The 72,089-nt window shown below is 37.4% G+C and overlaps 2 pseudogenes; one reads left to right on the top strand and one right to left on the bottom strand.

Moving 5' to 3' along the window:
* Positions 1-20,148: 20,148 nt before the first annotated feature.
* LOC113302609 lies at positions 20,149-28,527 on the top strand (annotated as a pseudogene).
* An 8,218-nt stretch (positions 28,528-36,745) lies between these two features.
* Positions 36,746-44,750, bottom strand: LOC113302608 (annotated as a pseudogene).
* Between the last annotated feature and the right edge of the window lie 27,339 nt (positions 44,751-72,089).

Here is a 72,089-nt window from a genome sequence, read left to right as displayed (position 1 = left end):
AACGAAGATGAAGAAGAGATTATGTTCGTGGAAAATGAAAAGTCCCCGTTCGGTCCAGAACCCGGTTCGGTTCGGTCCGGTCCATCTAGTTCGGTTCGGCCCAGTCCATCTGGTTCGGTTCGGTCCATTCCAATCTTATTCCGATCCGAGGTTGTCCTGTCCTATCCCATTCCGAGGCTGTCTTGTTCGTTTTGTTTGTGTTGGGCTCGGACGTGCATTTTGTCTGTGTTGGGCTCGGGACGTTCATGACAAATTCTGGTTTTGCATATGTACAAGGGGAAGCAAACCAAAGTATATGCACTGTACAGTGACAACTAAATCTCGAGCCGAGGTATGTAACTAATGTTAATTTGCGTTTTAATATAATGTTTGTTGGGCTTATTTATTTATTTTAAGAATATGCATAGTTCTGTTTTTTTTTTCTTAAGATAAGTCCATAGCATATAAACAGTCAATTTAAATTATAATTGTTGATCATGAAGAATTTTGGTATTATTATTATTATTTTGTTCTCTTGAATATGATATTGGCTATAGTTGAATGATGTTTGTTTTTTGTTCAAATGGTTGTACCAACTCAATTCCAATGTATTCATTTGGGACTTAGAAGTACTTGAGCACCATTATTGGATACTTGATATTTTCCCAAAAATTTGAATGTTCCGTGGAATGTATCCACTTGCTCGACTATTAATCTGTCAGTAGTTTTCAAAACATATGTTCAAATAAAATCACATGTATTCCAAAGGAATGCTAAAGGAACTGCAATCCAAAGGTTGTTGATTATCACTGCAAAGACATAAAAAAGGAATGCTAAAGGAACTGCAATCCAAAGGTTGTTGATTATGAAGGAATAATAATATCTTCTCCAATGAAAACAATCAGGGGGAGATATGGTAGACTATTTTCTAAGTCATTACCGATATTCAGTTTCGAAAAGTACATGACTAAAGGAACAGTCTGGAACAACTCTGAAAGTAATCAGGGGGAGATGCCGACATCAGGGGGAGGATCCAAGGATATGATTCGACATAATTTACTTCGAAATTGAAGTTGTGTTGTACTCTTTTTCCCTTCGATCGAGAATAGTTTTTCCCAAAGAGTTTTGTTACTCGACAAGGTTTTTAGCCAGACAATACTAAAAGCATCAAGTATGTTGAACGTTGAAGACATAAAGACCGCGTTGATATTATTGAAAATATATGAATCAAAGAAATGAAACACGATAATACGTTAAGCAACGTAACTTCCAAAATCAATAACATGGTTCTATAAACATCCAAGTCACCAAAGTAAAGTGTGATAAACTCCTTTTGACTGCATTAGACTAATGAAAATTATCTGATATCAGGGGGATCATTAATGGTGTGTTGAACTCTTTTCCTTCACCGAGGTTACTTTTCCCCACAAGGTTTTGTTGCTCGACAAGGTTTTTAATGAGACAACAACAAACACCGGGAAGTAATTTCCCAACTAAGGCCATTGTCTTCCCCACAAGGATTTTCTGCCTTAGGAGTTGTGAAGCAACTAATCAACTTCAACGAAACAAAGTGATCATCCGCAACAGATCACCTTTACTTGCATCTGTCACGTTGTACTCTTTTCCCTTAGTCAAGTTATCCCACTGGGTCTTGTCAAGGTTTTAATGAGGCAACATATTTGAGTCCAACTACATTCTAAGTTTGCTTAATATTGTACTTTTTCTTTAAGTCGGGTTTTGTCCCTCTGGGTTTCCCCGACGAAGTTTTAACGAGGCAATTAACTTAGATCATCGATATTTGAAGATCGTATTGCATGTGATGAACTACATGTAAAGTAAGAGATAACATGTGAAGTACTACATGTGAAGAGTTGTACCAAGGTTTTATCGCACTGGGTTTTTCCTTGTAAAAGTTTAAACGAGGCAATTGATTACGGCCCAGGTCATCAAGAAGAGGACGACATTTGAAGAACTACATTCGAAGCACTATATGTGAAGCAGTGGATATGAAGTTCTATTGGACCGCACAAGGGGGGGTGTTGTAGGGCCTACGACCCATATATGTGCGACCCATCTATATAGTTAGGGTTTACCTTTCCATGTATATAAAGAAAACTATATCTATGTAATAAGGTTTATCACTAATGAATAAAAATCCTTCTCTTCCTTGCCTCTTTACTTTCCTCTACATTTCCACTGCAAAATTTCATTAATTTTTTGTTGTAGGACGGGAATGTAATGAGGCCTCGAATCAATGCAGACTTTATGGAAATTGAGGAAACTACCCAGGGTGGGGAATCGAGAAACAAAGTTTATAGGATGTTACCAAATGCTTTGAATTCCGTCTGCTTCTTTGGTTAGCCATTGACGCTCCTTCCTCTGTGACATTTTCTTATCCGTATAATTAGGATCGTAAAACAAATATTTGTTACCTTGTTTCAGGATTTTGCTCCATAAAGTATTGACGGTCTTTGATTCACTCCTGCTGGACAAGAGTGATTCTCATTCGTGTTCGGAAGATGGTGAGGAACAGAATTCTCAAGACTCGGAGTCGAATGAAGGTAATAATGTTCTTAATGGTAACACAAGCAATACTGACCCCTCGAATGGTTCAGAGACCACTCAAGCAAGTATATATCTTGCATTGTTTTCATAGAAATATAAAATTGCTGATTTGATGGATGAATGAATGATAATCCATATGAATGAATGAAATTTTTTGCCGAAATACGTCACCAGAAAATTCAGAATTCAGTCTTTTAGAAAAAACGATGTAGAATCTTCATTCGGCATCGGATTTTTGCGATATACCCCAGTTTTCTTATGCCCGGAAATTTCCTATCTTTATGTAAGAAGCCTTTTGGATTTTGATCACATTTAGGGGTCGAAATCGATGAAACAGTAAACTTCCAAGAAGTCTTCAGAAAATTTTCAGCTGTCCACATCTTTTCTCTGTGAATTTTGGATATGTTGTAGAGGACATCCATAAAAATATAATGACATATGAATTAACATTAGATTCCTTACCAATTGCTCCTAGATCGTCGCTTTATACAGGGCAGTGTAAAATACCTCAGGCGAGCTTGTTGTAAAACGTCTTTTTGCGACTTTTTACTATTTGCTTGTGTCTTGAATGTATAATAAAGAACTTTGATGATGTTAGTTCACTTGAATTCCGAAATTTGTGTTTGCCATTTGAATTCCATGCTTTAAGCACTCTAACTCATATAATTGTCGTATTAGGCGCAAGACAACGGAGTTGAGGATAACAGAGTTAATAATGATGACACGAACAATATTTCAAACCAAAATGGTGACACAACCATATCTGCACTTCAGGGTCATAAGGATGTCGCTGCTGAAGCCGTTAAAGTGACCGAAGCTCAAGTTGTTGTTACTCCAGAGATAGAAGAAAGCGGTCCAATGATTGAGACTCGCATGGTGGTTCACGAATACTCTAATGCAGGGGTCTGATCCTCAATTCAGCGAGCCACTCACGTATCATGAACTAGTTGGTGGATTTAGTGTCTTTACCGGATATGCTAGCTTGTATAAGAAAATATGGAAAAGGTACGGTCACATGGTCATCACCAAAGATCCCGAACGTGTTTACTTCTTGATAATGCAACTAGGAGCTATCTTGCGTGTTATAGATGATATACGAACCAGGGCTAGAAGTATTGTTACCAAAGATGTACTCTTTTATTAGGAGTACAACTTGGATAATTCTGAGGGACTTGGTTTCAACGTGAAATGGCTTCGTCAGAGAATTGATACCATCAAGGAGACATGTAATAAGAATATACCTTTTCCCAGTGATGCTGTGATGGAGAAAGTGGCCAAGATTTCCATATTAACCAAAGAGTTGGAGTTGGAGAAGGAAGATTTGCAAGACTTAAAAATTGAAGAGGGGCAGAAATCTTACTTTGTCGGTTTCCTTTAGTTTCCTTTCTATGATTTCTTGAACTCTGAACTTCTGAGAGACTGGAGGTTTTATTTTGGTTTTGATTTCTGGTTGGTTTTGGATAAGTGAATGACAGTATGGGTTTTATTTGGATTTGATAGAGATTTTATTTAAGTAAATGAACTTTAATAAATTGTTAAATTCAAATACTGAATGCAAGTATTGGATACGTTTTGGAGGAATTGAAAATACAGTTGAAAGAAAATCCTAAATGCAAACTTCGGATGTTTTGGGCATTCGTATCTCGAATGTCTAACACCTCAAACATCGAATGCTTCAGGCGTCAAATGCTCTGAGCCAATTTTCTTGTATCACTGCCACATTTTCCTTTCCATTCATATCGACTAACTTGTATTATCCACCAACAACAGACTTAGCAATCATGAAAGGTCCTTCCCAGTTGAAGTTCCTCGCAGAATGAAGATTACGCTTAGCAATCAGAACTATATCTCCTTCATGAAACTTTTTAGGCTTGATTGTTCTTACCCTGAATATCTTCTGCTGGTTCGGTATTCCTTTTATAGTGTGGTTCCATGCTTGTGCAGTCATCGAAGCTTTCCGATTTTGTGGCGCATGGTGTAAGGTTATGGGAGAATACCCAAGATATTCTTTGTTGTATTTGGACATTATTTCAACAATGATTGTCTCAGTGAGACGCTCAATTCGGGGAGGTTTCATGTTCAACCACTTGGTAAAATATTATTGTGGCGAAGCTACCATTCGTAGCGTCTTGCAACAGTAGAGTTATTAGCAGAATTGAGTCCTCATGCTAGTAGAGAACGTGGGGGAATAAATGACGCATATATAGGTGGAATGAGACTTGCCTGAGTGCGGAACCTCTTGAGGGATTCCAATGAATCTTCTCCAGGTTCTTGATTCAGCTCCATCAAAGTTCGAAATTTCTCCAAGTACTTTGATGATGGAATGTTCACCAAATTTTCTGGATCCGAACTTTCCTCGTCAGAGTGATGTAGAACAAGAAGCTTCCTTTTCGGTATGGATTCACGCTCTTCTTAGGATCATGTTATATCTTTGATCCTCCCTGATTATATAAAACTTTGGCTTCCATCTAGGTTAAGCATATTTTCATATTAAGAGTAATATAGCCATAAGCATCTATGGGGATTACTTCGTGATCCCTGATTGATATTGGGGCATGAGTAGCTTCTTGTCGAGTGATACCATCAGCTCTGAGGGTTTTCAACGGAATGATATTGACAGCAATACCAGAATCAATCAATGCTCGCTTGAATACATTTCCTTTGAGATTTACTGTGGTAAGAAGTCCCTAATCATACATCTCTTCGTCTGCGGCTGAAGGCTCGTAGAGTATTTATGGAATGGACATACGTCTTCCTGACACGATGTGATTCAGTACTGCGAACATGTCTTTACATTGTGCCTTCGACAGATAAAGCAATTCACATATATGTTTGAACTGCTTATTTGACAGGTTGTTCAAAAGCCCTGACTGGGAGAGGATCCCTATGCACCCCTTCAGTTCCCAAGTTAATTTCTCCTGATTCAACCTTTTCCTTTAAGATGCGCTTCAAAACCTTGCAGTCGCTTGTTGGATGGTTGACGAATCTATGAAATCTACAATAATGAGGATTCTCCATTTTTTCTTCAGTTTATGTCCTGATGTATGGCAATTTGATTGCACCATCTTGGATCCAGACCTAGGGGTGTAAATATTACCCGAAAAAACTCAGCCTGCCCGTACCCGCCCAAGCCCGCATGTACCTGAAATTTCCCAAAGCCTGTTATGGCCCGTTGCGGGCTACCCGACCTGGCCTGGATTAATTTGTTGGGCGGTCTCGGGCTTTGCGATTAATTATGATGCCCGGCCTGATACCCGGCCTGAAAGCCTTCTATGTGCCATTAATCATTTAATATCCTCTTAAAAAGACTTAAAAGTTACAGTTTTATAATTGTCAATTTTGTGTCAAGAAAAATAAAATATATAATTGTTTTTACTTATAATTAACCTTTTCAAAACATTAATGGTAATATATTTTCTTATTAGAAAGTTTATTGTACTCTAATTAATTATTTATTATAGGCTAAAATTAAAAATTTGTCAGTGTAATTTAAATATAAAATAATACTATCACTTACGATATGTGATGTTGGAAAGGAAAGGATATTGTATTTAATACCGTTCATTTGAAAATTTAAACTTAAAAAAAAAAATCAAAATAGTGGCCTGTCCGGCCCGATCTGGCCTGCCCGTATAAAAAGCGGGCTTTGGGCGGTCTTTGGGTAGCAAATTATCTACTTGTACCCGGCCTGTCCGGCCTGAATTTGTTTACGGGCTCACAAATATTAAGCCTGGCCTGCCCGGCCTGTCTTAGTTTTTGGGTCGGGCGGCCCGGCCTGCCCGAGTTTACACCCCTATCCAGACCCCTAGCAACTCGATCACTTCTTCAATTGAAATATGGAAGTTTCGGTCTGTCTGATCATTTTGCAGACGCTGGGTCGGCATTTGTGCATTTTAGGTTTGATGATCCTTCCTTTGGGATTTCGGATGATCCTGAGATATTAGAGAAGTGTCCTTGTGTTGTGCTTTGGCTTTACTTTTACTTCCTTCAGCAACAACGTTCTTGGAAGGTTGAAGGTTGTATTGCTTGTTGATCAGGCGTATTTTACCCCGGGTTTCCCGTGGTTCTTCGACTTTTGTAGCCTTTGCTCTTTCCAGTAAAGCTGGTGCGGTAATTGCTGATCGTTTTGTTGCTTCATGAAGTTCTGAGAAAGTCTTGAATCAGAGATTTTCCAGTAAGGCTATGTAGACCGATATCATTCCATTTATGCACAAGTCTACAAGTTGTTGCTTTGTAACATTCAAATCATGACAGTCCAAAGCATGAACTCTAAACCTTTTCACATAATCACTGGGATGTTCGTTGTTCCTTTGAAAATCCTTCCTAGATCAGATATCGATATAGTGTCTTAAACATGTGCTAAACTCTTATTACTTAGTGTTGAAGAATTTTTCTTGATACTCAAGACGAGATCCCGAATCAGAAATATTTTAAATATCTTTTTGATATTCGAAATCATATGCTTTCCATATCTCAGAGGATGTCATATCTCTTCTTACTATACTAGTAAAGTATATGTTGTATGATAGCTATTATTAGTTGTCATCCAAGAGAGATTTCAACATGAAAGTTGGATGAGCATTTGAAATATTATCAAAACCTAAAATATTGTTATTACATATCTTCAGGATTTTCGGATTTGGTAATTATTTGTTGTCCAAACGAAACCTTGGTCTTTACACTGTAAAAATTGTAATACCCGGATATTCAGCAGTGGGTTGGCCGAACGAAATATAAGTAATAGTTTTTCCTTTCCTAACACCAAGGCCTTTTTAGCACAATTGGCTCCAGAGTTGGCAGGAAACTCCGCAGTTAAGCGCGCTTGGACGAGAGTAATCCAAGGATAGGTGAGCTTATGGGAAGCTGCTGCTGGATGACCACGACAATGCCTTTTGAAAACCCCACACTTCCGGATCATCGTAGTAGATATGTAGATACAATATCGGTGGAGGGTCGGGTCATTGCAAAAATAAAGGAACATGTATTCCTACAAACTCATCTCGTGAAACACTGCCTGACCGTTTATGTGGGAAGTCCACTAGTAATATTTTGACATACTCATTGAGAGAAGAGATTATCCTAACTAGGTGAAATATCTTATCTGGCCTTCGTTTAAAGTCTTCTCCGGGATCAAGAAGCTTTAGTAGTGGTGAGAAACTAAATAATATTGTTATTTTAGTTTGAGGGCGGATCCCTTGATAGGGGCTGTTTTGACATGGTTTGACAGCCTCATCATAACCGTCGACTGTGAAAACCTAGATGGTCTAGATCTCTCCATATCAGTATGGTAATCCGGGTTTACCCAACATGACTTCGTACGTTTTAATTTCAATTTTTTGACCTCCAGTCTCGCTCGTTCTTCATATCTATAAGTCGAGGTACAATATAATTAATAATCATCTTTAATTTCAAGTTTTTGATTGGTGTAAAAAATCTCTTAATCTGGTGATATGCATTCATAAAAGAAGAAGTTGAATAAGCAGGACTTTCATGAATGGTTTATCAGTACCAAAACTATTTTAAATTTAATAATTTAAACGTTTGCAAAATCATATTTTCGTATTGATCATAACCTTAATCTATCTACATCAACTTTAGATCCCAAATCATCTGGGTGAAAAGAAAGAATAAAAAAACACTCGTGGGTGAGATAAAAGAGAACGAAAGATAGAGCAACTAATTTAGTTGCGGACAACGGGTAAACCCTGATTACCATATTAATGTGATGGAATCTAGACCATCTATGTTTTCACAGTCGACGGTTATGATGAGGCTGTCAAACCATGTCAAAACAACCCCTATCAAGGGATCCACCCTCTTTTAATTTCAATTATTGATTTGATTGAATAACTGTGAAATTGAACCTTGATAAATTTAATTATTTTTTTTGTCTTTCTCTTATGATATAAGGTCACTCGAACTAGTTCAAGGATCGACAATTTCCGATCTGCTTTATTTATTCAAGATCTGAAGACAATGTTTTGAAACTCGGACCGGATGGCGAACCGCCAAAATTACCTGGATCAGGATCAACTGGTCTAGCCAGCGGTCCAATGGGTCACTTATATCTAGTTTAATATGAAATACCATAAGATAAAGACTATAAGATGACCAATACATTGGGCGTGCAAGAGTAACAAGACTTATTTAGGACAGAGTTTGGTATTTTTCCTTAAGTTTTTACCTTGCTAATTCTGTTCACTGACCCATGTTATTTGAGTTATTACATGACCCGCCACTAGCCCAAATGTTTATAAGATATTAGTCCCGTTTAGGATTGTTTTTTTTCCTACAAAAGCACTTTGTAACCAACTTGTAACAAACTTCTTAGGAAAATAGCGTTTGGTAAAAAAAATTCAAAGCGATTTTCTCCAAAAGCACTTCTGTTTTAGGCCAACTTTTAAAAGCTACCCAGGAGTAGCTTTTAGAAGCAGTAAAAACAGAAGTTGTTGACCCACTTAATTTTAATTAATTAATTCTCTATTTTAACCTTGTTATTATATTAAAAAGACAAAATCTACCCTTAAATATTTATTTATGTACATTTATTTCACTAATCCAATTTTATTAATTTTTGTTATAAAACAATAATTTTATTAATTTTTGTTATATTAGTAAGAACAGGCACCTAGCTGGTCATCCCCGTTTCTTAAAGTTTCATGCGCCCCAGGAGGTCCCAGGTTCGAGCCCTCGATGTCGTAATATTGCAGGAATTAACATGGAAGGTAGAGTTATCTTAGTGACATAATCTCAGCCCCCCATCCGCTTCGGCTCCCTTGGCTAGGTTACCCATGAGGCTCGCTGGTAGGCTAGCATGACAACCCGTTCAATTAATGTAGTAGTACGTTGTTGGAGCTTAGCTTGTTAGGCTTCCAACTATTTAATGTAATACTCTTTATCTAATAATAATAATAATATTATTATTATTAAATTATGATTACAACAACAATAAATAAATAATAATAAGGTGTAGGTTCCTAGCTTATTGTTAGGCTATCTGCTATTGATGTGTAATAGACCTCCCTTATTTGTTTTTGTTAATAAAATGGCTATATCGGCGCTTTTATAAAAAATAAAATAATAATAGTAATAGTATTTACAAACGTTTTTAGTCTCGTAGATAGATCTACAATGATCAAGGAAGTCAGAGCTATGTGCCCAAGCATCTCCAACTGGGTGGAGTTTTGTTACTCCAAACCTACACGGTTATATTATAACGAAACTGTGTTGTTCAACAGGGAGACCCTTTGGGACCACTGTTCTTTGCGTTAATCCTTCACCCTCTTGTGAACAAAATTGCCACAGATTGTACTCTTGACCTCCATGCTTGGTATTTAGACGACGACACTCTTGTAGGTGATACTCTTGAAGTTTCGAAAGCACTTAAGATCATCCAAGATAATGCCTAGTTAGAGGGTTGTACCTGAATATCAACAAGACTGAGATCTATTGGCCTTCTGTTGATCCAAGAAGAGAATGTGTCAGTGTCTTCCCTGCAACTATCAGTAAACCCACACAAGGCGTCAAGATACTAGGTGGTCCCGTTAGCTTAGACCAACAATTCTGCAGCATCATGGTCCTCGGCAGAGTTGTGAAGACAATCCAAATCATGCATAAGATCAGGAAATTACAGGATCCACAGAGCAAGTTGCTTCTACTGCGCAACTCTACAGGGGTATCTAGACTGTACTTCACCATGCGTACGAAAAGCCCCATGGCCTTGCAAGCAGCTACATCGGAATACGACAACCAATTACATCAATATCTGAGGCAGTTGATTGTAGAGGACGGTGCTGGCTATGGTGCAGTTCAACAACGTTTTTCATCTCTGCCTACCAAATACAATGGTATTGGAATATATACAATGGATGATACTTATAAGTACCGTTTCTTAGCATCATGTGCCCGGACACGACATTTATAGGCAATCATTCTTCAAGGTACAACCACCTTTGATTCAGGTCCGAGATACCAACACGCCTTGCAGATATACGTCCAGTCCTGTGGCCTTTCTCCTCTCGGATTCAACATCAATGATGCTGCCCTCCAGTTCATGAAGTCACTAGCAGCAAAATACTTTGATGCAATCAAGAAGGAACTTCCCAACAAGTACTCATTATCTGCTCGTGAAGCTATCCTCTGGCAATGCAATCGAACTGTACACGCATTGGATTTCCTTAAGGCCATCCCTGTATCTGGTCTCAACCAAACAGTCGGGCCTCGTCAAACCGCCTGGGTATACCCCTTTTCGATGAGGATAGCATGTGTTCATGTTGCAGTCGTGCTATGGACATCTACGGAGACCATGCCATTCATTGTGCTAAAGAAGTCGACCTCAAATTCAAACACGACTTTGTGCGATATGTTTTTGCTGATATTTGCTACAAAGCAGGCGCAGCCGCTCGTAAAGAAGTCTCAATGATTTTCTTGTCCGACGCTACCACTTTAAGACCCATAGACATTCTCTTTTATAATTGGATTAACGACCGCGATATTTTTTTTGACTTCACTGGCTTATCCCCATTCACCAATGCTAGAAACTACAATTTTTCTCCAGGGCATGCTATCTCTACTGCTGTTACGCACAAGCGCAATAAGTACTTGGGAAAATGCACAACTCACGGCTATGAGTTTGGAGTTTTGGCTTTTTAAACGTTAGGAGAATTGGGGGAGGAAACATGCATATTTTTAAAAAGGCTAGAGAACTGTCTAGCAAGCCATGCAAACCACAAGGTCGAGGGGTCTCTCTTTCATAGAATAGGCATTGTTATTCAAAAAGCAGTTGGTGCCCAGCTTGTTGCTAGGCTACCAACACCTGTTGTGTAATGTAGTCTGTCACTTGTTTCCTAATAAATGCCTCCAACAGCTCGTTTATAATAGTATTTAAAGGTAAAATTTAAAATTTAAATAAAATATTAAATGATTAAAATATGAATAAGAATTATTATTTATCTTTATTTAAATAACATTCAAAATACAATTTTTTTTTTATTATTAATAGATGTAATTTAAAAATAATTTTTAAACCATGTTTATTTTCGTCATTAGTCACATCATAACCACTCCAACATGATAATTTACCAAACAAAATTTACAGTTTGTTGGTTCCACAACACTTTACATATCATAGTTTACCAAACGTCGGACTACTTTATTTTCAAAGCACAACATAGCAACGCACAACACAACACAACACAACTGAAAAGAAATTTTGTAGAACTCACAGCAATACCAAACTAGGCTATTATATTGTTCCGCTTATCCCATCCAGTCATCCACCACACATTTTTCTCTTTCTCTTTGTTCTTATTCGCTCTTCTCGTAACCTAACTATTTATAAGTTTTAACTTTGTGCCTCTATCAGCTGATACTGACTCTCTCAAGGATAACAATATAGTTGAGATAAATTTAAGATTTATTATCATAAGATTTATTTTAACCAAGAAATGGAAGATTTATCTTAACAAATAATTTTTTTCTTTTGGACTATTAGCTTCTCTCGATCTTTGACTTTAAATGCTTCATTACAGGCTCTGTGTTTTCCCATGTCCATTTCATTTATTTTTCAAAGAAGCAATTTTTTTCATGAACCGTAAGTGATACGTCTTAATTCTTTAATGGAATAAAGAAGAAACTTTAATCAAAAACGCTTCCCTTGGCTTTGAAAATATTCAGAAGAAAATACATCAAAAAATCTTTTTACCAAAATTAATGGTACTGGATCAAAACAGTTATGCCTGTTTGGGTGGTATGGATTAACGAGGTTTCAACTAGCAAATAATATATTCTACTTCTCTTTACACTAGCAAGTAATATAATGATAAGCAGATTCGGTCCCAAGGGAGGTATTAAGAAAAAATTGTTATTGAAATACTCTTAGAAATATTATTTTTTTGGAGAAATTATGAAAATCGTAAAGTTGTATTCAAATATGAGATGAAATTGATTAAGGATTAATTCTCGGCCACATAACATAAACCAAATCGATATATAGCACATTATTCGCATTATCTCGTTACTAACAACCCTAGAATAAACAATTACGTTCAACTATCTCGTTATTATCTCTTAAGTTCACCGAACACGGAAGCACTCGACTACCGGATTCTACTTGTCAAATTACTTACAGGTACGCTTTCTAGGTATGATTTAAACAAGTACTCTAAGTTTTATGAGATAAGGTTTCTCCTAGTGATAAATTCAAAGGCTTAAATTACCTACTAGTGTCAGTTTCTACATACGGGTACTTAACAAAGTCCCATAATCAATATCCATATATTAATACTTGTGTTTGTAGTTTCTAGACAATTACAGGTCGAAGAAATTTCAAACTAGCAATAGGATTAGAACTAGCGATTCATTTTCGAACTTAAACCATTAACAAATAATTCATACATAAGCATTATTAGCATAGTAAAAATTGAACAATAACGAAAATAAATGCAAGAGAACAAGGTATTTCAAAATTAATTGTAGTTTATATTTCAGGCGTTGAAATCAAATAGCTACTCATAATAATAATTGTTCTCAAAAATAAAATATATGGCTTAAAGATGTTTAAAAGAAAGAAAAGTTGAGATTAAACCTAGGCCGCAAACCAGAGTTGCTGATGTACTACTTCTGGAGGCTAGGTATTGTTGGTAGTCAAATAGAACTCCTCTTAGGATTTCAGTCGAACAGCTGCTACGCCAAAATGTTGATATCAAAAGGTCTCATGTTGATGTTTTTAGGTTCTCTTATATATCTCTCTTCAGCTGAAAACTCAAATTGGGTCAGTACCAAGTTTCCTAATTCAATACAAATACCAAATCCCATTCAATATTATCTTTACATTCACAATTAATCAACGACTATGACTCCTCTTATTGTTGACTTATAAGCACAAAAACAAACTAGTAATAGCACTCCTTGTTGGTGTCAAGAACACCGACTAACCTCTGCCAAAACCCTTCTACTCAGTCTCAGGACTCACGGTTACCGGATGTTCAGACCTTGCACCGAATAACCCAATAAGTCACGAAAAATCAGCTTCCACAATCACAATTACCTGGCAACAGTTCTCATCATTCCATGACAGTAGCTTGCCTCCCATCTGATTTTTAGCTCAAATTCTTGGGCCTAACAACAACCCAGAAATACAATCATTTGTACCGCTAGTTCTGCGTTCTATCTTCTACCATTTTTCATAACTCACGAAAAACACCCAGACAAACAGCTGCAACAACACTTTTGTGCACAGGCTGAACCAGCCACAAATGAGGTTGAAGTGATGAAGAAGAGTTCATCCAAGAAATTAATCGAACATGTTGTCTGCACAACCTGGTGGTGGTGTTATCATCCAAGGAAGCATCTTTTATAACTCCATTTCCCTGCAAATTCAAACCCAAAAAAATCTAGGGCCATAAAATTCATCAAACCCTAAAACAATTCAGTTTCTCATCCATTTATTACTCAAATATCAGCAATAACACCCTATTAAAAACCCCGCAACATCCAGCAGCAACAACTTCAGTTTTATTAGGAATATAAGGTCGAGTCAAGTCAAGTCATGTTGACTAAATCTGTCTGAGTCTTATAAATACACTTCACATGTGTCTGTAAGAACTACCTGAAACATATTATTCATTCGGTAATAATAACCATTACATTCAATACTTTCACATGGTATTAATCGGGAAAAAGAACCACCGATTTTATTTATTTTCGATCTTAGATTTTCATCTCCATACTTTTCTTTAATGGATAATCAATATTTAGTTTCCGCTGCATCATCATCTTCGTCATCAAAAAGTTACAAGAAGAAGAAGAAAAAAAAGAAAAAGAAACCAAATTCTGATATTGAAGAAGCTTTTACTTCGATTGCTCTAATGATCAGAAATTTGGTGTGTTTTGGCTACAACGATAATGAATTCTTATCTGATAAAGGTAATTTTTTGATACAATTACAAATATTGTCAGTTCTTGATTTCAAATTATGATTTTTCAACTTAGGGTTCTTAAAATTGTTGGTTAATGATTGTGTTCTTTACAAAGACTCATTCGTCTTTGGAACCCTTATCCTTTTCTGAAGCTGTTTCTTTTCATAACCTAATTTTCTGCTCATTAATTCATTACCATCAACTCATTATTTCTTTTCAAACCCCGAAGATTAAATTTTTATCATCAACAAAATTATTTAACATATTCTCTTAACCAATCTTGTTCTTGAATCAATTTTGGTGTATATTAAATATGTCTTTGCTACCAAGTAGATTTTTCTGGCTGAGTCTTTGATGGTTTGGGAGCAGAAATGGTGAGTAACGAATCAGAACTTAATAATGGTACTACTTGTTTTGAATTCAGTATAAACTTCCGTTTTTTGAAATTATTATATGGTCATTTAATATGTCATCCTAAGGGAGAAAAGAAAGTGATTTTTGATGATCAAAACAAGAATTCTTCATCTATATCTGGGAGATTTTTAAGTTGTGATTGGTTGTGTTCTTTATCAAGATGGGTTATTAATGGAAGGAGAGGTAGAAAAGGTTTGCCATCTGTTGATGAAAGAGAAGCCATAAATAGATTATTAATGCTTGTTAATAGGAATTATTAGACCTTGAGAAAAAGAAAACAAGGAATCAAGCAGTAAACAAAGAAATTTCTCGGAAAAAGCAAAAACTTGACAGTGATAACGGGGGTATTAGAATTAGGTGTGGATCAAAATTAATGAATGTAGAATCTAGAATGGAGAATTTGGATGAGTTTGGAAAAGTTTTTGGGAAATACATACATGTTGTAAAAGTTCATTTAGGTAATCCAACATATGAAGGATGTGTGATTATTACGTATTTGTCTTTAAGTACAGGAAACCTAATGAAGAAGTTTAGTCAATATGGTCTGATGAATTGCAATAACCAGACAACAATGTGTAGTACTAATTCAGGGACTTGACATTGTTATCAAACTTTGAAGTGTTATGAATCAAGTCATATGGGTAAACAACAACAAATTCTTATTAGCAACATCAACTTCTTATGAACATGATCAAATAATCAACAACAACGGTAACAACTTCAACATCAATCCAACAACAGTAACAACTTCCGAGTCGTATCGAATTTATATGTGAAAAGACGAGGGTACCCAAATACACCACAATCTTTTAAAAATGAACCCATAAGTCTAATAACAAGTGTGATCGTCTATGGACAAAGTCAAGACAATACGAAAACTTGATATTCACTAGATAATAGTTACGGTCCGAAACCGATATACTATAGGACCAATATCAAGTGATTAGGATTTAACGCACATGTGTATTTATTTTAATTATAACTTGAACAAATTATAATGCAAAAAGTAAAGTAAAAGCACACAACAAGATTTTGTAACTAAGAAACCGCAAAAGCGGAAAAACCCGGGACCTAGTACAGTTATAAATACCCTCAGAATTAAACCGCTATAAAAAGACACTACCAACTTCATATAGTAGAGACCAAGTAAACTACCCCTACTTACCTAGTTTCTCAGTTTTCTTGCGCCTACAACCAATTTATCCAACACACGTGAATCCTAAGATAAAGTCCATTATCTTAAGTTGCTTCAGTCTATCTGAAGACTTTAAGCACTCAACCCTTTTGGTCGCTTCCAAACAATAAATGACTAATCTGTTTGGTAACCACTCTCATATCTCAGAAAATCAATCAGAGATATGTATGTTGAGTGTGACAAAGGCTTTTCTGTTTAAAATCAATTAAATTCCTTTTTCGGGTTTAGATTTTCGAAGATCTTGATTAAACAAGTTAACCACAGAATGATACCTTGTCGATCTAAATAGTACTAGTCAATAATAAGTCAATCAGAAGATAAACTAAATCTAGTCGGACCCAGCCGATCAAGTTTGTGCACGAATAAAATCACATAGATACAAAACCAATAAGAAAAATCTTTTTGTCTTCAATATTCAATAGTCTTTTGTACCTCCACAAAAACAAACTTGATTCCTGATTTATGATTGATCACGCGTAGAACGGATTATGTTGACAGTGGATGAGCACGAGTCAATGTTAAACTCTTTACCTAGTTTGAGTGACCTTATGTCAGAAAAGAAGGCTCTCAGAAATAATCAAACTAGGTGCAAATCAAGAGCTAAACATCGTTAGTCAATCAAATCAATAATTTAAAACTAAAATAACAATACAATTCTAGTTTCCCGACAACGGTACTAGTAGACGCTTCTTGATCCCAAAGAAGTTTTTATATTAGCGGACATAAGAGATTTCGCCTAATTAGGTTACTGTCATCTCCAAAATAGTATTACGAGAATACTATTAGTCGGCTATACTAGAAACAACAAAGATACAGTTTGCATGGTTCAGGGTAAGTTTGTAAAAAGAACAAACTTCACTATTTGTAGACCAAGGTAGTTTGAACACCAAGGAATTTCCATACCGAAGATATTCTTAAGATATGCAATAAAACACCTAAATTCGCTTTTATGAATTACAACCCATATCCAACTGTATAACCAAAATCTTTATGGACAACTCAATATTAGCTAGCACTTAACTAATATATATTTCCAGAGATATGTTTTGATTGCTGGTAAAACAAAACATATTAATTTCGAAAATCTCAAAAAGATTCTCTATTATTTCGGCAGGTCCAGTCCTGCATTTTTTGTGGCCTAAAGCAATTTTTTTTTGTGGTCTCCTATTAATCAAAATAAACTATACAAAACAAAAATTACATTGTCATTAGTAACTGGCAAAACAAAAACATGAGAATTACATATAAAACATAGTAGCATATATAACATTCCTACAACACACGCATGAATAGGAATGAGCAAACTGACTATACGAGACATCTAAAACCTAAGAACGATTCATCGGTCATGAGACGAACTAGCATTTACCAAAGAAAGAACGATTCATAGGTCATGATACAAACTCAATCTAGACAGAGGTAATATGATGAACAACACAATCAAACTTGTGAGGAAAAGGAAGAACAAACTTAAGACAAATCCATTTACCAAGGAAAATCAGTAGTAATTTTCATTATTTTTCGCCTGCAATCATCATACAAGCATTTCTCTCATAAAGATTTAAGGTTGAAGCACATACCTGTTTTCGCTAATTAATGATCACAATGTTGCTAAGATCAGGATGATTCATCAAAGGGATTGACACTTCCACAAACTCGATCGCTTCGAGGAGCAACTCAATTATACTTGGCCAAAAGTCTTTATTTGTACATTCTTAGTAGCAAACTCATTAGTATTATACGTAAAAATCTAAGTTACCAGGTTCATGATTCCTAGTTAGGACTGGAGGTATAATGTAATTTTTTTCCAGGTCTTAACTAGTTGGCTATAGTAAAAGAAAACCAAATGAGGCTCAAGAATCTCACAAAAACATACATTTTTCAATCCATCATAGTTAACTTGATTCATTTCAATAAATTAAATGGAAAAACAAGTACTCAAAACAGCACCAACATATATTACTTCCATTACAGTTGAAAGCTTAATTTAATGCACACAGTCACATTAGTTGGGTCGGGTCCGAAAGAAAGCCAGAACCTAGTACTTGAATATAAATCCAGAAGATGATAATTCATGAGGAGACTTGCAATCCACAATGTTTCTAGTGGTAATTATGCTTCAGATGAAGATGACTATAAATATGATGATATTTATGAAGATGAATACAAGAAGACTTATGGAGACCCTGATTTGACTCAAATAATTGCTGGTCTTCTTCCCAAGAAGAGGAATTGTAGAGTTGGAAATAAGGGGCAAACGATTTTAATGTTCATAGATTTTCTCTTTATGTTATTAATTTTTTTTTTGTGTTTAGGAGCTTATTTTATGAGCTTTTAGAGTTATTTTGTTGCTATTTTTTTGCCCATTTGGTTTATGGGGGTGGGGAAGCCTCGAGCCTCCCATTTTGTATTTCTTGTAATTACGTTTTTTTGCTTCAATAAACCATTTTGACCTAGCAAAAAAAAAAAAAAAAACTTGTCCACGAGTCATTACCCTGGTATTTACATCACAGATGATATGTTCATCGGAATATTTAAGATGTACCCACACAGGAGGTTTGTGAGTTTCACTTTCAATGTTGTTAGGGATCTCAACAACACTGTCTGTATCATATCTATTATTGGATCACTAGTTGTGGGAACAATAACAAGTTTTTACTTATCTATTGTTTCTTAAGGAGGTATCTCACTAACAACTTGTTTATCTTGTCAAAAATTACTAATATCATCAATAACCACATTGATAGATTCCATTATGACTTTAGTTCGAAGATTGTATACCCTGAAAGCACGACCGTCTGAAGCATACCCAAGAAAGATACCTTCATCACTTTTAAAATCGAACTTTCCTCTATTTCCTCTGTTTTTAAGGATGTAACATTTGCTTCCAAAAACTATTAGATAACCTAGATTTGGTTTTCTTCCACAATTCATAGGGAGTATTTAGTGTTTTTGATCTCAAATATACTTTTTCTATGATCTTCGAAAGTGAGTGATAAGTTTTTGTTGTGAAGCATTACTCAAGCCATTTCCTAAATATTTATATTATTTCTTTCAGCAACACCATTGGCTTGAGGAGTGATAAGAAGAGAAAATGGATGAGATATTCCTAGTTTGTTACAGTTTTCGTAGACTTTCGTATCTTCAAATTCTGTACCACGATCACTTCTTACCTTCTTAAGCTTGCAACCTTGTTCATTTTGGATTCCATCCACAATAATCTTTAACTCTTCAAGAGTATCATTTTGTGTTTTAGAAAAGCAACCCAGGTAAACGGAGTATAATTGTGCATCAGCTTCTGATGGAACCATTCCCTCCTCCGATACGTATATCTTCTCGTGAATATTTCTTTAGGTTCTGGAACTCTAGGTATTTGGCCGGAATGTACGGGCATCCGAGTATCCATTAGTTCTCTAACTTGAGCTTCCTCATCATCAAATTGTTGCAACCCCCTTTGATGCATTTCTTGCTGTGATCTAAAACCTATTGATATGAATATTTATCTCTTCATCAGAACCCGCCATTGGTGATTTGTGAAATTCAAAATTGAGAATACAAATAAGGAAATAGGTAAAACATATGTAGAAATAGTCGTTACAAAATAGGGAGATATAGTCGTTGTTAAACGATATGCTGTCCATTGAACGAAGATGATTACAACACCAACGATAACCAAAATATCACTAGCACTATAAGGAATATTTTTCAATAAAAACACTATCGCTCAGTTGTTTTTATAGTGACGTAACTGATTTTCCATGCCACCTAGTATGACAGATAATATTTTTTTTTTTTGATATGGTGCATAGAAATAAGCATAGGAGCGGCGAAATTCATGGCCGACTCGTAGGTAAATAGAGAGAAACAAGTAACCTCGAAGAGAAGTCGTTTTTTTTCTTTTTTCTGATGAGAAGTGTGCCACGTACGAAAAGTAGAATGACACATGGCAAAACCAAATCCGATTCACACAGGTAATACGTGTTCGTGCTAAACAAGGAAATAAGGGAAGAGGTGTAGTAGTAAATAAGGAGAAGTAGCAGTGTTTAGTTATTTTTCTATTTTCTCCTAAAAAAAAAAACCTAACTTTTTCACAGTCGAGAGTTGTTTTGATACAATTTTTTACGAAACCTTCTCTTCTTCCTTTCTCTTCTCCCTCCCTCCCTCCCTCTTCTTCTTCTCTTTATCTATCTGGTTATGATTCCCGCCTACGTTTGTGGGTGTTGAAAACCAACCCTAATTTATTACACTCTCTATTGTTTTCTGATAACCTACTCACGACCCACTTCCAAGGTAAGAACTCAATCGAAAACGTTTAGTCTTCTTTTTCGTTTGTGTATGAATTAGTCAAACAAAAAGAAGCTGATTTTTAGGGTTTTTAGTATCTGATTTGTGATTCTATCTGTTTCTGATTCAAGAGTTTTTTTTTTTAGGTTATGATTATTGGATCTGTTTTTGTTGATATTGGGTATTGTTTGTTTAAATTACAGAACAAATAAGAATATATGTCCCAAAATCAATCAAGGTTTGATAAGAACGAGTCGCACTATAAAAAACCAGGTCGATCTGGAAGTTCAGCTAATCAAAGGAACTTCTCAGGTGGCGCTGGGAAGGGCGGCGGCGGTTCCGCCCCTCCTCAACCCTCTTCTTCTTCTCTAAATAATTCATCTTCTTCCACAAACAGAAGGTAATATACATACTTCTCTATTTTATTAGTTTTTTTTGTAATGGTTTTAGGGTTTTGTGTGTAATTATATATGGTTTGGCAATACCAGGGTTTGATTTTTTTTTTTGTTACAGCTTCAAAAAGTCTAGTAATGGACAAGGAGGACGACCTAGGACAAATGCTGTAGGTGCAAATTCTGAGCCAAATGTACAACGAGCGCACCCCCAGAATGGCGCTAATGTACAACCAATATTGAATGGTACATGCTTTCGTTTACAAACATTTGGACATAGTTTTATCTAACATGTTTAGTTTAAAATTTTCTTTTTCATGATAATTAATAATTATATTAGTTTTATTGGCAAGTTTTTCTAAAAACTAGAGAACAGTCAGGGGATTACTAAATTTATTTAATATGTTGACCTTTCCATTTTCGTTTGGTGTTTCGTAGGAGCACCTGATGCACCAGTATCAGGCGCTTCAAATAAGCCATCAAATGCACCTGCTCCAAGAAGTAACCGGCCTGCACCAAAGGTTCCATCTTCTCAAATAACTGCTGGAGCTTCAGAATCTACTGCACCTACAACGCCTGCTAAAGGTACAATGCAAGCTCTTTTATATTGTCAGTGAAGAGTCTTTCCTCAAATTTGTTTAAAACACGGCTGTGTAAGGTACCATTTAACTTGTAAAGAGGGTGTGACCTGTGTTCAATGGTGTTATCACGCATCTATAGTTATTCAAAACTCTAATTTGATTTAGTATCTTGATAATTTATATACTGGCACTGGGTAAACACATTTTGGCTTTGACAGAAGTCACTAAGAATAACACAAATTTATTACACTTTTGATTCTCACGGTAGGTGGGTTTCTTGTACAAGATGTTCATAAAAGCCGTATAAGCAGTATATGTATAAGCGTAACAGCATTAAATGGTTACAGTCTTGGTTGCAGTCTGATATGCTTTCTATGTCTGGGTTTATTTTTTGACTAATTAGTACTCTCTTACTTTGGCGTCCTTAGGCGACACGTCTAATGCATTTGCATTTCAATTTGGGAGCATAAGTCCAGGTTTCATCAATGGAATGCAGGTTAACTTTCTCTGCACAGTCTTTGGCTTTCTGCTTCTCTAATTTGCTTAGTGCGGAAGCTTATGTGTCCGTTTTGTGTGTAGATACCTGCTCGTACTAGCTCTGCTCCACCGAATCTGGATGAGCAGAAGCGTGATCAGGTATGTGTTTGATGCATCCGACCTCTTTTAGTCCGTGTTGTTCGCTTCTACTTATTTCTTTATGAAGCTCTCTTTCTGTCTGTGTTCTAATTATTGGCAATGTTGTCTACTCGTCATTTGTATATCTATAAAATATAGAACTGCTCTATATATGTGAATATAGGAACTGCACGGTATGGTGATTGTAAATAGTAATGCAGTATTATCCTAATGTGGGAAGTTTTAGATTTTCTTATCCTAGTTTCGTACTCTGGTTTTGTTACGAGGAGTTTGAGTTCTCTGGTCTGGTTTAATGATATTCGTTTATTCTTCAGGCGCGCCATGATTCTTCTGGAGCTGTTCCCGTGTTACCAATCCCTGCTGCTCCCAAGCAGCAGCAACCTAGGAAGGATTTGGGTAAAGTTAACCAACCTAGTAGTGGAGACTCCCCTGTTCCAAATCAGGCCAAGAGAGATGTGCATTCCCAAGTCCCAGCTGTGCCTGTGGTTTCGACAATTCAAAAGCCGCATGTCCTTCCTGGTACTGGAATGACAATGGCATATCAGCAGCAACAAGTTCCAGTTGTACCGTTCATTGCCCCTAGCCCACAAGTTCAGTCGCAGGGTGTTACGGCGTCTGTGCAAATGCCAATACCTTTACCTTCCAACCAAATGCAGCAGCAGGTGTTTGTTCCGAGCCTGCAGGCTCATCCCCTACAACCACAGGGCATGATACATCAGGGTCCAGGTTTGAGCTTTGCCCCACAAATTGGTCATCAGCTGGCTCCTCAGCTGGGTAACCTTCCGATGGGTATGGCCCCACAGTTTGCACAGCAACAGGGTGGTAAATATGGTGGTACTCGAAAGGCTGTTAAGATAACTCATCCTGACACGCACGAAGAGTTGAGACTTGATAAAAGGACAGATGCATATATGGATGGAGGGTCTTCTGGGACGAAGTCACATTCTAGTGTGACTCCCCAATCTCAACCCATTTCGCCATTTCCGCCTGCCCATCAGATCAACTACTACCCTATGCCATCAGGTACTTACAACCCTAACAATATTTTCTTTCAGTCTCAGTCGTCTGTTCCTTTGAGCACAACTCAAATGACGACAAGCTCTCCAGCACCTAGATATAACTATCCAGGCAGCCAGGGTGGTCCACCAACCGTGTCTTTTAAGAACCCATCTGCTCTTAACCCCTTGCATGTCAATAAGTCTGGAGGTCAGATGCACGTGGAATCATTAAATTCAGGGCAAACTCATGATACTCAAGCATTGTCAGGTCTTGCTCCCGCCGCTGCTGTTGATGTTACAGTGAAGCCAGCTCCTGGGGCTCGTGGGGAAAAGTTTAGCTCTTCGGTTACAATTAGTTCACCTCATGTTAACAAGGGTGAATCAGCAAAATTACTTGGGCCACCTAAAGCAGCTGGCCTGCAATTTCCACATGAAATGACTACAGATTACTCTGTTCAGCAGTCAAAATCTGTGCTTGAACCAGTGAGCTCTGTTTCACCTTCAATCACTATCAAGGATCCGTCTGCAGCATCCGTCTCCGTGTCAGCGCAGAAACTGCCATCCAGTAACTATTCCTCTTCTGTTGTACCTCAGGATGAATCTTCATCTCTTGGAGCCAACGCAGAAGGTAGAAGAAGAGAAAACGTTAGAAGGTCGGACTCTTTCAAGGATCATTTGAAGAAGACAACTAAGAAAGATTTACAGGACTCTCATTCACAACGCCAGGTATCATATGTCATGTGATTTCCTTACAATATTCAGGGCCTACTTTGGCTTTTGCATATCTGTCATCTATTTCTTTTCTTTTTGTTGTTGATCACTGTCTACGTGGAATCGTCGCAGGAAAATGCCTCGGACTCTGTTGGTGCTTCTAAGTCTTTTTCGTCTGTTGTCTCTGGTGAAGTTGCCAAACTCCCTGAGGATCTACCTTCAGAGGTAGTTAAGTCATCAACTAGTGGTTCTGATGCTTCTGAGGAATTAAATGGTGCAACGAATGGTGAGGGGTCACCCAGTGAACCATTCAGCACTTGTGACCTTGGACGTGCAAAAGAAAATGAGCAAATATTGGAAATTCTAGTGAAAGAAAAATCTTCAGCGGAGCCAAAGTCATCTGACATTTCAGAAGACAATGAACATAAAGACGGATCCACAGGGAAAGAAGAAAACACCAGTGGAGATTCTATTTCTGCAGAAGCTGAACAGGTGATGGGAAAAACTGCTGCTTGTAGCTCAGAAGATAAAATGGTGACGGGTGACGATCTTGCACTAGCTTCCAGTGATGCCGTAAATGCTTCTACTTCTGTTTCACTTTCTGTATCTCGAGATATTGCTACTGCAGCTGTGGATTCACATACAGTTATAAATGAAACCACTGGTGGGATAGAAGTATCCATGAATGATTCTGGTTTACCACACCCAGACCCTGCTCCTGTTCTGTCACCAGCTTCATCAGAAGTTAATTCTGAGTTTGAAGTCAAAAACACCGAAAGTTCTGTTTCTGGTCCAATTTCCACTTCAGGGTCTGTTTCTAAGGATAAGCCCGAACTAACTAGGACGAAGAGCAACATCACTGCGAAAGCAAAAAAAAAGAGGAAAGACATTCTCAAGGCTGCGGATGCTGCTGGATCAAGTTCTGATCTTTATAATGCGTACAAGGGTCCAGAGGAAAAGCATGAAGCATCTGAAATTCTGGACAGTTCTCACAATGCTAGTTCAAATCTTGGACCTGGCGAAGAGGCGGAAAGGATGTTACAGCCAGCAAAAAGATGCAGAGAGTAAAGCTGAGCCAGATGATTGGGAAGATGCTGCAGAGATTTCTACTCCAAAATTGAAGATCTCTGATGACGGGAAGCAACTTGATGGAGATGGGAGTGGTGGTACTAGCAAAAAGTATAGCAGAGATTTTCTCCTGACATTTTCAGAGCAATGCAATGTACTTCCCACAAACTTTAATATTGGTCCTGACATAGCAGATCTTTGATGAGTACTCAAGTAGCTGTTTCTCATCATGTTGATCGAGAACCATATCCAAATTCTGGAAGAGTTGGTGATAGACCGAGTGGGGGACCTCGGCCAGATCGACGTGGCGGTGGTACGTTGGATGATTGGAACAACAGGCCCCTGGTCAGTCTGCAGGAAGGGATCCGCGCATGGATCCAATCAGGCACGGAGGAGGTTCTTCCGGAGGTTTTCGGCCTCAAGGAGGAAATCATGGCGTATTAAGGAATCCTCGGGGACATCCACCTGGACACTATACTGGTGGTATTCTTTCTGGGCCAATGCCACATATGGGACAACAGGGTGGGATGCCAAGAAACAACTCCGAGGAAGGTCCGTGGAAACATGCTAGGGGTCTTATTCCTCCTCCTCTAACCCCACTGCAAATAATGCACAAAGCGGAGAGAAAGTATGAAATTGGTAAAGCATCTGACACGGAGGAGGTTAAACAAAGACGGTTAAAGGCTATCCTCAACAAACTAACTCCACAAAATTTCGAGAAGCTTTTTGAGCAAGTGAAAGAGGTTAACATTGATAATGCTGTCACACTTACTGGGGTCATCTCACAGATATTTGATAAAGCTCTTATGGAGCCAACCTTTTGTGAAATGTATGCAAACTTCTGCTTCCATCTTTCCAGTGAGTTGCCGGATTTCAGCGAAAACAATGAAAGAATCACCTTCAAGAGAGTGCTTTTGAACAAATGTCAAGAGGAATTTGAGAGAGGTGAAAGAGAACAGGCGGAGGCTGATAGAGTTGAGGAGGAAGGTGAGGCTAAAATGTCCGCCGAGGAGAGGGAAGAAAAGAGGGTCCAAGCAAGAAGGCGGATGCTGGGTAACATTAGATTGATTGGTGAGTTGTACAAAAAGAGGATGTTGACTGAGAGAATTATGCATGAATGCATCACTAAATTACTAGGTCAGTATCAGAATCCAGATGAGGAAGACATTGAAGCTCTATGCAAACTGATGAGCACAATAGGGGAGATGATAGATCATCCCAAAGCGAAGGACCACATGGATGCATATTTTGATATGATGTTGAAGCTATCTAACAACATGAAGTTATCATCTAGGGTAAGATTCATGTTGAAGGATTCTATTGATTTAAGGAGGAACCATTGGAGGCAAAGAAGAAAAGTTGAAGGGCCGAAAAAGATAGAGGATGTGCACAGAGATGCTGCCCAAGAACGTCAAGCACAGACAAGTAGGCTCGCTCGTGGTCCAAGCATGGGTGGTGGTTCGGCAAGAAGACAACCTATGGATTTTGCTCCTAGATCGAACATGCTATCTTCTCCAAACTCGCAGATGAGTGGTCTCCGTGGTATGCCACCTCAACTTCGTGGATATGGTGGCCAAGATGCCCGCTTCGAGGACAGACATCTTTATGAGAGCAGGCCTTTGTCAGTTCCCTTGTCCCAAAGGCCTATTGACGATGAGTCTATTACACTTGGACCGCAAGGTGGACTTGCTAGGGGAATGTCCAGAGGAGGACAACCAATAATATCAGGTGTTCCTTTAGTTGATGCTTCTCCTGTTCCTGGAGATCCTAGAAGGTTTGGGGCTGGTCCAAATGGCTACAGTTCAATGTCAGAACGATCACCATATGACCTAAAAGAGGATCTTGCACCACGATATATACCAGACAGGTTCACAGGAATACCTGTCTATGACCAATCAAACTCAATGGAGCGTCCTACATTTTTTGGCAACCGGGATCCACGGCAGGTTGACCGCCCTACTGATAGGTTCACACCTCCTTCTGCACGGGGGCAGGGATCTACTACTGCCACACCAGTAGTTGTTCCGGAAAAAGTGTGGCCTGAAGAACGATTGTGTGACATGTCGATGTCTGCAATTAGAGAATTTTATAGGTATCTTTCTCATCGGTACTCTGCATCCTTCTTGTTCTCCATTTGCTGCATATTCTGATATACCTCCTGATTGTTTGGAACTGTTCCCCATTACTACTCTGGATTTATTGATATTCCTTTTTTTTTGTGCTGATGCATGCATGTGTTTGAAAAATTGGATTACAATCGCCTATAAATTCAGTAATGACCCTCACTGACAACATATTTTTCTGTTATTTAAATTTAAGTAGATATCATGTTAGGCTATTTTAGATGTCTGTTCTGCTAACTAGAAATGATTAGTATTTTTTATTGGTAGCACGTCACTTTTGGTTTAAGTTGAACATAATTGGTAGTGTATCAGATAGATGTTGCATACATCTTCATGTGCTCCAATAATGAGTGTTGACCAGATATCTGTATATTTCTTCCGACCAGTATTGACAATATTCTGTTTACCTCTAGCTGCATCATGAAGATTAATGTTTGTGTCTGTTTTTCTTACTCAAGAATACAAATTTGTGTTTTGCCGTTACATACAAATTTGTGTTTTGCCGATATTGCAGTACCCGTAGAAACATTTTCAGGGGCATATCGTTATACCTACTTGTAACCATTGTAACCATTCATGTTGATTACATTACCTAGATAGGGGTTATTTCATTGGCTTGTTGTATCAGCCAGAGTAGGTCACTTGTGCTAAGTTTGCATGATCCTTCCTTTTTTGATATATATATTGAAAGACTTTTGGGTTTGTATTTCAGTGCCAAAGATGAGAGGGAGGTTGCGTTATGTGTCAAGGAATTGAATTCTCCAAGTTTCTACCCATCCATGGTATCCATATGGGTAACAGATTCTTTTGAGAGGAAGGACATGGAGAGGGATCTGTTGGCAAATCTTCTCGTTAGCCTTAATAGATCACATGATAGCTTGCTAACTGAAGGCCAGCTAATAAAAGGGTAAATACAATATCAACTTAAAGATCCATTGCATTTTTAGTCTGGATCACTGTCAATCATATTATATATATAATGATTGCTGAATTCAATGGTGACAGATTTGAGTCTGTTTTCTCGACTCTGGAGGATGCTGTGAGTGATGCTCCCAAAGCGGCCGAGTTCCTTGGTCGTATCCTTGGTAAAGGCATAATGGAAAAGGTAGTTCCTTTGAGAGAAATTGGGCGTCTTATGAAGGAGGGTGGGGAGGAACCAGGACGCCTTCTTGAATTAGGTCTAGCAGCAGAAGTTCTAGGAACCATCCTTGAGATGATAAAGTTACAGAAAGGAGATTCAGTCTTGAATGAAATCCATAAAAGCTCCAATCTAAGGCTGGAGGATTTTCGAGCCCCAGCTCCCTCCAAATCAAGGAAACTAGAAGCATTTATGTAGAGGACAGGATGATGCTAGTTGTTTCTGCTAACGAGAAGAAAGGTAGTTGGGACATTGGCGGGACTTTTTCTATCTAAAAAAGTTATCTTTCTCTTCATCCAGGGCCAACTTTTACATCTTTGCCTTTTTTTTATTATTATAATTTGTTATTATTATTATCTGTCCAAAAACTATTTATAGGTTAAATCAAGCTTCTAGTTTTTCATAGTCGGCATTTTGCTTGCAGAGTGACTTGTTCGAAGTCTTTAGAACTTGCACTTTAACCAACTATTGTCCTTAGAACCTGGTCGCCGAATAATAGGAAGGGAGATGATTGATTACATTGTAGAACTGATAGTCGTTGTCAGACTTTCACCTTGATTTATTGCATCTCCATTTCAGTTCACGGTGAGGATCAAAAAACGATTTGATTATAGAAGTATATGGTCACGGTGAAAATATATTTAGGTATCGTGAAAATCTCTTTGGTATGCGTCGCTAGGAGTTATGGGTTTTAGTGTACACCAAGTCCTAAACCGCAAGTATTTACAAAGGAAAGATAGAAGGAATGAACGACCTAAAAAAAGAAAACATAATAAATGTAACACTGGTGGAGCTTACTCTTACCCTCTCTCCTATTAACATTTTCATTGGCGGTCCTCGTTATTTAGAAAATTGATATATTAATTTCGTGTATTCATTATGAAAATCTAGAAAAAGAAAAGAAAAACTACTATATTAATTTCGGACCTCGTTATTTAGAAAATTGCTATATTAACTTCGTTTATTCATTATGAAAATCTAGAAAATAATAAAAAAAATTACTATATTAATTTCGGACATTTATGATTAAAATAAGAAAAAAGTTAATTTAACATATTTATAGAACCCCCCTTCTAACTATAGCGTTGATGATACTGTCCCCCTTCTATGCACTCCCTGGCAATTATTTATTTTGACGCGGTTAAGAGGCACCCAAGACAGTTTAGAGCTGTAGTTTGTTGCCGCCTTGGTATCCCCTTGTTCGTCGAAGGTGGCTTATGCTCAAGCTGCAACAGACATATGGATATTTTTGGGGACCACGCTCTTCATTGTGCCAAGGATGTTGGGATCAATTTTCGGCATGATCTTGTACGCGACGTTATTGCTGACATATGTTACAAAGTTGGTGTGCCTGCTCGTAAAGAAGTTGCCCTTGGCTTTCTGTCGGATGACAATAAGGATCTGAGCCCTGCAGACATTCTAGTTCATAGTTGGGAGAATGGCCAAGATGTTTGTATGGATGTTGCAGGCGTTTTACCCTTTACAGGTGAAGGTGTTCGTGCTTTTGTTCCGGGCCAGGCTATTGCGAAGGTTGTTTTGCGCAAACGTACCAGATATTTAGATCAATGTGCTTCGCATGGTTATGGGTTGGGTGTTCTAGCATTTTCCATGTTGGGGGAGCTTGGCGATGATACCTTGTGTTTTTTTTAAAAGGTTGAAGAATTGTCTAGTTAGTAATGATGTCAGTAGTGTAGTAGGTAAATTTCTTTTTCATAGACTAGGTGTCGTTATTCAAAAGGGTGTTGACGCCCAACTTGTTTCTAGGCTGCCACCTAAAGTTTTGTACGAGTAACTGGTTGTATTTTTCTCCCTTTTAAATACTAATGTTATTATTTTTGGAAATAATATAAATTAATAAATCAAAATTTCTATATTTTTATAGAATAAAATAATAACATTTATATTTTTCGAATCTTTTATAATTTCATGTATTTATTATAAAAAATCCAGAAAATAAAAACAACTACTTTATTAAGAACGCGCGATTGGGGGATATCAAAACTAATTGGGGGTATAAATAACTTCCCCCAACCAATAGTGTCTGCTAATGAGTGATTTTTGGTTACGAAAATACTAAAATAACCTTTGGTTAATTAAAAAACATTATGAAAAGATTATAATACCCTTTCTCCTAAAACTTAAAATCAAATAACCAAAACATTTATCCCCCATTCTCTCAAATCAGTTCCGGTACTCACTAGGGTTAGGTTTTGAATTTTTTTTTTCTTTCATCTTCTTCTTCATCATCGTTCTTCATCTCGTCGATTCTAAAATTTCTTCGTCGATTACCTTCAATCTATCTATAATCATGTCTCCACGAAAGAAACCCTCGCAATCAAAATCAAAATTGGTTGCTCAACAAAAACAAGAAGAAAGAATCAATCGGATTTCCAAAGAAGAAGAAGAGAACTCGAACAATCAAACTCTCGAATAAGAAATGACATCTATGAGAAGGTAAGTGATTCTGAACTATTGTATGAGTATTTAAATCAATTTAAGGCATTGGGTATATGTTAGAATCGCGAACCCTAACTCAAACAGTTGAGTTTCAGTGAGTACCGATATTGAAATTTGTATGAATACAATGCCGGTACTTAGTTACGACATTCAAGTTAGCATGAAGGCAATGCCAGTATATTGTTACGGCTTTGATTTTGGTATGAATACAATGCCGTCAACAAAGCTAAAATTACCTGAAAGTGAATGTTTTATACCGGCATTGAAATTAGGTTGAATACTACGCCGGTAGTATGTTACGGAAGTGGTTTACATTTATTCGAGAATGCCAGTAGTGATCTTTTAGTACCCAGGAGAACCCTAGAAATTGTTATCAGTACCGGCACTGTCGATAGTTATTTTTCACTGTCGATACTTGGTAACGGCATGGATTTGAATTCTACGTTTGTGCCGACAGTGCTCTTTTGGTATCCAAGAACTTCTTAGGAATCACCTAAGAATATCGGCATTGTCGATAGTTATTTTTCGCTGCCGGAACAATGTACCAGCATAACTTATTTTCTTAGTTACTATGCCGTTTATGGTAACAGAATGGTTGATATTTCGTTAATCAATGCCGGTACTGATGATTTTATGTCGTTATTTAGTGAATCAATGCCAGTACTGATGATTCATTACATGTGTCTTTTGACATAGGGCTAGAGCCAAGGAAGCTAACAAAGGAAAAACTAAAGATGCTGGCATTAAGAAAAGAAATAAGGACGGTCTTGGTACTCCTCAGTCTCTGCCATCTCGAGGGAAAGAACAATATCACAACAAGCGTTTGGGGGGGGGGGGAATACAAGAGGTGAAATTTGGGATAGTGGTCGTGACCGTAGTCGACTCGTAATCCATGATCCTACCAGAACAACTGAGCACGATTAGCAAGATGAAGAGGAAAGTGAGGAGGAAGATAATGAGGTTGATCCAAGTCGATTAGCAACCCAAAGCCAGGTTTTAGAGGAAGATGATGGGCCAAGTAAACAACCAACCAACACAAGGCAAGGGCAAAGGCAAAGTAAAAGTTAAAGGTTTGCACCTTCCTCATCCTGATGACATGATACCTGACCTTGATCGTGGTAGAATTTGGGGTGAAGCTGACGATCCGAGAATACTATTTGGCTATAAGGACACGTGTGATCGTATTATCTATCAAACCTATGTAAGAATTTATTATCTTGTGCATATTTATTATTGTGTATTTATGTAAAAGATCTTAATTGTGTTGTCTCCTAATTGTAGGATCATAAGAAGGTTGTGCGTGTTTGCCGAAACCAAGCCGCGTCTAATTGGGATTTGTATAAGGAATGTAAAGAGGTCCAAACATTAGTAAGGGATTCTGGTCTATATTGTTTGGTTGAAAATTATGTGAAGTGTGATTCTGTGACAGTCAATTGCTTCGTCGTAAGGTATCATGGTGAAATTGATACCATGCACTTCCCGTTTGGGGGGATGACCTTGATCCCTGATGATTCCCAGAACATTCTAGGCTTGAGTGTTACCCGCAAATCAGTTGCAGAAGAAGATATGTGTCCGGACCTAGAATGGTCGAAATTGCACGCTCTGACTAACAAGTTGTTTGGTTGGGACTACAAAACGTCTGTGGAAAGCTTATATGTATCTAAGGCTAGTAGGAAAAAGACCATAAAGCTGACGTTGCTTAAGAAGACTTTTGAAAAAACGGAGGAGAGAAAAGACAAGGATGGATGGGACCCTGCACAAATTCGTTATGCAGCCGCTGCGTACCTGTTATTCATTTTGGGCACTAAGGTATTCCCTGACGCTAGTGGCAACAGAGTAAGTGCAAGCCACCTTCAATACTTGGATCCAAAGGGAAGAGGTCCATCACTATTCTTGGGGCACCGTGGTAATGGCACATTTGATGACGGAGATGAGAAGGGCCTCCAAGGCTGTTACAAACCAATTTGTCGAGAATTTCACTCCACTCCAGGTAATTTTTTTGTAAACTTATGTTCTTATGTATATTGTTCACATGTACCCTTATTATGAACTTAGAAACAAAATTTAATGCTTCTTATATGTACCATTCCACATTGGTACAACTGTGGGCTTATGAACACTTCCCAACATTGTTCAAGGACTACCCCTTCTTGAAGATAAAAAACCTTTCCGAACCCGAGGAGCATAGAGCTAAGATAAGTGCTTTGGTCAATCTCTTTATTTCCTCCATTTCATGAGGTTTTAGCTTCGCAATTAGGGAGTGATCAACAAAAATTTTCGGATGCCGGTGGTTATGACGGCCGAAACACACCGTACAATCCCATTCCTTGTCCTTGTCGCTTAAATGGAATACAAGCTTAAAGGGGAAATTATCCTTCCTCGTACGAGTCTCGTATACCCTCTTAGTCTTCTTTGGGTATACATAAGCCTTTCTCTTATGGTGATTCTTCTCCTTGTACTTCCCACTTCTCTCGCAAACCATCTCAAAACGATTCTTTGAACGTTGGGTATTCCTTACCAACACACACATGTTCTTAAGAGCCGTCTCTTTAGCCCAAGCAATTGCTTCCTCTAGAGATTTTATTCCCTACATTACAAATAATGGGAGATTATAAGGTTCATTACATGCAATCCATTAGTAAAGTTCAAGATACTAGGTGAAAAGTATTCTTTGGAACATACCAGAGGTATTTTATAGTATTCCGACGTATCCCGACCAAGCGGTCTTGTATTTGTTGGATCAATATATGTCACAACCTAAGAATGGAATGAAAAGAAAATAATTTAGTTCCAAAATAAATTAAAATGCTATGTCGGACCACAGTTCTGGCATGCTCGAACCATGTTCCGGCATGATCGAACTGAACAAAAACTGAAGACCAAATTTAAAACTTTTTCTGGCATACACATTTCATTATAAATCATCGCCGGAAACATAGGTGCCGGCATGCTCGTTATCAATGGTTCCAAGCCGGTACAATGTTCCGGCGTTGCCCTTAATTAATATACTATGACGGGATATACCTTTAGAAAATAATGCTTCCTGTATGTTTTTTTTTGTAGGTACTGGCATATTAAGTTAAAATCGAACCATGCCGTTAGCTATTCCGGCATTCATGTTATTTGTGAATCCACGGCTGTACGAAGTTCCGGTATGGTAGTTAATTAATTTACTATGCCGGTATTTAGCTTTGGAAGACACTTCTTCCTGGATGTTTTTCATGCAGTACCGACATGGTAACCTTAAAATTCAACCCTGCCGATAACATATTCCGTAGGATATTCCTTGGTAAGCAAAAAGTAGCTTTTGTACCGACGTGGTTTTTGGTTTGAATATAATGCCGATATTCCTTTCAAAATGGGGGATATTCAATGTCGGCGTTGCCGTAGTATGAATACCATATCGGTATTGATGTTTCTGGCATTGTATTCATACCACGTCTATGCCGGCATAGATCTTTTTCAGCTGCAAAAATGGCGGATTCAAAGAAAAAAAAAGATCAAATTTTCAACCTCTTCACAGCTTTACCTGTGTATTGGGGATGCTTGTATGTTGTGCAAGTTTACTTTCTTGTGTAGGTTCTTCAAAAAACTCTCCATGATCGTAGAAATCATCATTCAAGGGTATTGACTCAAAAAATAATTGCAATTGTGAGTTGTTGTCATTAGCTGAAGATTCAAGATATGCTTCTTGTTGTAGTTGAGCTAAAGATTCAGCAGCAACAGTTCTCTCTTCACAATCATCTTCCATTTTCACAAAAAAAAAATCCCTCTCAATTTTTTCCCTCCTACTCTCATTTCACTCACCCAAATACAAATAAAATACACACTAATCAATTCACAAATACTTAAGATTTTTCCTAATTTAATTAAACACTAAACCTGATTAGTGAGGGGTAGATTCGGAATTATATAAAATACTTAGATAATGGGTGATCCTGATTTGATATTTGGATCCGGTTTTTGTCCTTTTCCTCTATCCCCAATTAATTTTAATATCCCCTAATCGCGCGTTCCTTATTAATTTCGTACATTTATGACTTAAATAAAAAAAAATCAATTCAACATATTTATGGAATAAATTAATAAGATTCATTTTTTAAATCTCTTAAAAGAAAAAAAATCTAAAAATGACAAAGAAAACTACTATATATTTCGAAAATTTATGATTAAAATAAAAAAAATATCAATTCAACATATTTATGGAATAAAATAATAATATCCGAAATTAGTATTTATATTTTCGAGTATCTAAAAATCAGATTCATATTTATATTTCGAGTATTTTTGAATTAAAATCCAACAACATCTAAAACCTGGCTTGATTGGGGTATACCCAGATTAATTGGGGTATACCCATTTTGTTCCCAACCATAATAGAGGGTTAACGGGTGTCTAATATGTGTAAAGTTACCTAATTACCCTTCTCCTAATAATAACCAAAACCATCCCTTTTGGGTTTTAGATCAAAACCTTATTAATTTTTTTTCTTCTCCTTCATCATCAATCTAATGATCAATTCCTTTCTCCTACTCTATATTTCATCATTTTCAAATGAAAAAATATCGTCGATTATGATTTTTTTTATTGTTGATTAATCCTTTCAAATTCATTATAGTACGTTGTTTTGTTATTTGAATGACAAATTAGATCAGAAAATTTGAAATTGTTGAATTCTAGTTACACAGTCGGCATGGTATTTGTTTGTTGAGCATGCCGACTTTTCATATTTATTTTTAGTCGGCAAGCTTATAGGATGAACAACATGCCGACTTTTCATATATTATTTTTAGTCGGCAAGGATATAAGACGAATAACATGCCGACTTTTCAAAGAGTTTTGTTTCTGAAAGTAATATTTACAGGGTTGGCACGGTTTCATCCTTATACCTTGCCGACTATAGTTTAGTCGGCAAGGTTATGAAATTAAAACCTTGCCGACTAATTATGCATTTTTAACACCTTTCTCTGTATGTCAAACAATCCTATAGTCGGCATGGTATTTTTTATCGACCTTGCCGACTATAAGGCAGCCGACAAGGTAAAAAATCAATAAGATGCCGACTAGTGAAGCATTTACAACAGTATCCTGTGTGTCAAAAATAATAAAGTCGGCATCTTCTTCGTTCACCGACCTTGCCGGCCGGATAAAGTCGGCATGTTATTCATCCGTAGACCTTGCCAGCTAGATATAGTCGGCATGTTCTTCATTCGTCGACCTTGCCGACTTTTCATAGTTTCAAAACTGAAAGTGTTGATTTCTTATTTAATTTTGAGTATGATTTCATACATTAGTTTTGCAATCCCCTTTTTATAAGTGTTTGGGTAGTATGATTGCATTTTCGTTGTAAAAAAAATTCTCAAAACAAATTTTTTTCATCGAAAATCTTCCCACATGAGTTCAATCAAAAACAAAATTTGATAATTTAAATTCATAAGTTTTAACCTACTTAATCAATTCATCTAAACTCAATTAATTAACCTAATCAGAATTTTTAGTGTTAATTAAACAAGGGTATATTAGTCATTTAGAAAATACAAGGGTTAAGAGGTAGCCTCTTTTACTTCAAAATGACCTGGATTTTGTCTTATTAGGTATACCCCAATTAATTTGGGAATACCCCAATCAAGCCAGGATCTAAAAGCTACTATATTAGTTAATATCCGACATTAATAAATACTAGATTTTGTGCCCGTGCTACGCATCGGGCGGACCGAAAACCATTCACCATCATTTTTTAAAGACATATTTTTGTTTTGGTGTGATGTGACTTTGCTTGCCTCGTAGTGCATTTACGATTTGGTGTCGCGGGGCTTCGCCCAACTTCGTCGCGACGCATTTTTGATTTGATTTGGATTTTGGATTTGGCTCGGGGTCGCCTCGCTCCATCCTGATACATTTTTTTTTGATATGGCTCGGCTTCGCCTCGCTCGTCACGATGCATGCTTAGGATTTTTGATTGTGTGACTCGGCTTCGCCTCGCCTCGCCTCGTCCCGGTACACTTTGGATTTGGTATGGATGCATGCTTACGATTTTTGATTGTGTGATTCGGCTTCGCCTCTGCCTCGTCCCCGTTCCCCGTACATTTTTGATTTGGTATGGCCCGGCTTCACCTCTCCCCGTACCGACGCATGCTTAGGATTCTTGATTTGGTATGGCTCGGCTTCGCCTCGCCCCATCGTTTAGGATTCTTATACATTCTTTAATCAAAAACAAAAAAGGTTGTTTTTTGTTGCGGTAGATTATGATTTTCTATGACAAACAGGTGCAACTTCAACACGGTGATTGGCAATATGCGTCTTGGCAGAAATTTTCTAGGCGCAGAACATCATCATATATCCGAAGACGGTAAATATTTAGAACCAAACTTTAAATTTAACGTAATGTCTTTCTCTCAAATAACCTTTTTTCTCAAAAGTCTTCGTACAATTAGCATAAATATCCGAATTTTGAAGATCAAGCTTTCCTCTGGTTGTCACATCACATATTTATAGCCCGTCATCTCAGTTTCTTCGTGAAATGTTTGTCACTACCCAATAACCACTCTGTCCAACACCTACAAACAGTAGGATGCATTGTATCAAAATTGGTGGCAACTTCTACAACATCTAATAATGCGAGACTGAACAAAATACATTATGAAACCACATCAAAGAGTGGCAAGAGAAAAAAGGAGAAATAAATAAATAGCAACTATAAACTGATACATACTTGTAACTAAACATACGCCTCTACTGTTTGAATCCACGCAAGTCTCACCATACTGTGAATAAGGTGTGGAACTGTCAACGATACTGTATACCTCTAAGTTTTAACCTCACTCTACTATAAAAATCCGTCAACAAATATAGAAGTAGACACAAAATAGGTAGGTATCACACAAAAATTTACTAAAAGTAGACAGTGAAAGAGAAGCACAACTATCCTAGAAAGAGGCTAAACTCCAAAGTGAAATAACAACTATGTAAGACCCAACATTCCAGCTATAATTACCAGATTAAAATGTAGGTACGTGGAGATATATTCCTTGGTACTGCTACACATATTAGATTGAATCCTTCCATTTGCTTTTCAAATTAAGACTTGTATTCTTCAAGTACCTCTCTGGGTATTCAAGCAGAGCACTAAAGTTCAATGTGTGGAATGCTTATATACCTTAACTAATTTAAAATGGAACACACAACTATCCTAACAACTACACTAAAGTTCAATGCGTGGAATAGTTGCAACCATTCTAATGAAGCAAAATATATTGCGTGCTTTTGCCTTAAAAGAAATAGTCAAAGAAAAAACTGAATATAGATGGAAGAGAAGTAATTTCAAGAGGGATGCTCAAAATTTAACTTACACACTGTGTTTGTAAGCATATGTCAGTCTCAAAGCCTGCTACAGCAAGCAGCTTCAGCAAGTTGGTCTGCTAGGTGATCGCAGGATATGTTAACATAGTGCTTGTTGAACCTGACAAATTTATACTTGCATCTTGGGGAAGGATTAGAAACCAGAGACGGAGATCATCACAAATGCACACTGGATGATCCATTCATTCAACAAAGACAGAGGGACACAAAAATTTAATCAGGCCACATTCACTTTCTAATAAAAGGGGAGACAAAACATGGATTGATAATTAAACCTGAGAAATTAACACTTCACGACCAATACAATTTATAAAAATTCAAGACGCCTGAACTCAGGCATGATATTTTGTTTCGCTATAACCTTCAAATCGATGTTAACAACATGTCCATACTACAATATAAATTTGTTTGTGTTTTTAAATAAATCTCAAAAAAAAGAAAAACTCACCCCTATTTCATGCATTTGAGGGGGCCTATTATTTTTCTAAATTATGTGAAACCAAATCAAACAGTCGAAAATTAAACCTGAGTTTCTCCTAGACATTTCCACAAACACTTAAGGATCTGAATTTAAATGTTCCTATATTTGAAACCCACAACTGAATGAGGGAAAACGTAAACACCCATTAACATATCATGCTTACTAAATGCAGTTTTCTATCTTATCCCTCTCCTCTCTGAAGCTGCTTATGTATCAACATAACCCCTGCAACGAATAAGTTCAAATACATCACCATAAACCATCACAGTAAGCAACCCATTGATAACTTTACTGTCAATCTTTCCCATATATTGAAACATGGTTTGCGGAGCCGCCCGGTGGTAAGCGTCAATCACAAAGCTGCAAGCAGTAAAGTTCATTTCATGAACAATCAATCCAAAATTTCACTTAAGTATGAGAATAAAGAAAAAGAAGAAAAAAGGCTCACTTGCCTACTTAGTTACTTTCTTCTCTTCACTGGGATCAGTTTACAACTCTTCTTCTGTTTTAGTCTCTGCTGTCTTTCTCTCTCTTTCCCTCCTCGTAAACACACAAACTTCTGCTCAAAAAAGACAACAGCAAATTTTAAGATGAATTTTCCATTAGCGAAAAAGTAAATTTCAATTTTTGAGCTCAAAAATGATATCTAAAAGGATAATCATCAAAACACATTACAGAAAAAACAGATTGCTAACAATGGTTATGGTTTGGCTCAATTCTGTGATATTGTTTCTGAGAGAGTGAAGTTTGATTGAGAAAAGCTTACATAATACCTTTATCAGGCAATCCTTCTACTCATTCACCGGTGCATGAGAAGCAATTGTAGTGGCTTGGCCCTTGACCTGGTTCCGCAATAACATGAACAATAAAAACACCAATTCCACAAATTAACTATGGAATTGATTGGTAGTGGAGGAAGTTCGTATACCGGTTGTTTACTTCCGTCAACATCTTTCTTCATGACGAGTAATATCTTCCTGAAACAGAAGAACCGGTTGTTTTTAAACCCTAGATTGAACAAAATTTCAAAGAAAGAAAGTCATTGATTTTGAAAAAACAAACGGGAAAAATTGTTTAAGTTTATTCGACAGCCAAAACTCAGTTACATCTCATGGATTTACCAATATGTTCTGCCGACGATGATGGTTCCACTGATTTGAATCGAACCCAAAAATCCCTAATTACAGCACAACATCGAACCCAAAACAGCCCCAGATTTAATTATCAGTAACTTTTATCTTAGAAACTCAATTCATTCACCATCACTGGTTCTCATAAAACCCTAATTCACTGATTCTTCCATGTGAGTAGAGAATCAGTAGCTAAATCCCCTCCCTTACTCTCAACACACAATATCCATCTCTAATCTCCATCTGCATATTCTAAATCGAACCCTCATCCAAATATACAACTTATTCAATTCTGGCAGAAACCCTAATTTCTATTTCTTCTGATTTCTTGTTCTTTCAATGCTCAATTAGCTTCCAGGTTCATCAACCTCTTCTTCGATTATCTGGATCTCATGATTTACATGAATCACTCACAAAAATAAACTATTCATTGGAATTGAACTCGGTGGGAGAAGACATGAAGACAGAAGAAAGAGATGAAGAATAAGAGAATAAAACTCTCTTCGATATATTGGTGTCCCCGTTATCTTTACGTATAGTTTTTGATGTAGGTAGTGTTCACACCAACGGCGTCAATTAACGTACAGTTAATATTCGGTGTTAACAAAGTGTAATGAACTATTTAGGCACAAAAGTTCACAGAAGTGTTGTATACCAATTTCGAACGGTGTTATAAACAGTCAGTTAAATACAGGATGTTAACAGAGTGTAATCCAAGTTTTAATGTTTTACCCAATAGAGTCTCGCCAAGTGTCTCACTAGGTTTATTAATGCCCAAAATTTTTATCTAATTTAATTTGAGGGGGTGTCACATTAACCGTGGGACGTGGGAGCGGATACGATATTTCGAGTATCTAAAAAAGTCAGATTACTTTGGCACACTAAAATAACCCTGAGATCTAGAAAAATCTACGAGCTTAAATTTTCGAATTAAAAAAGAGTAAAAAGAATCTTTGGAATTATTTTAGAAAACAAGAAAAATTGCCGATATTTTTATAAATAAAAACAAAAAACAAATCTCTGATGGGAGATTTTTTTTCTTTTTTACCTCGTACAAAATTAAAACTCAAATGACTAAACATAGAAATATTTGCAAATTAATCAAGATAATAAAACAAGTAAGATACACCAACCAAAAATAATAAGGTTCTACATATTTTCAAGATTGCGATCAATATTGTTTCCAAAAAATAGTCTTTTTTGGAGTTTTTGAAGGCTCCATCCTTGTCTCTCTATATAAGGCATTGCATCAAAAGCCAAACCCCATTTGCTTTGAGTCGCTTCTCGCTTTAGTTTTTGATTTTTCTTTTATAATTATCGAGGAGGACAAATTAAATGATAATAGTCAGAATTAATTTGACAAAAAGCAGAATTGAAAAGTAAATTCATTTTACAAATTGTGAAGTGGATAGGAAATAGGAAAATTTTTTGGTAGGAAATAGGGAAAACCAAGACTATTATCACGAGAAACTAGTTGGAAGCCTAACAAGCTAAGCTCCAACAATGCACTACATTACTTTTAATAGATTGTCGTGCTAACCTACTAGCGAGTCTCATGAGGAACCATCCAAGAAAGCCGAAGCGGATAAGGGGGCTGATTATGTCGCAAGAGCAAACTAACTCTACCTTCAGGTCAAAAGTCGCAAGGTGGGCAAACTAACTTTACCTTCCTTGTAAAATTCTACAATACCGCACCATCTGGGACTCGAACCTGGGCTGGGACTTCCTGGAGCGCATCGAACAAATCTTTGTGGAACAGGGATGACCAGCTAAACTAACTACCGTTTTTTTTTTTAATATAATATAATTGAAATATTAAAAATAGTACGTTCACCAACTTGAACATTTTCTCTTGTTGAATTCATGTATTAAAAGAAAAAGGAAAAAACCAACATTGAGGACCCATTTTTTACTCCTTGGTTTTGTCCAAAGTGGAAAGGGTGGGAAAAAAGAACCTAGAAGCCAAAGGTGAAAAGAAAATGAACTGGCTAGTTGTTAGGTTCACTTCTTCTGCCAGTTCATTGAGTTTTCGACCGTGTTTATCGATCAAAATGTGTTAGCTCCATTGGAAAGGTACATCAGAGATGTCAGCAGACATAATCGATTGCGTGCTACTAACAGAACAAGGAATACTAAAAATAGCTTACCACTAGTGTTTGGCTGAAACTGTACACCCAGCAATAACTAACACCAAATTGAGCTTCAAAGAGGCCATATTGAAGATTAAATAAGAGAGATAGGTAAACAAAATCATAGGACGAATGGCTTTGTGTAAACATCAAATGCTTCACAGCTTGTCAATTGCTGCTCCTGTAAAAATACAATAGAACAAGATGAGTTTTAAACTCTTAACAAATACAATACAATGGACTCGGCAAACATATGCAAACTACTAGTACTAGCAGGATTCACTGGTTAAGAATGGGAACAATGACCAAGAATGGAAATTTGATACTTGAGAACAAATTTGGCTTCTTCTTAAACTGTCACAAGGTAATTTCCATCGCCGAACATAAGATGCTATATACTTGCACAATAGAAATTTATGGTAGTTACACAATAGAAGTTTATGGTAGTTACATGTTCTAAAGTGATGGCTTTATCAGTAAAATAAGAACAGAAATGAAGAGGAGAGGTCATGGCAAACCAGGAAATATTTAAGATAGCATCTAGAAGTTCCAAGCATGTTGACCAAACAAGGTAATTTCCATCACCGAGCATAAGATGCACAATAGAAGTTTATGGTACATACATGTTCTAAAGTGATGGCTTTATCATTAAAATAAGAACAGAGTTCCTAAGTGTAGAGGAGAGGTCATGGCAAACCAGGAAATATTTAAGATAGCATCTAGAAGTTCCAAGCAAGTTGACCAAACAAGTATAGCTATTTAAGCATGACCAAGAAAACCACACATCCATGTCAATCACATAGGCAGTATTTCAAATGGCATCTAGAAGTTCCGGGCATGTTTGAACACGGATAAACCTGCCGGCTACCTGCATTGATACTAAATACATGCAATTTTCGCTGCTGATTCTCGCAGGGATAAGCCCTAATTATTATTTTTTAAGAACCAACAGTTTGATTCTTGTGCAACACCATCTAAGTTCTTGTTAAACGCAGCTTTTTGTGAATATGGCATCTTCAGTAAAAAAAATTGAGGTTCATGTTCGAGTATTTCCATGTGGATACTCGCTTTATTATTGTAGCGAGTTCGTTGATCATTCTGACATAATCGTAATAAACAAAAAAACTATTAAAAAGTGAAGCAAAATACCTGTTTCAACCCGCCACCAAGACTACCTCCTGTTAAAAGCATAGAGAGGACTGATGTTACCGCACCACCACCAAGGTCATTACCAGTACCGGTGTTTCGGATGGTACTCCGCATTGAATTCAATATGCTACCATATGTAGCCCCATGTCCCGCTCAAGTGCTTGAATGAAACAAAATGTCATTGCACCTGTTGAAGTAATCTTTGATAAAGCCTGTCCGCATAAAAGCGTTAGCTTGAATTGTTAGTTATAGCCATACAGATAAAGTTAACTGGTAGCCAATTAGAAGCCTAGGACACATAGCAGAAATGTGATAAAAGAAAAATGTTCAGTTTACAGGCACAACTCACTGAAGTATCTGCAGAGGTTTGATGATCATCACAACCACTGAACGAGACAACCTCCCCACCAGCGGTTCCTTTCCACAAACCTGACCTAGGACGGTGGTCCTCCCACATATACCTTCCATCTCTACAGCAACAATTTATTTTTACATAAATAAAATAGAACAAAAAATGCAACATTAATTGTAAGGACTAAAAAACGGTATCACCGGATGTCGCTTCCCTTTACTAGCTAATAAGAAATAGATATTTTCAAGTGAAATGCACTACACATATGGACTAAAAATTAACCTGCACATTCTGCAGAGGAATGGTAAATCTAGTACTGTGCCACTATGGCAAGCATCTATTATTGCATGAAGCTTCACACCGCGAATAAGTGGTCTGACAATTGCTGCGTTGATTTCATCATCCACTATCATTCCCTGAGTTTCAAAGTCCAGGGGGCAAAGGGTTTCATCATAACCATCAACCTCATCGCCATTGTAGTTCCTTTGTCGTGAACCATGACCTGAATAGTGAAACAAAAGCGAATCTCCTGGTTGACAGCCTTGAACAAGCCAATACATAGCCATCCTCAAGTTGTGCTTAGTTGGAAGTCTTAATGGATCAGTTTCTTCCTCTACAAAACAACTTCCAAATTAATTCCATGAATTTTCAAAGGGTAAATGCAATCTAACAATTCAGATATGATTCTCAAGTACCATATCATGAGAAACCCTGTTCATTTACTAGATTACTAGACAAGTTTAAGGAACAAAGGCTTGAACGAGAGTACGCAGCACCAGTCTAGACCTACAAAACATGCACTTCTCAACAGCTTCCAGCATTTAACTCTAGACCTACAAAACATGCACTTCTAAATGACTGTCTTTACCAGTGACTTGACTCTAAGCAATAGTTTGGAGTTCACTTTAACATAATAATATCCTTAAAATTAGTCAATTTTATATCAATACCAAGCTACAGAGTCAACCTAAGATCAACAACAATAAAAAACGAAGACACTAAAGAATAAAAAGTTTAGAAAGATGATGAAATTATACCGGTGAGCATAAGAATCGAAGCTTCGGGAAATTTGAATCGATTAATAAGAAGATAACGCATACACTTAGCATCATTAATACAACCTTTAAGTTCATGTCTGGAATATCTATAAGAAATACCACAAATCACAGCTTTTTTACGACCATGAGGATTAGGAGGTGGACCAGGTGGAGCATGATTATAGGGTGATGGGGGTGGTGGATATTGATTATGAGAGACAGAAGTAGGAGGTTGAGGTGGAACAGCTCTTGGATCTAAAATTTGAGTTATTCCGTGACATAAAGCACATCTTAATGCATTTGCACCTGGTGGAATCTGAAGTGGTGTTCGACAAGTGCTGCAGTTTATTAACATCATATTATTTCCATACATTTTTGTTTTGTTTTTGTTCTTGAGAAATATATGGAAGAATTCTATGATTTTGGATGAAAAGGGAGAATTTGAAGTCCTGGGTTGTTTCTTAGATTAGGCTGCTATCAAGTTTGGTGGTGATTGATGAGTTGTTTGGATTACAAAGAAAAATAAGGGGGTATTGATGAGATAATTGAGGTAGTTGGAGATGGCGGAGTTGTTGAATTTCAGCGGAGAAACAATTCTGCTACTTGTTTGTTTCTTTTTTGTGTAACACGCTTTTGTTTTGACGAATCCTTCGATTCTCAAAGTCCAAAGTTCGTATTCTTAAGAATCACAACCTTTCTCTTTGTTAAGGAACCGGTCATTTTTGGGTTTGGGCCCAACAGTGATGCCGCGCGACCTTCCTGCTAGGTGCTAAGGGGGACTTTTCAGTTTTCACCTCTTTCTTTCTTTCTTTTTCTTTTTTTTTTTTTTTTTTTTTTTTTTTTGAAGCATACAGTGAATAAAAAACTTAATTTTTTATTACACGGAAAAATTGAATCCCCTAAAGTCACTTAAAATAATCTGATTGATGCAAGGTGGGATTGCATGGTCCCATATCGTAGTCGATAAGTTTCCTGTTTGGCTTCCGTCCGCAGCGAAGTTTGCTAGACCGTATGCCGCTTGGTTTCCTTCCCGATATGAGTGTTGGATATCGTAATAGGGTATTTGGCGCATATGTTTTTTTACTTCGGCGATCATTTCTGCAATATACCAAGGTGTTTCTATTGGGTCTTTATGAATCGCATGAGATTTTTCGAGTCCGTTTCAAACAACACCTTGTTCCACTGCCTTTCTGTAGCCATTCTAGTTGCCAGTACAGCCGCCCATATTTCTGTTGTGATTGCATCCGTTATACCTAAAGGTTGTGCAATAGCTATCAAAGTGTTCGCGTCTGAGTTCCTGCAAATGACCCTGCTCCTGCCATCCCTGGATGTCCTCGAGCAGCTCCATCAGTGTTTATTTTAATCCAATCTTGTTCTGGTCTAATCCATCTTACGAAAATTGTTTTTGTTATTTTGTGGTTATTTGGTGTAATCCTGGGTGTCGGGTCCCCTGGGAGAATTAGCGGGGTTATCTTTTTCGCCCATTCAAATTCGTGTTGTTGTTGTAGGGCGCGCCTTAAAATGTCCTCTGTAGTGGAGTTGGTTTGTCTGAAGACGAGTTCATTTCTGGGTTTCCAAAGTGACTAGAGGAGATAACAAACAGATGTGATGGTAGAAGGATGAGTAGGACCTTGGAGGATTTGGGTTATTGTTGTTTGAGTTGTGACAGTAAATGTTTGGTTATTGTTGGTGGGTTGATGTGTTGTTACTCCCTCCGTATCAAAATAATAGGCTTGTTTATGTGTAAATTTGCACATAAACAAGCCTACTATTTTGAAACGGAGGAGTATATGATTGGACAGCCTGTCCCATGTGTCTAATGCAACTTGGCAGTAAATAAGCATGTGTACAACAGATTCTGGAGCGCTTCTGCATTTTGGAAAAATGTTGGAGTTGGTGAGGTTGATATGGTATAAGAGAGAGAAGGTTGGTAGACTTTCATTAATAGATTTCCACACAAAAAGATGAATTTTTGGTGGACATGGTAAGGTCCATAGAAATTTGGAATTTGGAAGGGTGTTGAGTTGAGAGAGATTATCTTGTTGGATTAGACTATTGTAGGCAGATGCGGTTGTGTATTTTCCTGATTTTGAGAGCGGCGAAATGATTCTATCTGGGGGTTGGTCACTTGGTAGGTGAATATTTATTATATGTTGGATAGCTGAAGGTGGAAGGGTACCTAATTGGTCATGTCCAGGGTCAATGATGTCTGCTACGGTTTGGATTGGATAGTATTGGGAAGGATCAAGGTTTGATGGTAAGGTATCCAATTAGCTTGGATTGGGGTATCTAAACTGTTTCCTATGGGATGAAATATGAGTTGTTTGAAGATAGGTATTAGAGATGCCATTTGTTTCCATTGCGAGTTGGCGTAATTAGAAACAGAGATTGTACTTTGGAAAATAGGTTGATGATTGAGGTATTTCTTGGAAAAGAGTTCGGTGAAGATTGAGTGAGGCTTTTCATGGATGTTCCATAACCGTTTTATGAATAAGGCTTTGTTGTGATGGTTATTTTTCCTAATTCCTATCCCTCATTGTACAATCGGTTTGTTTAGTTTAATCCATCCTAAAGGGTGAATTTTTTTAACAGAGGAATCATGGCCCCTGGAAAAGTTTCTTGTCATCCTATCAATCTGGTTGTGTACATGTGTGGGGAATATTTGTGATTGCATGAGATGATTAGTTGTAGGAGTTAACGATGTTTTAACGATGTGTGGGGAATATTTGTGATTTCACTTTTCACTTTTAGTGATAATCGTATCTTTATTATTGGATATAAAGAGTTTTATTACAAGTAAGTGTAGTTGGAAGCCTAATAAACTAAGCTCCAACGACGAACTACTGCATTAGTTGAAAAGATTGTTATGCTATCCTATCAGCGAGCCTCATGAGGAACCATCCAGGGGAACCGAAGCATAAGGGGGCTGGTTTATTAGGTCACAAAGGGGGCAAGCTAGCTCTACCTTCCACGTCAAATTCTACAATGTTGCGTCATTGGAGACTCGAACATGGGACCTCCTGGAGCGCATTAACCTTTAAGGAATAGGATGACCAGCTAAGCTAGCTCCCGTTATCCTTTTTCTCGTGTAAAGTTCGGGATGTACAAAAATGCCCGGAAGCCTATGGAATGCCATGTACCGCCCAGGTCCGAAGGAACCAATGGGCACCTGACAGCCTATCATGGGTTGGCACGACCTGCCCGATAGCCTGTCATGGAATGATCCGACCTGCTCGATAATTATAAGTGTGTAGATCCGGAATTTTGTTCAAATATTAAAATACGCCCTGTTTTCCTACCCTTTAGCCTGTTTAGTTACCCGTCCTGTTTGACTGACCGATAGCTTGTTTAGTAACCCTGCCTTCCTATTATTCTGTCTATATAATGCCTAAATTAGATAGGCTATAAAACGTATAAAAAAAATCTGTTATATATGTATGTTACTGATTTTATTGATAGAACTTTCCCCTTCTTTCTTTATTTCTTCTTTAATATTCTAAGTTACATATATTTTTAAATTTTTTTTATTAACATAACTCTTCCAGTAATAAATATGAATGGAATTGCTTGAACTATTTCATATTAATGAATATGAATTGCTTGGAAAATTCATTGGCGTTGAAAATCTTTTTAAATTACATTTCACATTAATGAATATGAATTGCTTGAACTATCATTTGAACGAGTTACAAGTATATCATCATTCACCAAACAAAAAAACTAAACTATGTACTAATTATCTCTTGGGCCAGAGATCTGCCCGACCTGATCTGGCCTGACATGTATTATTTCACGGGTATGGACAGGCCATGGACATTAAATTTTTTCTACTTCCCGGCCCGACCTGGCATGTTAAATTTAATGGTTAATAAAGATTACAAGCCTGTTCCGCTCAGCCTGTGCTACAATCGGGCTTGGGATGGCCTGCCCGTCCCGATATACACCCTATGTAAAGTAGACTCCAAATAAAGAAGTTTTTTTCTTTTAACACCTTCTGTCGGATTTAAGCAGAACCCAAAACCTTACAAACTAAACAAAGAAAACCAAAACCAAAAAAAAAAAAAACTACCTCCTATAGTAGACCTTACAGTTATTATCCTCCTCTAAAATCTTCTTCATGTCGCTATCAAAACTATCAGGACTTATAATCACAAAATTTTCAGAGGGATTTTTTTTTGTTTTTTGCAAGCAAATCAGTAGCCCTATTAGTCTCTCTAAACACATGAGTAAATCTGATGAAGTCAATTTCCCCCTTGAGGTGACAAATTCTTCTCCAAATGGGCAACACACTCCAAGCAGCTTTAGTAGAACCAGATAAAATATTATGCACATTCCTAGAATCAGTACAGATATGCAATCTTATGCAATGAAAAACTTTTGCCAATTTCAAGTCTACTTCAACTCCCTGCAATTCATGAGCTGTGACAGTAGCGGGAACTGCTCCACCACAAGCAGCAACAATGCCTTTACCATGATGATCCATGATAATAGCACTGCACCCCCAGAATCCTCTCCCCTAGAACCATCAACATTCACCATAACTTCATCAGCCTCAGGTAAGAGCCAAGACAAAGCTATCACTCTAATCTGCTTATAAATACAATTAATTCCCCATATAGCCATAAAGCTTTTGATTTGAGTTCTATCAAGATCAGAAATCTTAGAGGCAATACATTTGAGCCTAACATCCAGAACACTCAAGTGGCTAACCCCCTCAGGGCTCTTTCTCAGAAGTAAATACTATTTTATTCCTTTCCTTTCAGACATGATAAATGAAACTATTAAAATAGAGCTTATTGACATTTGAAACTGCCCCCTCACCAAAAATTACACCTGATACCAGAGCAACTCAGCATCGCAAGAATCAGCAGGGTCTCTAAAACTCTCATTTTCAAAAACAACCCTCTCTAGATACAATTTGAAAAGGGGCACTTTAGGAACATATGCTCTTTATTCTCAATACCAGAGTCACAGAAGACACAATTGGCATTTTCAAGAATCCCCCTACTCCTTAACTTTGCTCTAGTTTTCAGCCTTCTGTGACAAGCTAACCAACTAATAAAGGAATGTCTCAGTATATTATGTTTAAACCAAACTAGCTTAGTGCAATCAACATCCTCCACAGCCCCAGAAAGAGCTTTATGTGTGTTTTTCTAAGAAAACTCACCAGGTTTTCTAGCCTTCCAAATAATTTGGTTAGGATATCTAATATCATAATCCACCACCTGGATATGAGTACAAGAGGTGTAATTTTCAGAATGAGAGCACTCAAGAATTACAAGCTGTCCATCAACCATAAAATCCGCAACCCTCCTAACTCTTGAAGGACGAAAATTCCTTAAACAATCATTATCCAACCTATCCTACTAGTATCAACATCATCTCCCAGACAAGTTCATAAACTTTTTAGCTTCATCTCTACACTCAAGAATCCTTCTCCAACTCTAGGAGCAATCTTGAGGAGTAGCTCGATCCCAAAATTCCTTAAGATTTGCTTTAATCCAGAGAGTCCCATATAGTCTCTTTACATGAAAATATGTCCCAAACATGCCTTAACTTGGCAGCAATATTAGTTCTCTCCAGATCTTTGAGACCAAGTCCTCCACTTCTCTGATCAGTACAAGCCTGACTCCAACAGATAGGGTTATGTCTTTTACCAAGATCAGACTCAGGCCATAAAAATCTATTTAAAATGGTATTCAACTCTTTAATCACTCTCTTAGGCAACACAAAACAGGAAAGCCAAAAATACACCATACTATTTAACACTGCTTTTATCAACTGTAACCTCTCAGCAAAAGCCAAGTGCCTAGCTTTCCAAGACTGTATTTTTTTCACTCTACTGATGAGAGGTTGACAGTACAGATAAGAAAGTTTTGTGGAAACTTAAGTCATCCCAAGATATCTCACAGGAAACTCCCCTTTTGCATAATTTAAACAGTTCACAATATCTTCCAAATCTTTCTCATCTACAACAGAAGAAAATAAAGAAGTTTTATTACCATTAACAACCAAGCCTGAGAATATGCTAAAATCCTTAATCACCATAGAAATTACTTGACCAGACTTCAAATTTCCTTTGAAGAACACCAACACATCATCTGCAAAGCAAATATGAGTAAGTTGAGTAGCGATACACCTAGGATGAAGCCCATCCTGCCCAATATTGACCTGATTCTTCAAAAGAATACTCAAAACTTCCATCACCATCACCATCACAAACAGATAGGGGGACACACGGCATCCCTTCCTCAAACCTCTCTTAGTCCAAAAAATCCATAAGGAGAGTGATGAATAAGAATAGAGAACCCATCATAAGAGATACATCACATAATCCAATCTATAAATCTGATAGGTGTCTAAAACACCTAATTTACTATGTAGTAGTTATGCTTCCTTTCCTATTTTTTTCTTGTGAATTTTGTATTTTACATTTGTTTTGAGTGTTTTAGGTAATTTGGAGTCGCACGCAGGAAAAGAAGAAGAAATCACCCAATTTGTGCGAAATGGGCAATATTGTCATTTCATAGGTGAACACTATCTGGAGCCCAGCCAAGGTTAAGGGGAAACTCTCTTTTGGAAGAATGATTAAAGGCAACCAGTTGTGGTTAAGGGGTGTCATTCAGGGTATCCCTTATCATTTATCAGAGGGTGTAATTATCATTGGTTGCATTAATCCAGGCCAACCCTAAATTCAAGAGATGTTTTCTCTCAATCATTAGTTCATTTATCTGAAATTGAGAAGAACCATTGCTGCGCAGCAGCTGCTGCTATTAAACCGAGAAAGAGGATATGAATCTGATAAAGAAGTTGTTGTTGGTATGAGATTGAATGGATTTTTGAGATTCAGATGGGGAAAATGATTACGGGTTCGATCTGTGAGAGATGCATATGTTGTTGCTGTTCTTGGAGATGGAAGAAATGGGTCTAATGGGTTTCGTTCGAATTGACGATAGAAATCAAAGAAGATGGATCTAATACAGTCGTGAAATGTTATTGCTACTATTGATTTACTCGATGGGTTTTGAAAGATTAGTGAAGAACCTAACTGCTGCTGTGATATTCGAGTAAGAAATTGAAGCTGAGATAGAGATGGGTTTTGTCTCGAGATCACTATGTTGCTGTTGAAGAAATTGCAGACACATGGAATTAGGGTTTGATTCAAGATTGAATATGGCAGCGAGAGATGATGGTGCTGTAAATGGAATTGATGGGTTCGATCTGAGAAGAAAGAGATAGAACTGTTGTTGTGAATAAAATGAGTTTTTTGATTGTTGATTGTCATGGGTTTGGTCCAGATTCGATAATGAAGACATGGAATCGAATAAGAAGATGCAGATGGTGGTGTTCTTGAAGCTGACAAGAAGTAGATAAGAAATGGGGTTCAGTAGATGGTTTTGTTGTTGTTATTATGACTCAGGAGCTGATTGAAGATGGGTTTGGTCTGTAGAGTGAATCCGAGGAGTTTTGAGAAGAATTGAGTTGTTGCTGCTCTCTGAGTTCAAATGAGAATATGTGAAGATGGGTTCTGGTGGAAGTTGGATGGAGAAGAAGTTGAAGGAGTAGCTGCTTTTGGTGGTTAATTCGAAGAGGATTGTTGCTGTTGAATGATGAATTTGGAATTCGGGGGTTTTGATCAGAATACAGAATGAGCTATGAAGATTACAGTAAGAAGAAGATACAAATGGTGTATGAGATTTGAATTGCAGTTGAAGCAATGGGTTCTGAGCTGCTACTGAAGATAGTACTGCAGTGAAGAATGTGTTGGAATTTACCTTAGATGTATGCTAGGAATGTCGCAGGTATGGAGCTGAAAGAATGGACCGAACTTGGCCTGGGAATACACCTGAAACAGAGGAAACTCTGTCTAAATCTTCCCTATGATGAGTCAACTCAGTGACCGATCCAGCTTACTTGTCTCAGACCAGTCAGTCGAGTTAGAAGCTAACTCGATAACTGACTCGGCTGACATCCCTTCCTTTAACCCGATTGTCTGACGATGACCGTTAGTTTGACTGTTAACTTAAACGGCATCGTGACGGAATATTCAGTCGACAGAAAAGAATATTCAGTGATCAGACATTGATTTTCTGGCCAGATTCCGGTGAACCCAGGATTTCTCCGTCGACCAATATGTGCAGAATTTTGTGAAGAATATTCTAGACTCATGGGGGTGAACACTTAGATTTAGAAGATGGAAGATTGGAGAAAGACTTGGATTTGGAAGTTGAACTACAAAGGGAAATGGATTCTATTCCTAAGAGGAGTTGGAGTAAATTGAAGCCTATAAATAGAGAAGTTCTCTACACACAACTTCTACATCTCTACACACACAACACTTGTGCTTTTGCGTGCTTTTCAAAATTCTTCTTTTAATTATTTGTGTGAACTTTAAAAAATTCTCCCTTTAATTATTTGTGTGAATTTCAAAAACATGAGTAGATAATTTTCTTATTGATTGAGGATGAATTCCTAGTTCTTAACATGTTTTGAGTTTTGTTTTTAAATCTACTTTGAAGTTTTTCACATGATTATCGTTTGTTTTTACTAATAGGAATGTTTATACATTCATGGTTGATTGATAGATTGTTTAGGTGGCCAACTAAATTGATTTGTTAGTTGATCTAAAGCTAGTGAGAGTTAGGGGATAAGTAATCGTTTTTTGACTCTTTACACAAGTAGCAAACACGAGACCTTGCGAAGGGATTCCGTGGAGCAATTGTGCGTGGAAACAACGTTAGAAAATAGACCTTGAGCTAAGAGTCTAACTACTAATATCAACCTAATAAATTCATAAATCTTAATGTGTTTAACTAAATTACATCTTGAGTGAGCTACTACTAGGTGGTTTGGTGAATAGAATCCGGTAGTCGAGAACTTCCGTGTCCGGTGATACTAGGGATTTAGGGGTTTAACACTGAGCTAGATGCTTTACCTACGGTTGGTGGTAATCTGGGACTAATAAAAAGTGGAAAAGAACATAACTTGAATCATTGTTTTGCAACGAAGAATGATTCCTTGATCTAATCTCTCTTATTGGTTTCAACATACACTTTTAATTGCTTTGTTTATTTTCTTTTGCTTTTCAAAACCAGAACCCCCCCCCCCCCCTTTTCGTGACAACTTTACAACTAAAAATATCTTTCTCCTCGTGGGAACAAACTTGAATACACTATATTACTTGTTAATTAGGTGGAAAAACATTAATTAATTTGTTGTGGTTACGACAGGCATCAAAATTCACTAGGATATACCACGTTTCTAAGAAAAGCAGCAATGGCCTCCCAACTGACAGAATCATAAGGTTTTTGTAAATCAATCTTGAGAGAGTGCCTTTAGTTTTGTGATAATTTCTCACAATCTCATGAGCAAGAAGGATGTTGTCTTGAATAGATCTTCCACATATAAAAGTTGACTGATTAGAACTCACCAAACCCTTGAGCACAATCTTCATTCTAAAATAAATAATCTTAGTCAAACATTTATAGATCATATTATAACATGATATAGGTCTTAAGACCCCCACAGTAGTAGGATTCTCACACTTGGCCACTAAAGTAACAAAAGTACTGTTAACCTCTTTAAGCAATCTGCCAGACTTGAAAAAATTGCTAACAACATTAACTAAATCATCCCCCAATATATACGAACAATACTCGAAAAAATAACTATTATACCCATTAGGACCAGGAGCTTTAGAAAAGTGAATTGAAGCAGGGATTTTATAATCTCATCCCTAGAGACAGACCTCATAAGTAACTCTGCATCATCTTCAGAAACTATCTTATCAAAATGTAAATCGTTAATAACAACATTAGTCTCTTCATGATCGGCACCACTGGCGGAGCCAGGTTTTCTAAATGAGGGAGGCTAAAAAAAATTGTCGCACGTCAGGCCAACGAATGTCCATCACATACCTAGCCTATATAGTGGTAAAAATAAAGTAGTGTCTAATAAAATACCCAAAGTAAAAAGAAATAAAATAAATAAACCTAAAAAAAATGTTAATGTTCAATAAATCGATCACTGGTTCCCCGGCAGCGGCGCCAAAAATTGATGTAGTTTTTATAATGGTAAATAAAGTTTTCTTTCACTCAGACTTGTGTAAACTCGATTGTAGACTTAAATATTAATTATAATAAATATATACTAAAAGATGATAGCAATACCGGGAGAAACTGGGACTCAAGATTCCACCTAACTCATAACATAAGGTTCAAATATTAATTCTTTTAACAATTATAGCTCAATAAATAAAGACATGGACTCTTATTTTTGCCAAGGCAGATTCTCAAAATATTAGTTGTGAGTCCTAAGCATGGGACATCAAAATATCTAAGCAAGCATGACCCATCAAGTGAGATGACAACTAATTAATCAAAATCATAATTCAATTTTAATTAGTGCAAAAGTCATATAAGAATTAAATATAATTACCCACGTATCATATTAGGCTTCCTCCTTCATCCCAGTGTTGGGGTTTAGCTCTTCATGGTGAAAACACGCTCAAAATAATATTTCATAGCTCAAAAGGTGCTTTTATTGAAGAAATATGAGAAAAAGAATGAAAGCAGCTCAATCGTAACAGTTATAGTTGTTACAAATCGAGTGTTACAAGGAGACAGTTACTGAAAGTTAAACCCTAGTCGCTAAAAGTCTTTTGCAGCTGCTGTAACAGAAGCAGCTTTTGCAACTGTCATTGAATATAGGTTCTTGGTGTTCTTATTAGCGACACTTTCTGAGTGTCGACTGCAACTCTTCCCCTTTCTTCTTCACCTGCTGTTGCTACTTCTCCTCTGCAGCGTTTCGTTCTTCACAGAAACCACCCTTCAACTCTCGATTCCCCTTTTATGACTTCCCCCAAGTCTATTTATACACAGAAGGTTGATTTAATCTCCATAAAATTTCCAAAACATGATTTTCTTTTCTCGGAAATATTTTTTCTCCAAAAACAGAATCTCGGTGATTTTCTTTCCTTACGCGTCTTCTATTTCCTCTAAACTTTCTAGGAATCAAATTGTAGGAAAATCTTCTCCAACTCTTCACGTAACTGCCAAGTTTAGAATAATAATCCGTGATATTTTCCTCGGTTGTGTTTCGTTTCAAATCAATATTCCAACCAAATATGGTCGATCCAAACACATGTACCAGCGCTGTTTGGTCAGTTCGAGTCCATTCCAGCATAAATCTCCGATTAAATCTCATCCTAAATTCTCTCCAAAATCTAAACAGACCCAATATATTTAACTCCCTTGTTTTCCTTCGATATAGTTATCCATCCCATCTGGATAGAATCCAGCAAGCATACCTTCCATGTTTAGTGTATTCGAGTCCAACCTAATGGATATTTGCGATCGAATATCTTTCAAACCTGCCAAAAAATCAAACCCTAAATTCTGTTCGTGAAACCCATACTTCCCGCCGATTTCAAATTCAAACGGAGAAGATGATGACCTCCACTTAACAACTGCTGGTGTATGAAACATAGATTAAGATCGTGGCCAGAACTTGTAGAGTTGCATCCAAATTTGAGAGAATATGAAAATGATCGCGATGGTGGTGCATTTAATCCCTTGTTATTACTGTCATAGAACTAAAACAAAACACCTTGCAAACATTTACATAACCACTGATATGAATGTGGTGGACAAAGAATATGTATACGATGGTGTTGATGGTGTATTTTTGACAAAGGCTAAAATCGTAACCTTACATATTCCTGATCCAGTAGTCAAACGAATATTGAGACTCATGTCTCTCGTTTAAGCATGAAAACTCATGCCACGATGATCTCCGACAGAGTGTACTGCCTCTCAGATCATCCATAGGAACCTCTAACGGAGTGTATTGCCTCTCAGAGCATACATGAATATGCAGTCTCTCAGTTGAGACCGCGACATATTTCATCAATACTGAACAATTTCAGTAACCACTTTTATATTGAATCGAACGATTGGACGGCTCCTAGACAGCTTGCCTGCTAGTATAGAGCGATAACGTCTTCAGGATGTAACAATGCTTTCCCTGACTATATAAAAGACATATGTACAGAATCTTAACGATTGGACGGCTCCTAGAAATCTTGCATGCTAGTATAGAGCAATAACATCTTCAGGATGTAACAATGTTTTCCCTTACTATACAAAATAAATATGACGCTTCAATTAGCTCATATCGCTCAATTCTCGAATAATTATAATGCTCCTAGACAACGTGCTAGTATAGAGACATCAATTAATTATTTCTAGTCGCTAGATTCATCAATTGAATTCCTATAAAACATTCTACGTTCTTTATAATATTTCGATTACTTCAATTCATGGCTTTTCCCGACAGAATTCCATGGGTTAGTAATAAATATTCAACGTACGGGCATCTGAGACACCACCGAATAAGCCCCGAGAAAATGGTGCAAGTGTACTTAATAATAATGCACGAACGAGGACCCGAATGCATGAACGAGCATTCAAAAATACGAACGATTGCAAAATAGGGAAGAAAAATAATAATAATAAAATATTAAGAGGAGCGCCTAAGGGACCGGGCCCACCGGCCGTCCGGTCATACCGCCGTGGCCGGTCCCACGCCTCTCCCTTCATTTATCTTATTTTATTATTTTTCCCTGATCTCATGAAAACTCCTCCATTTGAGCAAACTTCCTCGATTCGAGCAAACTTCCTCGATTCGAGCAAAACTCTTATTTTTTCACACGGTGAAAACAACATAAAATAAGGAAGAGTGTCACGGGACCGGGCTTACTAGCCGGCCATGCGCCGCTCCAACAACCTCTCTGATTCCTTATTTTATTATTATTCTTTCTCTCGTTTCATGGAAACTCCCTCGTTTGAGCAAATTCCCTCGTTTGAGCAAAACTCCTCAGTTTCATCATATTTCCTTCACATGATGAAAGTAATACAGAATAGGGAAGGTGTCACGGGACCAGGCCTACTAGCCGGCTGGCCATGGCCTAGCCGTGTCCGGTCCCACACCTTATAATCCTTAATTTTATTATTATTATTTCCTTCATCTCATGAAACTCCTCCGTTTGAGGAAAACCCTGATTTCTCAATATTTTCTCAAATATTGCTCAAACGCGCGTCAGAAAGTACTAAAACTCTCAGGATTGAGATATAGACACTATGGTGGCATGGGCATGTTATCCTGACCGACCAGGGTCGGCCCTTTGGCTTGCAATAAGCCGGTCCCACATATTTTCATAATTTGACCTAATTTGTTCATATTAGGTTCAAACTCTTCCGAACAACTTGGAATTACATAAAACTCAGTTGGTCCCATGACCACCAGAGCCGGTTCCATGACTTCTTGGTCAGTCCCTCACTTCACCATAATTAGGTCTTATAACCTAATGCTAAGCTCAGACGAGCATTATTTCAATAAAGGATTAAACCAACATTTAATCACCCTTTGACCAACTGGTCTTCAAAGGACTTTGGTATTTGCTCACTCGAGCATCTGGGCACTATATGTTCGGGCCATCATCCTGTGTAGCCTGCCCCTCTCTCGCTCAGTGGTTGATTTTCAATAAATCATCAATTGATCAACAGTTGATCAAAATTAGGGTTTCGAATCCAGTGCTCTGCAAAGCATAATTCTGAGCAGGTTCAAACACTAATAATTTTATGTTGATACTGCAATCAACATTTTAATTGATTATACTCGGTCCAGTTGCCAGTATCTTAGATTAATATTTTATTTGGTCCTGCTACCAATAATTCATCAAATGAGCCATATTTGCTCAAACTAGGAATATTGATTCAATTATCAATATTTAATTCATCAGATGAGCAATATTTGCTCAGGCATGAATATTGATTCAACTATCAATATTCAACAGTTCATCGAACAAGCAATATTTGCTCAGGAATATTGGTTCAACCGTCAATATTCAACAATTCATCGAATGAGCAATATTGGCTCATACGAGTAATATTTGTCCACTTTAACTATTACCATTCATTCGAAAACTATACATCTGTCTAAGTAGACATGTTCAATTCATGAATCCTAAAGCATTCGTAAATCATGCTCGACTCAGGAATACAAGGACTCATCGTCCAATCAAGTTAACAACTGACTAATTAAATGCATGTCTGCCTTGCAGACTCCACAATCACGAGACATCAATCATGTCACATGGGGGGTATTAACTAGGATTTTGGTCTGGCGGCCTACGACATGTGTGTTCATCCACGATGATAATATGACTAAGTCGTGCAAGCGGTTAGAGGAGTTAATGATGTGTTTTCAAAGTTGTTGTAGTAATATGATTCTTTCAAGACTTGTGAAAGCGGATTTTTAAATTTTTTTAATAAATAAAAATAGCGAACTAAATTAAAAAGATGTTGTGAGAATTATGGAGAGACTGGGGCTAGGATTCCGCTATTTACCAATTCCAAAGTGATACTAATTATAATCATGCAATTTCACACGTTCAAATTGATTCTCAACTATTGCAAAAGTAGATTTTTAGAAACACCAAATGTTAATCCAAAGCATGAGACATCAAAACCCTAGGCTAAGCATGTTCCATCAAAAGAAAATACAATTGTTTAACCAAAAACCATAAAATAAATTTTCAATCTAGGCAAATAATCATAAATAAAAATTGCACAACCACTTTTTCATTGGAAAGATAGCATCCTCCGTCGCCCAAGGATTGGGTTAGCTCCGCATATTGGATACACACTCAGAATAATTTTTCATTGCTCAAAAGTGTTTACAAGTGATGAAATGGGAGAAAATAATGATTAAACCGGGTTTTCTCTAAACGATCCCCAAACTCTCCATCTCCTCACTGATACCTAAGACACTCTTATTTATACTGTGAAGCCAATCTTAGGTCGACAATCATATCAATTACTCCAAAAGATCTTTGCAATTAATGAAAGTATTTCACGGGAATATTTCCTCTCCATTTTCACACGTCTTCTGAGTTGTATGGTATATCCAAATCTTCTCATTTAATTGAGCCAAATAATGAAGAGAATATCTTCAATTAATTCCGTGAACAATTCCTTCTCTGTTTTAGAAAATATCCAAAAGTATACGATTTCCTTCCATTCAAGACACTACAAAATCTTACTATCATGGTAAGAAGATAATCATGTCTTAAAGACACAAATATCCCCATAATATCATGACCAGAATCTCACACAGTTGAGATTTCTTTTCCCGCCAAATATCTTTCCCGTGAAGAAGAAGATGGGTGCCCCCTATCCGGTCCTGGGGTGTGAATAGCAGATGCCATGAGGGGTGTCTCTGATCAGCTGCTTGGGTGAAAATATCCTTTGGGTACCCCTTATCATTTGGGCGCCCCTTATCCACAAGTGAGAGTCTGAATAACACGTTCCTTCCGGTGCTTTAGACGACTTTTCGAGCCGATTTTTCCAAGAATGTTTATTTCCAAAAATACCTAAAAACACATAAAATACCATAATAAGTACAAAAAATCGAGTACCAAAAATACATGAAATTAAGGACAACGTAGACACAAAAATGTGTCTATCAAATACCCCTAAACTTATTATTTGCTAGTCCTCGAGCAAATCTAGAAAATAAAAATGACTACACTTAGCACGTGCAGCAAGCCGTTAAACCGCTAGGTGGCCCTAGTGGCGGAGTGTTGTCTCCGGAGGGTTTACCAGAGGTGTACCCACAAAACCTTTACTCCAGACCCTAGCTATCTACGCAGAACCTTGGAAGGCACTAAAGAATCTCCTTGGTTGGCATACAATCATTGACTATAGGAGGAAGTACCCTGATGCGAAATTCCAATTGTTGTACACGAGTTTGCACTCAGCATACTAAAATTCATATATAAGTGACAGAGCTCTACTCAGATAGTTTCTGGACATCATAACCGGAGTCAACCAATCACATGGAAAGATTAAGACGATGGATAAAGAGATGGTTAAAAGTGAATGGTGTTTCCCATATCTGTCTGAAGGCCTCTGCCAAGGTGAACCTATCCTAATGGACTGAGATACCGGTCTGACTAATATCAACACAACTGGCATATACAAGGGGACCAGTGGTCGATAAACCTAACTCTAGGTCAACACAACTGGCATAAACAAGGGCACCAGTGGTCGACTTTATTGAATTTATTCGGGTTGGTTTAATGGTCTGTTTTTTTTTTTTTTTGATGTTGGTATCTCAATTACTCTATTCCACCCTAGCAAAGGTAACAACTTGAATCGTGTGCCCCACCAAATCACTTAAAAAATAAAAACAGAAGGATTAGGATTCAACGAGATATGGCGAAACTACCATGTTTTTTTTTTAATTCTAACACCTGAGCTCCGTGCTTTTATGAATAGACTCTTTAGATGTTTCCATCTAATCAGATTGGTTCCTCAACTCCTACAACCAAGATGTTCCAATCCACTTAGATTGGTTAGTGCCAACCTTAATAAGAATAAATTTCTAGGCTCTGGAGTTTATTTATTGCAACTAAAAGTTTCTCCCATACCCCCAAACTTAAATCTAACATTGTCCTCAATGTTCTAAAGATAAATGTGTCGACCCTAATCTCCTAAAGTAATTAGGTTTAGTCTCAAAACTCAGTAATTGACACATCTGAAATTTATACGTTCCCACAATTGGTTGAAAAATATTTGGTGGGAAAACAAAGTCAATTTGGGTATTATCGCCTGGGTAAACCACATCAACCAGAGGATGGGTTTCTAACAACTGAACTTCTTCCTGGAAATTATTAGGTTCAGGAGATCTAGTATGAAGGTATTCTGGCACAATGGTTGAGGCACATATATCAAGTCCTAAGTGAGGGGACTTTCTGAGAGTTAAAGGTAAGGCACTAGGAAAGTGATAATGACCCCCAAACTTAGAGTTTTCAGTGTCTCTAGATAGACTAGTCACAATCTCCCTAATTTCTAGATCATCAGATTCTTGAAAATAGTCAATTGGTTCTTCTAAGTTACAATCAGCATCCTCACTTACCTCTACGAGTTTATCTTCTTCTAAGACTAGCGTTTTTAACTCGCTAGACTCTAAAACAATATTCTCAGGGTAAACTCTTTCCTCTAAACCATTATTGGCTTCGCAAAAAGGAGATACTACATCGTCTAAAACGGGGATACTTCTAGTCAAATCCTCGTCCTTTTGAATAGGTGAATAATTACTAAAATTATTTGGATTTGAACTAGAAATAATATTATTATTGTAAAGCTCAATTGGAGTATCAAATTCCTGATCACTATGCCTATATATGTCTGATTCTTCATCAACACTATCCTCATCATAATCATCATTATAATAATATGAAAATGGTTGAACCTCATCTAAACTAGTAGTGTTACCAATTCTAACCTCGTCATCTTGATTATGTGAATAAAAACTATCCTTATTTTCAAGGGTGGTATTGGGAACACTATATTGGAAGTTAAGACTATCTTGAGCAAATTTTTCCATAATCCTATTTGTACTCTCATTAAACTGCTTGAGGGACTCTTCTAGAGACATCTTAGTTGACTGCTCTACGGACTCTTCTGGAAGCGGAATATTATAAGTCTCTTTCATAAATAAGTGAATCTGTGTTGACTCACTGAAACTCTTGAGAGACCCTTCTAGAGAAATAGGAGGATCGTTTTGCTCGTATGACCTGTGGGTGTGTGAATAGTAATTAGGCTCATCATGGTATGACCCATAACCTTCAAAAGGTGGATGTTCCCAACCACTATTCACACTATGGTCAAAGTAGTAATGTCCATTTTGTTCAATTGGATATTCGTTGTATTGACTATTGTACCAGTTTGACATTCTCAAAATAAACCCACTGACAAGGCTGACTCTACCATAGCAAACCTACTGATTTCTAGCAAACAAAAAGCATGATGGATCCACTTAGATTGTTTCTAGACCAGCTTCTAATCCTTCGAAAGGGAATTCATTACAGTTTAAGCAAACCCCTCTGGAATCAATCCGAGTTAAAGTAAGTTGAATAGAGGCGAGGGAAGCTCGGTGGAGCTTTGATACCCAAGGCCTCACCGGTATTACAAGGCGGCGCAGTCACGCATTCAACTTACGGAAATCGTCAAGAACTTCGAAGTATGCTTAAAAGAGTAACCAATATTTTTCGAATGACTTTCCTGTTAAGCTCGTTACCCTATCGGTCTCGTTCTAGTCAAAATTTTAGGCTTAGGTTCGCGTTTGGTGTTGTTTTCCTAAGGCGGGCAAGAAGAGAACGGTGATGAAATCCGAACCCTTATCGTGTATGGCCAGTCCTTGCCCTTTACTAGGAAATTAAAGCAGCCGTTTTCAAGTCCTCAACATATATGCATACGAAGGAAGACAGTAACTCGCTGACAGGGGATTCGCGAGTGTATCGATAAACTTACCTCCCGTACCAGACGGGGGATGAACCTTTGTAGTCGACTCGGGCCACGACTCATATGTCATGTACGAACCCGAGGGGCCGAGGTGATATCGTAATCACCGTCCTTCTCTGCAAACAATTTATATTTAAACTACCCTTCCGTAGGGTTTAAAAATAATATCCCAAAATTCAAAGTCCAAAGTCCAAAAATATAAAGTGCAAAAGAAAAAGAAAGTCTAAAAAAATAAAAATCTACAAAAATAAAAATGTCTCTCTTTTTTATAAAAACAAAATCTTCTTCTTTCGCTCCTTTCGCTTTGCCTTTTACTCCAGTCTTTAAGTATTCACCAAAAGCTTTGGCAAAATTTTCTTTCGCTCCAAATTCCAAAATCTAAAATAAAAAGACAAAAACCCAAAAACGTAAAGAAGAACAAATAAAAATAAAAACCTAAAAATAAAAAATCTAAAAACTCTAGCCTAAAGACAAGTCCGCGTCGGCGGCGCCAAAAATTTGATGTGTTTTCAAAGTTGTTGTAGTAATATGATTCGTTCAAGACCTGTGAAATCGGATTTTTAGATTTTTTTTATAAATAAAAATAGCGAACTAAATTAAAAAGATGTTGTGAGAATTATGGAGAGACTGGGGCTAGGATTCCGCTATTTACCAATTCCAAAGTGATACTAATTATAATCATGCAATTTCACACGTTCAAATTGATTCTTAACTATTGCAAAAGTAGATTTTTAGAAACAATAAATGTTAATCCAAAGCATGAGACATCAAAACCCTAGGCTAAGCATGTTCCATCAAAAGAAAATACAATTGTTTAACCAAAAACCATAAAATCAATTTTCAATCTAGGCAAATAATCATAAATAAAAATTGCACAAATTAAATAATTAAGAATTACCACTTTTTCATTGGAAAGATAGCATCCTCCGTCGCCCAAGGATTGGGTTTAGCTCCGCATATTGGAAACACACTCAGAATAATTTTTCATTGCTCAAAAGTGTTTACAAGTGATGAAATGGGAGAAAATAATGATTAAACCGGGTTTTCTCTAAACGATCCCAAACTCTCCATCTCCTCACTGATACCCAAGACACTCTTATTTATACTGTGAAGCCAATCTTAGGTCGACAATCATCTCAATTACTCCAAAAGATCTTTGCAATTAATGAAAGTATTTCACGGGAATATTTCCTCTCCATTTTCACACGTCTTCTGAGTTGTATGGTATATCCAAATCTTCTCATTTAATTGAGCCAAATAATGAAGAGAATATCTTCAATTAATTCCGTGAATAATTCTTTCCCTGTTTTCGAAAATATCCAAAAGTATACGATTTCCTTCCATTCAAGACACTACAAAATCTTATTATCATGGTAAGAAGATAATCATGTCTTAAAGACACAAATATCCCCATAATATCATGACCAGAATCTCACACAGTTGAGATTTCTTTTCCCGCCAAATATCTTTCCCGTGAAGAAGAAGATGGGTGCCTCCTATCCGGTTCTGGGGTGTGAATAGCAGATGCCATAAGGGGTGTCTCTGATCAGCTGCTTGGGTGAAAATATCCTTTGGGTACCCCTTATCATTTGGGCGCCCCTTATCCACAAGTGAGAGTCTGAATAACACGTTCCTTCCGGTGCTTTAGACGACTTTTCGAGCCGATTTTTCCAAGAATGTTTATTTCCAAAAATACCTAAAAACACATAAAATACCATAATAAGTACAAAAATCGAGTACCAACAATACATGAAATTAAGGACAACGTAGACACAAAAATGTGTCTATCAAATACCCCAAAACTTATTATTTGCTAGTCCTCGAGCAAATCTAGAAAATAAAAATGACTACACTTAGCACGTGCAGCAAGCCGTTAAACCGCTAGGTGGCCCTAGTGGCGGAGTGTTGTCTCCGGAGGGTTTACCAGAGGTGTACCCACAAAACCTTTACTCCAGACCCTAGCTATCTACGCAGAACCTTGGAAGGCACTAAAGAATCTCCTTGGTTGGCATACAATCATTGACTATAGGAGGAAGTACCCTGATGCGAAATTCCAATTGTTGTACACGAGTTTGCACTCAGCATACTAAAATTCATATATAAGTGAGAGAACTCTACTCAGATAGTTTCTGGACATCATAACCGGGGTCAACCAATCACATGGGAAGATTAAGACGATGGATAAAGAGATGGTTAAAAGTGAATGGTGTTTCCCATATCTGTCTGAAGGCCTCTGCCAAGGTGAACCTATCCTAATGGACTGAGATACCGGTCTGACTAATATCAACACAACTGGCATATACAAGGGGACCAGTGGTCGATAAACCTAACTCTAGGTCAACACAACTGGCATAAACAAGGGCACCAGTGGTCGACTTTATTGAATTTATTCGGGTTGGTTTAATGGTCTGTTTTTTTTTTGATGTTGGTATCTCAATTAATCTATTCCACCCTAGCAAAGGTAACAACTTGAATCGTGTGCCCCACCAAATCACTTAAAAAATAAAAACAGAAGGATTAGGATTCAACGAGATATGGCGAAACTACCATGTTTTTTTTTTAATTCTAACACCTGAGCTCTGTGCTTTTATGAATAGACTTTTTAGATGTTTTCATCTAATCAGATTGGTTCTTCAACTCCTACAACCAAGATGTTCCCATCCACTTAGATTGGTTAGTGCCAACCTTAATAAGCTTAAATTTCTAGGCTCTGGAGTTTATTTATTGCAACTAAAAGTTTCTCCCATACCACCAAACTTAAATCTAACATTGTCCTCAATGTTCTAAAGATAAAATTAAAAGCATGAACAAGGAGAAATTGTTACCACTTGAAGCAAAAGAGTTAAGGAAAGATATTACCGTGTTTCATGAGCATGGGTTACCTCCCAGGAAGTGCTAGTTTAAAGTCTTCAGCCAGACTATAAAGGATTAATCACCACGAAGAATCATATAGCAGCAGCCGGAATAATTGCGGGTCATCTGAATCAAAAAGTGTTACCCAAACGAAGAGAAAATCGCAACAGACCATGAAGACACCGAACATACCCTTACTTAACTTTAAGATAACAATATCTAGTTGTGGTTCAGGTTCGGATTCTATAACTGGGTCTAGATAAAAGGTTTTCATCGGCTGGACTTCCTCAAAGGCAGGATCCTGAAGGTCAGGTTGTAGAGTCTGGAAATACTCAACTAAGAATTTAGAAGCACATAAAAGTAACCTGAATAACTGGGGATCCTCTAAGTCAATCAAATTTGACTTACACAGCTGACCATAATGAACGTGGTGGTCTTCCTTAAACAAATGTGTCGACCCTAATCTCCTAAAGTAATTAGGTTTAGTCTCAAAACTCAATAATTGACACATCTGAAATTTATACGTTCCCACAATTGGTTGAAAAATATTTGGTGGGAAAACAAAGTCAATTTGGGTACTATCGCCTGGGTAAACCACATCAACCAGAGGATGGGTTTCTAACAACTGAACTTCTTCCTGGAAATTATTAGGTTCAGGAGATCTAGTATGAAGGTATTCTGGCACAATGGTTGAGGCACATATATCAAGTCCTAAGTGAGGGGACTTTCTGAGAGTTAAAGGTAAGGCACTAGGAAAGTGATAATGACCCCCAAACTTAGAGTTTTCAGTGTCTCTAGATAGACTAGTCACAATCTCCCTAATTTCTAGATCATCAGATTCTTGAAAATAGTCAATTGGTTCTTCTAAGTTACAATCAGCATCCTCACTTACCTCTACGAGTTTATCTTCTTCTAAGACTAGCGTTTTTAACTCGCTAGACTCTAAAACAATATTCTCAGGGTAAACTCTTTCATCTAAACCATTATTGGCTTCGCAAAAAGGAGATACTACATCGTCTAAAACGGGGATACTTCTAGTCAAATCCTCGTCCTTTTGAATAGGTGAATAATTACTAAAATTATTTGGATTTGAACTAGAAATAATATTATTATTGTAAAGCTCAATTGGAGTATCAAATTCCTGATCACTATGCCTATATGTGTCTGATTCTTCATCAACACTATCCACATCATAATCATCATTATAATAATATGAAAATGGTTGAACCTCATCTAAACTAGTAGTGTTACCAATTCTAACCTCGTCATCTTGATTATGTGAATAAAAATTATCCTTATTTTCAAGGGTGGTATTGGGAACACTATATTGGAAGTTAAGACTATCTTGAGCAAATTTTTCCATAATCCTATTTGTACTCTCATTAAACTGCTTGAGGGACTCTTCTAGAGACATCTTAGTTGACTGCTCTACGGACTCTTCTGGAAGCGGAATATTATAAGTCTCTTTCATAAATAAGTGAATCTGTGTTGACTCACTGAAACTCTTGAGAGACTCTTCTAGAGAAATAGGAGGATCGTTTTGCTCGTATGACCTGTGGGTGTGTGAATAGTAATTAGGCTCATCATGGTATGACCCATAACCTTCAAAAGGTGGATGTTCCCAACCACTATTCACACTATGGTCAAAGTAGTAATGTCCATTTTGTTCAATTGGATATTCGTTGTATTGACTATTGTACCAGTTTGACATTCTCAAAATAAACCCACTGACAAGGCTGACTCTACCATAGCAAACCTACTGATTTCTAGCAAACAAAAAGCATGATGGCTCCACTTAGATTGTTTCTAGACCAGCTTCTAATCCTTCGAAAGGGAATTCGTTACAGTTTAAGCAAACCCCTCTGAAATCAATCCGAGTTAAAGTAAGTTGAATAGAGGCGAGGGAAGCTCGGTGGAGCTTTGATACCCAAGGCCTCACCGGTATTACAAGGCGGCGCAGTCACGCATTCAACTTACGGAAATCGTCAAGAACTTCGAAGTATGCTTAAAAGAGTAACCAATATTTTTCGAATGACTTTCCTGTTAAGCTCGTTACCCTATCGGTCTCGTTCTAGTCAAAATTTTAGGCTTAGGTTCGCGTTTGGTGTTGTTTTCCTAAGGCGGGCAAGAAGAGAGCGGTGATGAAATCCGAACCCTTATCTTGTATGGCCAGTCCTTGCCCTTTACTAGGAAATTAAAGCAGCCGTTTTCAAGTCCTCAACATATATGCATACGAAGGAAGACAGTAACTCGCTGACAGGGGATTCGCGAGTGTTTCGACAAACTTACCTCACGTACCGGACGGGGGATGAACCTTTGTAGTCGACTCGAGCCACGACTCATATGTCATGTACGAACCCGAGGGGCCGAGGTGATATCGTAATCACCGTCCTTCTCTGCAAACAATTTATATTTAAACTACCCTTCCGTAGGGTTTAAAAATAATATCCCAAAACTTAAAGTCCAAAGTCCAAAAATATAAAGTGCAAAAGAAAAAGAAAGTCAAAAAAAAAATAAAAATCTACAAAAATAAAAATGTCTCTCTTTTTTATATAAAAAAAAATCTTCTTCTTTCGCTCCTTTCGCTTTGCCTTTTACTCCAGTCTTTAAGTATTCACCAAAAGCTTTGGCAAAATTTTCTTTCGCTCCAAATTCCAAAATCTGAAATAAAAAGACAAAAACCCAAAAACGTAAAGAAGAACAAATAAAAATAAAAACCTAAAAATAAAAAATCTAAAAACTCTAGCCTAAAGACAAGTCCGCGTCGGCGGCGCCAAAAATTTGATGTGTTTTCAAAGTTGTTGTAGTAATATGATTCGTTCAAGACCTGTGAAATCGGATTTTTAGATTTTTTTTATAAACAAAAATAGCGAACTAAATTAAAAAGATGTTGTGAGAATTATGGAGAGACTGGGGTTAGGATTCCGCTATTTACCAATTCCAAAGTGATACTAATTATAATCATGCAATTTCACATGTTCAAATTGATTCTCAACTATTGCAAAAGTAGATTTTTAGAAACAGCAAATGTTAATCCAAAGCATGAGACATCAAAACCCTAGGCTAAGCATGTTCCATCAAAAGAAAATACAACTGTTTAACCAAAAACCATAAAATCAATTTTCAATCTAGGAAAATAATCATAAATAAAAATTGCACAAATTAAATAATTAAGAATTACCACTTTTTCATTGGAAAGATAGCATCCTCCGTCGCCCCAAGGATTGGGTTTAGCTCCGCATATTGGAAACACACTCATAATATTTTTTCATTGCTCAAAAGTGTTTACAAGTGATGAAATGGGAGAAAATAATGATTAAACCGGGTTTGCTCTAAACGATCCCCAAACTCTCCATCTCCTCACTGATACCCAAGACACTCTTATTTATACGGTGAATCCAATCTTAATTAGGTCGACAATCACCTCAATTACTCCAAAAGATAATTGCAGTTAATGAAAGTATTTCACGGGAATATTTCCTCTCCATTTTCACACGTCTTCTGAGTTGTATGGTATATCCAAATCTTCTCATTTAATTGAGCCAAATAATGAAGAGAATATCTTCAATTAATTCCGTGAATAATTCCTTCCCTGTTTTCGAAAATATCCAAAAGTATACGATTTCCTTCCATTCAAGACACGTATAAAATCTTACTATCATGGTAAGAAGATAATCATGTCCTAAAGACACAAATATCCTCATAATATCATGACCAGAATCTCACACAGTTGAGATTCTTTTCCCGCCAAATATCTTTCCCGTGAAGAAGAAGATGGGTGCCCCCTATCCGGTCATGGGGTGTGAATAAAAGATGCCATGAGGGGTGTCTCTGATCAGCTGCTTGGGTGCAAATATCCTTTGGGTACCTCTTATCATTTGGGCGCCCCTTATCCACAAGTGAGAGTCTGAATAACACGTTCCTTTCGATGCTTTAGACGACTTTTCGAGCCGATTTTTCCAAGAATGTTTATTTCCAAAAATACCTAAAAACACATAAAATACCATAATAAGTACCAAAAATCGAGTACCAAAAATACATGAAATTAAGGACAAAGTAGACACAAAAATGTGTCTATCAGTTAACAAAATAGTGGGTGGACAATCAACCAAGTCTCCGCACGATGAGTAACTGGTTTTAACACGATTTCCACTTTCCCACTCTTTGACTCCAGCAACCATCACACTTACTGGGATCAATGTGTCTACTATTCAGTCAATATAAATAAGTTTCTGAATCCATGATTGAAGAGGACAACGAAACAACAAGGAACAAGAACGCTCGTCTAAACAAAGAACTCTAATCACACAAGAATTCTCACTGTTTGAGCAATCACTCTCAACTGAGTAAATTCAATCAATCAGAACTTATATTATTTCTTCAAGCAGAATACATAACACATCCATAATCCTTGCTCATCATTGATCTCACGTATTTCTAGACTTCTCTCCTACAGATCGACCCATCCTCTCTTGTGACCGAATTGACTCTGGAACGACCATTGTCTTAGTTTAGGCTGGAATCCTACAGATTGATCTATCGAACTCAAAGCACTCCCTTTGCAGTGCATCTATTTGCAAAAGGTTAAAGCAATTTGCTCGGTCGAGAGTATCCTCCGTACGGTCGTCTCTCCACTTTCCTTAAAAACCAGCAAATCGTTTTCTCCCATCACTAGATTGGCGACCACAATGGGAGATCATTCTCTCGGTTGCAATCTAAATTCTCACAAAAAGGGTTGGTCTTAGGCCTGGTTCAGTTACCAATCTGGGTTCAACACCCAACTCTAACATTGCAAGTTCTAGTGGTACTACCACTGCAAGTACTACTCCTCTCAACGTTGCAGGTTCTAGTGGTACCGCTAACACCACTCCTCCAGCCAGCAATGTCACGCCACATGTAACTACTACTCCTCCGAGTGCTGGTGCTCCAGTGATCACTCCTGTCAATGTTGCAAGCAATGCTACAGACACTATCAACAATCCACCTCCTAGGCCCTAGAGGGTCTCCTAAAGAAACCAGAGGAAATCAGGCTACCATAGTTGATCTCATGAAGGTTCAGAATGACACGGATGCAACATAGAAATAATGATGAAAAAGTCCCCAAAGCTGCAGATGACTCGCCAGCAAAGGCACCTGCAAGTTTCATCACTCATGAAGACCTATAACGCTTTTTAGAGGATCGAAGGAAAGACAAGACATCATCTGTCCACCGTCACCAGCCTCCATATCCTGCTGCCATACATAAAATTCCTCTTCCGAAAGGCTACATTTCTCCAACGTTCACACTTTACATCGGAACATGCAACGCTCGAGAACATGTTTCTCGATTTTTGGAATTATTGGGAGAAATGAGCACAACCATGTCGTCCATCTGAAGGAATTTTCAAAGTCTTTGACAGGCAGAGCATACACCTGGTACAACAATATCGTACCAGGAAGTATCACCGGTTGGGGAGAGATGATTAATGCTTTCTACAAAAAATATTTCTTCGTCCTAGAGCAAGTCACTCTATTTGATCTAGGAAGGATGTTTCATTGGAATAATGAACATCCCAATGATTACGTGAAAAGTTTCAGAGTCCAAGCTTTATCATGATCCGAATGTCACTGAAAAACAACTCGTAGACTTGTGCATCAATGGAATGACCCCGGTCTACAGAGATTTATTATAAAGTCTTTGATCCCAGAAGTTCTCAGAACTTCATGAAGCAGCCAAACGATCAACGACTACTGCACCTGCTTTACTGGAAAAAGCAAAGTCTGTAAAGGTCAAGGAACCTCGTAGAAGACGATGCCTGGTCAACAATCAGTAAAATATCCAACCTTCAACAAATATTGTTGCTAAAAGGAATGAAAGGAAAGCCGAGACACATCATCATAACGCTTCTCCAACATCTCAGGCTCCTCCGAAGGCGCAAAGAAAAGATAACCAATCCTGAAATGAACAAATCTCGGCCCGACATCAACGAACGGGGAAATGACTCAAGATTCCCTCTTCTCATGAAAGAGTGATCGAGTTACTGGAAGTCTGGGTTCAAGATGGTGCAATCAAATTGTCGTTCAACAGGAGAGAGCCAACTGAAGAATAAATGGAGAATCCCAACGCCTTCATAGGTTCATCAATCATCCAACAAGTGACTGCAATATTTTGAAGCGCATCTTCAAAGATAAGGTTGAGCCATAATAACTTCAACTGGGGACTAAAGGAGTATACATAACCCTCTCCCGATCAAGACCTTCACTCTCTCTGAACAACCTATCAAAAAGGCAGTTCAATCCTTGGTCGAACATATATGTGAATTACTTTATCTATTGAAGGCACAAAGGAGAGACATGTTCACAGTACTGAATCACATTGTGTCATCAAGTCCATTCTGGAAATACTTCCTGAGCCTCCAGTTACAGACAAAGATATGTACGACTGGGGACTGTTTACCACAGTCAATCTCAGAAGAAACGAATTTGGAAGAATGTTGATCGATGCTGACATCGCTATCAACAACATTCCACTAAAAACTATCAGATCCACAGGCATCACTCAAGAAGAAGCTACTCATACTCCCATTTCAATCTGAGACCACGAAGGAAAGCTCAGATATGTTTATGGCTATATCACTCTCAAAGTGAAAATACGCTCAACCTAGACAGAAACCAAGTTTCACATAATCAAGAAGATCCAAGATATGACACGACCCTCGAACGAGCGTGGTTCCACGCTGAAAAGATGGCTACTGACAAAGCGTCTTTGGTTGCATATCTCTCCAACGAAGAA

The sequence above is a fragment of the Papaver somniferum genome, chromosome 8 (genome assembly GCF_003573695.1).
Source record: "Papaver somniferum cultivar HN1 chromosome 8, ASM357369v1, whole genome shotgun sequence".
In the NCBI taxonomy this organism is placed as follows: domain Eukaryota; kingdom Viridiplantae; phylum Streptophyta; class Magnoliopsida; order Ranunculales; family Papaveraceae; genus Papaver; species Papaver somniferum.
This window is presented reverse-complemented; position numbering and strand designations above follow the sequence as displayed.